At 39.6% G+C, this 59,059-nt stretch overlaps 2 protein-coding genes across 2 annotated transcripts; both read right to left on the minus strand.

Moving 5' to 3' along the window:
• Nucleotides 1-1,922: 1,922 nt before the first annotated feature.
• On the minus strand, nt 1,923-11,166 carry LOC138716885 (hyaluronidase-4-like). The gene is given in 5 exon segments (XM_069850058.1): nt 1,923-1,999; nt 2,002-2,135; nt 2,137-2,599; nt 2,602-2,640; nt 11,097-11,166. Coding segments are annotated over 5 exon segments (783 nt in total).
• A 4,230-nt stretch (nt 11,167-15,396) lies between these two features.
• On the minus strand, nt 15,397-34,196 carry LOC138717142 (hyaluronidase-1-like). Its single transcript, XM_069850463.1, has 4 exons — nt 33,755-34,196; nt 23,774-24,727; nt 16,970-17,059; nt 15,397-15,853 (listed from the first exon to the last, which is right to left on the minus strand). The coding sequence occupies exons 2-4, from the start codon at nt 24,689-24,691 to the stop codon at nt 15,425-15,427; spliced, it is 1,437 nt and encodes a 478-aa protein (XP_069706564.1). The 5' UTR covers nt 24,692-24,727; nt 33,755-34,196; the 3' UTR covers nt 15,397-15,424.
• Nucleotides 34,197-59,059: the final 24,863 nt, after the last annotated feature.

Below are 59,059 nucleotides of genomic sequence, written 5' to 3' on the forward strand. Positions count from 1 at the left end.
CCCTATGAGCTATATATTATTGTGGCCAGTGGTTTACTGCCTAGAATACAAAGATTATTAAACATAAGTTGCAAACTTAAATATTGCCTGAGATGTTGGTAATAAGCAAGTGAATAAACACTGGGGAAAAAATCATTTTAATTTGCTTTGATGCAAAATTTAATTGTAATTATTTGATTTCTCATCAATTACTGGAAGCAACAAAAATCTTTTAATTAAAGTGGGATTTTTAACACAAGAATTCCCAAAAGCATTTCCTCAGTTCTGTTTATGTAGATAAGGGAAAGGAGAAAGCCTTTTTACTATGTCAATTAGCTGGTTTTCCCATCCCTCTGCAGTTTGAAAGCTGCGATTCCAAAGGCATACATTGTTCTTGCTGCTTTCCCTAGGAATTCACTCAGCTTATAAAAACCCCAGGAAAAGTGACTGTAAATAGGCACACACTATAGGAGGGAGAATGTTGGCATTGTGCAACCTTGAATAAAAGGGAAAATGCAACACTCAGCGAATCTTAAGAATTTCAGTTTCAATTTGCATGCTCTTTCTACATTTGTTTCAGAGAGATATCTTTCATTGTACCTTTTCCTCATATCGCAGGTAAGGAAGAGGTTATGTTGTACTTGGATGTTTATCCTTAATTTGAACAGTGATTAAGGATCAGTAACGTGAGAATTACTATGCCACGAGAACTGAAGAGGTAAGACTTGAGACTTGATACACAAGGAACTCCTCAGACCCTATCACTGATTGAAGGGAGACTGAGGGCCACAGCACATCAAGAATCAAAGTAGAAAAGCTTCACGGGAATTAGTTGCCTGGAGGTGAAGAGAGGTGGAAACTAGGCATAAAATGGCAAAGGGGATGCATTCCAGCCTGCAGCAGTTATTGATGTCCATCCAGCTTCTTCTTGCAAAGCTAAGGAAGGACAAGCTACATAAAACCACTAAAGCAGGTGCCTACACCTCCTTTAAAGCCTAAAAGGATGCATTTACCTACAAGATGGAGAGAAGTGCGGCTTCTTACTGGGAAGTGTAGTGGATGATAGCAGTGCTCAGGGAGTAGTGAGACCTAATAGGAGTGGAAGCAAATGCTCCTTCCCTGACAACATGCCAGCTTCAGACTCTGCACCTGGTCTGAGACACTGAGAATAGCCTTTAAAATGTCTATTTTATTTAGCGATACAGTTCACATGCTAAACTCTGAAACACAGAAACTGAGACTTGCTGGTAGTGTAGTCTCTGTCTGCAGGGGAGAAAAAAGCCAGGCCTGTGACAGATAAGTTTCTGGGAGAATGTCCAGAAGCACTCAAAGGAGGACTAGGGTAAGGCACTTATCTTGAAAATACTTGTGTGTGTGTTCAGTTGATGTGAGTAGTACTTTTTGGTTCTGGTGCAACATTTGCCTGCTCCAAGGTAGGTATAAGAATAAATTAAATGTTTTTGAGATGTAGTCATGCAGGAAAATGGCTGGTTTCAGTTTCCCATTTAAGGTAACGCTGAGCAAGTTGCTAACATCTTTGCCTCGGTTTCCCTTATATAAAAGGGACAGCTAACTGGGAATAAGTTAGCGAATGCATACCTGAACAGAAGAAAGAACACCAGGGAGGATCAATATATTAACTGCCTTGTGTGTGCTACATCAAATTGCTGAAATACTTTTAATCCATTCAAATGCAGGTTCAAGTATAGCACAGTGATGAATTAAAGCAAAAAAAATAGGTATGTGAAGCTGCATTTTTGATCCAGAACATTGAGCTCTTTAAAGCATGTGGACAATTAACATGAACCAGCAGAGCTGGCCCAAGTAGGAGGTTTTCCATCATGATGTACCATCTGCAAGAATGGTTGAAGCATAAATGCAGACCACATTGTTCCAGAAAAAGCTTACTATAAAGAGAAATAATAAAGGTTTATCTCTATAACCTAGTCAACTATACACAAATACAGGCAATATTTTTGACTGTTTCCAAGGTGTTTCTGGATGCCATTGGAAGGATACTTCCACTGCTATCCCACAGCCAGGAAAGTTTGTTATTCCTCAAAATTTCACACTTTTGGCAGGAACCAGTGTAGTTTGGATCACAGAAATTGTAATCATGACATTCAGAGTGTAAATAGAATCCCCACAGGCCCTTTTTTCATTCCTAATGCAACAGTTTCCTTCATAAAAGCTTTTGCACTTTCTTCAAAGGAAGCTCTGGCTAAATGTTCAACATCGTTTGCTGAAATATACCTTTCCATTTTAGTAGCAATTTTCCTGAACTTTCTTCTATAGATGTCTGTCACACCCCAGTTGAGGGCCCACTGAAGTCTCTGGTACTCCCAGTCTATGACAGCTAATCCACTGAAGTCCTTAGATGTGATGTAATTGTTAACGTCACAGCTGGCTTTTTCAAGATAAGTCTGCAAAGTGACGTTCTAGGGTAGGCAACAATTCACAGGGACTTCCTGTGATGTGTACCAAGGATAATAACTGAGTGTATTAAAAAAAAATATGGTCATGTTCTGCCCTTTTGCTTTAGCTAATGGGCTTCCAATCATACGGATAATTTCCATGTTCAGTACGATGTTGTAAGTCAGGGAACACTGATGAGTCGGTTATTCCATGCAGCTATGAAAAGCCTCCTCTCCAAATGGTTTCCTTATTCTTCAAGCTTTCTCAGTAATAACAAAAGAGACTATAAAATCAAACCTTGGCTTTTATCACTAGCTTCACAGCTTCATGAACATCCCTGACCTGTCTAGTACAGGGTCAGGCAGATATACTCCAAAAAGAGCTAAACAAGCACATATATTTCATTATCATTGTGCAGTGCCATAAAGGGATACAAGTTCAAACCCCTGACATTGATAAAGCAGATCCATGAAAGCTTGTTCTGAGCTATTTATTCACCTCACTGCACTATCACATGGAGCTAGTGCCTTCCAGACCAGCTCTGACAGGTCTGCACAGAACAGCATTGTGCAATGTGGGCTTTGATGGTAAGGCCTGTGGCCACAGTTACAAGCAGAATCATTAGTCACAAGGTCCATGCTGATTATGTGATATCAAGCAGAAAATAAAACAGATATACAACAAGACCTACATACTTATGTGTAAGAGAGAGAGTCTTATCGTTCTTCCAACTCCAGCCGCCCCTCTGCAACCAAAATCCCGAGGAAATCCCGCACAGCTGTGCAATCAACCATCAGGGATGAACATGGATTTGTATTTAAGCCCTACTCATTGTTGTTTTTCCTCAGTGCTATTTACCTCTCTTGGGATTGTGACCCTCCCTGCTGGAGGTGAGGATTGTGAGTATCTCATGGGCAGCCGGAGTGTTACATGTACAAATGGGAATAGCGCATCTATGTTACCCTCCTTTCCTCTCAAAACAGAAAAATAACTAGGAATAACTATGCAGCTGTAGTACTTTTATGGACCTGCCCACTGCCCTATCTCTTTGCTATTTTAAGGTAGGATTAGCATAACATAATTTCAAATACCTGCAGCAAAAATGTCAACATCGAAGGTAGACAACCTAGGAACTTTTATTAGGCAATAGATGCTCTTAGGATACAGGCACATATGACAGTTTGAGATATCAGAGCTCTCCGAAGTGTCCAAGATGTAACTGTTCCTCCTCTGACCAGGCAGCCAGTCCACAGGACCGATGAAGCACGGTGGAGGCTGGAGAACTCAACATTTCATCAGAGAATTCTCATCCTGTGAGATTCACAATACTGTGCATTTAGTGAAGAGAAGGTTTTCAAAGCCACTAGTCACATAAGCACAAGTGCCATATCAGCACTAGCAATCCTCTTAGAAAACAGTGTTGATGAAAATCAGCCCAATTTACTGAGTGTCTCTCAGAAACCACACACTATATCAAGAAATCAAACTCAGCAAAGCCACTCAGGGCTTGTCAGAATTAGAGACCATACTGAATTTTCTCACTAGAATTCTGTACAGACAAAGCTAGAAGATGCTAGGCTTGTGAGGAGACAACCAATGAAAGAAACAGCTTCAGAGAGTCAGGCTTGCTGCCTCATCACCCCAGAGGGATGGAGAGAGGGCTCGGGGCACTCCTATCAATCTGCCCCATGTCTGCCCTGTTCACCAGCCCCCGCCTAGGACCAGCATGTGCTTCTGGCTTTCCAGGGGGGCTGCAGGGCAGCTATAGCAGTAATGCCCACCAGTTTGCTCTGCTTTGCCAACAACCAACTTGGAAATGCAGAGGCCTTGCTGTGCTGAAGCATTGTTGCTGAACGCTGTGCTGAAGCATTGTTTCTGAACACTGCTCTCGCAGTTCATAGATAATCAGGGCTGTAAGAAAACCCTGCCAGAGGGCAGAAAATTCCTACAATTTTTTTTTATTATTATTTACACTGCAGCATGTGATTCTAAATTGCAGCAAGTTGAGTTTCCCCCGTGAGACCTGTATCAATGTCCTGCCCTTCTGCTCCCATGGCTGTAATAGTCTGGTTCTAGAAAGTAACATTAGCTGAGCTGGGCACATCCCTCAGGGGTATTCAAGGAGTACATCCTAGGCAGGACCTGTGTCACTTGGCACAAGCACACCAGTACCTTGAAGTACCTCGTGGCATCACACCCCAGGGCAGGCAGGGCTGCACCAAAACCTGTGGGGATTGCTGAGGTCTGCTGTTACTGGGATCTGCCTGCTAGTGGGAAGTAGGGAGGCTCAGCACTGCCCTGTGCCATGAGTCTGCAGGTCCCTCCTCAGACAGGGATAGCCTGAGTAATTAGCCTTGCACTTTGCTGTGTGCTGGATATGCTGATTGGCTGCTCCAAGACCCCCTGAGCTGACACATGGGAAAGGCAGTATCAGGAAGATGATGATGACAATGATATAATGATAATAATTATAATAGTAGTAATATCACTATGGATTATTGAAGGCTGTGGGAAGTGGCAGACTGTCCTGCCCCCTGAGAAAAACTTGTCGTAGAGGACTTAACAGCGAACAATATTTGTAGTTGCTCTATTATTAAGGAGGAAATAGTTGCCATTTTATATGCTGTGTGAGGACAAGTCACTGAGGATTACTGACTTCTGATTTTATTCCATTTGATGCACTTAGCCATCATGCAAGCGCATGCATGCTCCAACTGGGAGCAGGCTCTGAAGTCACTTGTTTACATTATGCAGGAAGGATGTCCTGTGCCCAAACTCAGCATTTTTCCCTTTAGCCAGACTTTTCAAATTTTGCTTTTAGTTGTGCAGAATTACAGCATGCTAAAAAGTCCTCCTCATCTTTTTTCTAGGTATTTCTCTCATTTGTACTTGTCATAGCTGATAAAAACCAGGATGAAGGTATCCAGTTATACCCCTTCTGCTGATTCTGGTTTTCTCTGTAAACAAAGACAACACAGAAGCAGTGCATCTTGGTGTCCAGCTGTCAGGGAAAATACACAGTGGGCAGCAATTCCCAACAGAGAGAAAGTAGAAACCATATGTCTTTATTAGACAACAATCAGCTCTAGCTAAGACTAAGCAAAATCAGGTTTAAACAGGCAGTTCTGAATTGAACAGACATAGAGAGAAGTACTTGAACCAAATCACAGGATACTGCTGAAAAAAATAGCTGGCTAAATGATCAGAAAATGACTAAGAATTCATCAGATGATATAAAACCTGTATCCCTCTCCCACAATAAATCTAGAGCTGAGGAATGTACTTTCAACTTTAGCATTTGTCTTATAACAAAAACCCTCCTCCGGTGATGTTTCACTATTCACATCAGGGGATTAGAAAAATTAGAAATAATAAATAAAGACAATGATCTTTTCTCCTTTCTGGTTAACGTTGCTACAAAAATACAGCATCGATATAGCACAGCCTTGATGGGCTTAAACCAGGCTGTCTCAACAGGCAAGTCAATCACCGAATTCCCTTATCAAGAACGCGCATGGTTTTTGAAACAAGAATTTTCCCACCCTCAGAGATCCAATAAAATCCCTGGATTTTTGCAGAATAATCCTTTTGTTGTCTTTTTATCAGCAAAGCTAAAGCTGATACACTCAGAAGTCTGATGAGCTGGAACAAGTTTTGTCCAGTTGAAGTCAAGCTGTCAGTAACAAATGTTGCTCACTCTGCCAGATCTGGATTTGGAGGCAACATGCTCAGAGGGGACAGAGGAGATGACCCTGATAGTTTCAGAGCTTGCAGCAGCCACAGGGAGAACAGTATGTGAGAATGTATTGCTGCTGTCCTCTTCCTTCCCTCATATGAATGGGAAGTTGTTAAACTGGGCATCTTCTCACAATTTGCCTTGATGATATTTTGCTAAGTATCTCTGTTATGTTAGTAAATGTAGGGGACTGAATATGAAACATAATGTATATTAAAAATGGAGCAGGAACTCACCTCACAATTTTGTCTAATCTGGTGACATTGACGATTTAATTATAGCTGAGATTCTAACCGCTTTAGTACAGTATTTCACTGATACCCAGGAAGGTGCTCAGAATCCTAAGCAGCATGAATTGTTGAGGTACATTTTTATGGTGTTTCAAATTTAGGGCAGAGAATCCTCAAAATGCTACAAATTAAATATGAATCTGTTGCAGCAGAGCCATTTCCCATAGCAGCCATAAGAAATAAGCTCAATAAAGCATAAAAAACTGTAATTCAGAAATGTAACACACATATGGCAGGTTGGAAGGCAGGTACTGATAGTAATTTCGTAGTATAATTTAGCTTGTTATGAAAAATTTGGACTGCTGGACAGAGGAGAGCAGAATTTAGCAGATGAGCTACAAGTCTGTGAGGTTCATCAGGACAGGCATCTGGCCTCAATCATTTCATCTCTTTTTGCCACCATACTGGATTTTTCTTATTACATACATGAGAACACTTGTATTCTGGTAGGCTGCTAGGTAGCTAGACTCCTGAATATGGAAAATTAAGAAAATTGATCAAGTGTCCTTCCACTGTTTACTTCTCCTCTGCTTCATGCTGCATAGATATTTCTCACCTGTAGAAAATTACACCTGAGCTTGTCCAGCCTGGGAGATTAGATTCAAGCTTAGTCTTAGCAAAAATGTGGATGATTTGATGGATTGACTAAATGGCCGATTGGAGCATCCGTAAAATCAGTCTTTATGCTTAGCTTGTACTTCCGTGATGCCCTTGATGCTAATGACTGGGTCTTTTTCTGGCAATAGTCGTTAAACATCTTTGGCCTGTGTCCAGCCTGGCAAGGTTCTCAGTGCTCCATACCACAGTTTCCCCCCTGCTTTAAGTCCGTAGTGTTTGTAGTACCACCACCCGCCACTCCACCCCTCCTTTTCCAAAGAGGGTAGACTTTGCACTAGGAGCTATTTTTTGGATGTTTATACTATCAAATGAACATAACAGTCTGAATTCTGAAGCAGTCTGAGTGGTCTGCATGGCTACCACGCTATCTTCATGTGATGATAGCATATTAGAAAATCATTTAGTTTACACCATGTTCAAAGCGAGAAGATTCACATTCTTTGAGGATATATCAGCCTCCAAATGTGAAGTTGGCTTAAACTGACTCCCAGGATGCCCAGGTTTCCTGCCACACTGCTGATTCACCTGTGGTTAAAAGTACCCACACCGTAAAGAGCCACATTTGAGAGATGTGCTTAAGGGACCACCATGCAGCATAGCCAGCTACCTTACCTCCGGTTGTGTTAGAAAAAACTTGGAGCCCATTTTAAGGCATCAGAACAGCTTGGGCTCTCCCTCTCCAGGGAGGTCCTGAGCACACAGTGCCTCCCACACAGCCAGGAACTAAGTATGAGCTTCATGGCATGTCATTATCATTCTTTTTCCTGCATTTCTGAGGTTACTGACAGAAAAGAGCAAACATCAACAGAATAGTGCTGACTTATTCCTCATAACATTTTAAATAGTTTTGAACTGATTCTTTTAAGAAGTAACTTTCCTCTCTCTCCACTTGTCTGATGTGATTGTATGGTAAATCCTAATTGAAAACTAAATAAATGATGGTTGATGTTCTGAGCATATTTTTCTTACAGAAATAAAACAAAAGGTTAGCCCTGCACAATAGGAAGGAGTTGACTCTCCTCCCACTAACTTTCCTGGGAGCCCAGCAGAGTTATTTTGTGTTTGCACTAGGATAAGATTGTGACCCCAGACTGTGCAGAACAAACACCCACACAGAACGATTTCAGCTTGCACCCAGCACCAGCAGACTTGGGTGACATTCTTTTCTTCCTACTCCTACAGAATAGCTATAGCACAACAACACAAAAAAAATTATTTGTTCCCCCCGCCCCAGCTGAATATTACATTAGAACTAAATGTTAATGTTGGAGGTAATACAACAATTCATTGATGTCAGTCTAGGAGACACTTGCAATTATTTTAAGCCGGGAGTCATGTAAACCTTGGTAAGTCCTATGTATGGAAGGAGACTTGGAACAAATGTAATGAGCCTCACTCAGTGGCCCTGGCCCAGCACAGCCTCTCTGTCTAGATCTCATCAGCCATCACAGGACCTGCTGCTTTGCTGTGAGCACAGAGTGTATATTTTGAGGCGCTGCTGCTGATTGTCCTTGCAGCAGCTGGTGGATGCTGGAAACTAATGGACTAATGCCAGCCTAAAAGAAAAAATCCAAGAGCGAACAAAGCAAACATGAATATTTCATGCCTGGTTTTCAGCTACTGCAAATCAATAAAGATATACCATGTTACACCACATGAGGTTGTGCCCCTTGAAGAGCTGAGGAATCACAACAAAATTAAAATAAGAGACAGCATTCTGGAAAATCACTAATCAAGTGTTTTCTGTCAAAAGTGAGGTAGCTCTACCACCCAAATTAGCATCTTTACTGAGTTAGATCTTTTGAATATTGGGTTTTAATACAAATATACTCAGAGCTGAGTATTGCTGCTGAGGTATTAATTCAGTATCTGAATTCCTGCTGAGGTTCAGGGAGAGCTTGTCTTATTTTTTCCTACTTCTATGTTTAGAAAAAATATTTGTCCAAATTCCACAAAATAAAATTTGATGTCAAGACTTAAGAAAAGAGGAACAGTCTGAAGCATCCAAAGGGCTTCAGTTCATGCTTGAGCAAATTATCTGCTTGCAATCGGCATTGTTATCATTGTAGGTACTCAAGGGTCTTTGTGCATGACTTGGTTTCACTAAGTATGAAGAAGCACCTTTGATAGAGCAGTAAAGTGTCATGTACTGGCCCTGCCAGCTTGCATCCCACCTAATGGCTGTGCTCCCCACAGCTCCCACCGCAGCCCGTTGAGGGTGAGGAGGGACAGGAGGGAGATCAGCATTGTTACCACCAAGGCCTGCACTCTCCCTTGTAGGGGACCCTCATATCAAACAGCCCCTGACAGTCCCTGGGTCATCCCTGGGCCCATGGAGCCAAGACCCAGCACAGAGGAGGCAATATCTGGCATTAGTCTGTTTAAAAATCTCCCAGGGGAACCTTGTGCTGAGCATTAAACACTCCTACAGAAGATCGCTTTGATTCCCCACAGGGAGAGGCATGAGCAGCCATACATGGGGGGCAGGGGTAACAACACAGGGGGAATACAAGTGTCAGCTTAAGAGAACACAGTTACCCTCCATGTACATGACCCACTGCAGCATCAGACTCGTAGGCATCAGACCCATAGGATTTCCACAGGATACCTCCCTCCCACCAGTGGGAAATACAGGGAGAGTGAACACAAAGCCAAGGCAAAGAGCAGCTTCAGTAAGGTAATAAATGAATGGCTGCCCTGGAAACTCAGCATCTGAAGGAGCAATACAAAAAACTATCTTAATCACAGAATCACTAGGTTGGAAAAGACCCACTGGATCATTGAGTCCAACCATTCCTATCAATCACTAAACCATGCCCCTTAGCTCCTCATCCACCCGTCTTTTAAACATCTCCAGGGATGGTGACTCAACCACCTCCCTGGGCAGCCTGTTCCAGTGCCCAATGACCCTTTCTGTAAAGAATTTTTTTCTGATGTCAAGCCTGAACCTCCCCTGGTGGAGCTTGAGGCCATTCCCTCTTGTCCTGTCCCCTGTCACTTGGGAGAAGAGGCCAGCACCCTCCTCTCTACAACCTCCTTTCAGGTAGTTGTAGAGAGCAATGAGGTCTCCCCTCAGCCTCCCTTCTCAAGGCTAAACAACCCCAGCTCTCTCAGCCGTTCCTCATAAGGCCTGTTCTCCAGCCCCTTCACCACCTTTGTTGCTCTTCTCTGGACTCGCTCCAGAGCCTCAACATCCTTCTTGTGGTGAGGGGCCCAGAACTGAACACAGTATTTGAGATGCGGTCTCAAATAATCTCCTTAATAATCTCCTGTGTAATTGACTAAGAAGGTTATTGCTAAGCACGGAAACAAACATCATTTTTCCAAAAGCTGCCCAAAAATGTCAGACTGCTTGACTGAAGAGAGAAAGCAGGGCCAATACTCTGCGCTATTTTGCTTCTTGCACTTTTTGGAGAACACCTTAAACGAAATCCAGGAGAGTTCTTGCTATAATGGAAAAATTCAAAAAGGAGGTCTGACTGCCTCTGGGAGAACAGGCTGCCAGTGTGTTTAAATACTATCCTAAGCAAAAAATAAATAAAATATCTGAAGACGCCACATGTATTGTTGAAATAGAAGCAGCCTCATGAGAGAGGTTTAAAATATTTCCCTTTGAAATTATAGAAGTCTGCTTATTTTTAGCTTGTTAGATGCTGTTATCTTCCCATTCAACCACGGTTACATAACAGATAAAATCCACACAGCAGCAGAGGGCATACATGCCAAGCTATAAGGTTATTATAGCCTGGGAGCTTGCTCCCACTGGGCAGAAAACAAAGCCTCATGCCAGTCGTACTGTTTTGCAGCTTCTAGGTCAAACTTTTAAACACATGTATTACAATATATACATGCATACAACGATTCATATACATAGATACATATGTATGTATATCAACACACATATGTATCACTCTGTTTTCTTATTACAGATTAAAAAAGGTTTTTGTTGAACCAGAAAAATACTCTCTTGCCATTACTGTAGTAACATTATACAAGGGATAAACTGATGTGTTGTAACTATTAAAAGAAGCAAAATTAAAACTCACGCACACACTTACTTCGGTAAACTACCAGAAGAGTTGTCCCCTCTTTTCTAATGAGACCTCTAACTGCTCCTCGCTGCTGCATGCTACGGAATGTGGAAAGCACGTAGTGCCATTGCTAAATAAGAACAACTTAGGGGTTTTAGTCTCATTAAGCATTATGTGACACTGTTGTGTTTCCTTGGATTTTTTTGAAGGACTGAACTTCTGTCTTTGACAAGCTGTGTTGTTCCCACCCGATATCATTCTTCAAAGTGTACAGAACTATCGTTTCCAAACTGTTTTTAGAGTAACCTGTGTTTGCAAATACTCCCACTCTCCAAGTCCAGCCCAGATTGACAGGAAATTACTTTTCCTGAAATGTAAACAAGAAAGAAGTTGTGGCTTTCACAACATCTTAATTATATCAAATTTTCTTTGTCAAAATCTTTCATAAGTCTTCTTATTATATGTGATATCCAGTTTTAATTCACTACCTACAACACATGCTTTCAGTGCAAAACTGAGGCAATCATTAATTTAAGCCACCTTTTTTAATTTCAGCAATTTTTAAACTGGAGAAAAATTGCACACATTTATTTAGGACAGTGTTACAAATCCAGACTGGTCTGAGATTTCATTCTGTTCTTTTTGCTGTGAGGGCTGTTAGTAATTTTTTTCTATTCACATTTTTAGAAAGCCACTGACCCTAGCTTTGGAAAAAGCAGATGAAACATAAAAATGCTGGTATTTAAGTTATGCCAGTGAGCCTTTCCCATCCTTTTTCACCTTTAAGACTCAGCGGCAAAAAACTTCAGAAAACACGTTAAATATTCCAGGCAAGGTTTACCTGGCAAGTATCCTTGAATTGACGTGCCACCCACTGTCCCCCACGGAGGCAGGAAGGTTACTAGGTGCTGCCTCTCCCCTGCCACACAGAACCTGGGGCTGGGTGAACCACAGCCGATGCTGCCAACTACATACCAAGGCTGCTTACTCATGATGTATTGTCTTGAGTGGCAACACTCAACTTATGTCTTTGCTACCACTTCCCTGTGGGTTTTTCCCACTTCCTTAGCCCTGTCTCAGCTGCGTGAGCACAGCGATATGAGTCAGACAGAGGAATTAATCTGACTTTAGAAAAAAGCATCGCGGGTGGGAGGAAGGTACCATCTTTTTAACAAGGGAACCTTCAGGCTGGATGTTTTCCCAATCCACGTCAGTGCAAGGTCAACCAAAAAGCTGTGCCAGCACACCACAGCACAGGGATGGGAGTGAGAGGAAAGGCTGGGAGTGGGAAGAAGATACTGGTGGCATCTACAGGTGGTCAAACTGCGACTGCAGCCCCGCACATCTACTTGTTGGACTGAAATGAAACAAATACAAGCTGCTCAGAACACACAGCATTTAGTAAGTGTAACACCCAGCAGTGGCAAGAGAGAAAAAAGTAATTGAACATTCCCCCGAATTTCAAAGTTTTGGAATGCTAAATCAGCAAACTTGAGAAAAGTTGGAAGCCTGTCAGTTGTGCCTCTCTTAGTACTGTTTGTTCTCCAAGGAGAAGCAGAGAATAAGAGGACTCTACAACTCAGCATTTGGGAAGAGAAAAGATATACGGTGTGAGTCCATTATCATCTTGAAGCAGAGGAGGTTCAGGTGAAGTACAGCAAATCCTCGTTCTATTATCTCCAGAAAATAGTGCCTGCTTCTCAGGATCTACTGTGCTTTAAGAGATGGTTCTAGCTAAGTATGTAATTGTAATGGTAATAGCAGAATTCTCTGCAGCTTCAGACTCTCCCTCTTCCAAATAACTCTAACCCAGACAGAAACTGGATCATGTATCTCCAATGCATGGACTATACCCGTAGACCAGAAAAAAATATCTTTGTAAAATTATGTGTACCAGAATGATCAGGGAATACCAACAAAAATATTAAATAGGCTAATGAAAAATGCACTTTGCAAAGCTTTATCAACTTGATATTTATTACGTGTCCTACAGTAGCATCTGGAGTTTGATTTGATGCAAAGTGCCATCAAAGATAGAAATGCACTTATAAACAAACAAATTGTCAAGATTGCAACTATATGGTATTATTTGGGAGGATCAAAGAAGTAAGGAAAAAAAAAAGACACATGACCTGGACATTCCAGGTAGCTGAGCTTTTCAAGAAAGATTATTCATTTTATTCTGTTTTCAGCATTCAGATCTGGATTAATTAATTTGTTCATCACTTATTTTTAAGACTAATATTAATTTAATGCTAACAGAAGATAAAAGGAGCTGTTTACCAAGGTTTTTACTGTATTTCACATTCCTCCACAGGAAAGAGAAAAGAAGGACACCAGGATGCCACTAAGCCCTCCACTGGAAGGGTGCTGCATCCCTCAGTAAGCACAAAGCACCCAAAAAAGAAGAGAAGGGAGCAGAGGAGCCTTTGCTCCTTTGATTTTGTGGCAGCTGGCCAGTTGGCCCTGCAGGTTGCTGCATGCTCTGTGGTCCTGCTGAGCATCACCCAGCCCTGCACACTCCCATCCTGCACCTATCTTAGTACAGGGCACAGACACAGCATCACACTGTGACCTTATCCTGATTGGTGACCTGGGGCGTAGTCACCTGTGGGGCTAAGGGATCAAATGCACTCTGACTGAATAAAGGAACTAAAACAGAATATATACAGCTAATAAAAATATCAGAAAAGGTAAAACCCCTAGCTTCAATCTAAAGGCATAGTTCTTAAGAAATGCCAGTTTCTCTAAACTTTAATTTTAATCCATTCTCTCCCACACCAAAATAATGACTATTTTCACCTTCACTTCTACTGTCATCCATTGTTGTTATGCACTACAATGCAATAGATCAGTGATAAAACTCTCCTGTATCTTCTCAGCACAACATGTCATTACAGTAACTCACTATAGCTAGCATTAAGTCTCTATCTAACTGAAGTCAGTCCTCTTTCAGTGTCTAGGTTTAAAGGGGTCATTGCAGCCTTAACATATCCACTGCAGATCTGTTACCAGCTGGTTCTTTGACTTGGGTGAATCTAAGCATTGAAGTTCACACCAGCTGTGAATCTGGTACTGGCTAATCAAATAAAGTTTGGGTTTTTTTTGTGGATTTACCATGAGGAAATGTCAGAGATAACAGGAGATTACAAAGAACATAGAACACTCCAACAGACTGTAACACAGAGACGTGTTAATGTTAAAGTAATTTAGGGCAGTATCAAGGAGGAGTCTGGCTAAAGGCCAGATTCAGACATTCTTACTCAGTTGCTTATCCTTTTTGCACAGCCTCGCTGATTTTAACCAAACTGCTACATGATTAGTGTACCGTATAGTGCGAAAAACAAAGTCTGTCCAAAAATGATCACTATAGACACTAGCCAGGGTAAAAAAGGTGGTTTAGACCCACATGTGGGTTTCTGACTAATTTCTCTGGAACGATACTCAGTTTGACACGTCATAGAAATACCTCAAAAGAAAATTATTTTAATATTTTCCCTAAGTCAGAAAGAGATGTAGGGAATTTCTTGGTTTTATCATTAATTCAGTGAAGGGATACATTGTTTACTACACTGTAAGGCTGTGTGGGAGACAAGTCTTTGATGAAATGTATATGCTCACACATGAATAATGGAGTAATGAATAAATGCAAATGGACATGACAATATGGCATGTTATCGATGCTAAATTCACTGGTAATCAGTTGTTCATTAAGGGACATCATCTCCAAAGAGGTCCCCATCAGACATTGACGGTTGCAAGCCAAAAAAATTGACAGTGAGTAGAATTCCTCACCTTCTCCTCTCCTTCACGAGGGAGGTGCACATCAAGAGTGGGATCTGCCAGCCTGTTGCTGTTTCCCAGTCACTTGGGTGACTGCACATGAGTGGTAGAACAGCAGATCTGCCAGACCTGTAGCTATTAGACTTAAGCAAGAGCTGCAGCAAGTGGTTTGTTATCCCTGGTCCACATGAAAGATCTCCTCATCAGCACATGTTTAATCATAAGCTATGAAACAAAAAAATGTCTATGACTTTTTAAAAAATCTACATGGATAAATCATTGTACAAGTTTATTCAATATTTTTATTCAGGTAAAATTTCCACTGTTGTAGCAGAAGATTTATCTGTTGAAGGTATGATTAAATTGTGAGTTAAGAGTAAAGGAGATGGTAAAAAAGAGGGGGCTGCTTTCCAAAAGTTTAATGTCTGAAGCAATTCCAGGAGTGGGAGATAAAGGAAACAGAATAAATCTACTTAACCAACAATGTCTGTTTCCTTTGTAATAAAAACTTGCTAAGGAACAGAAGTCTTTATGGCACCATTTCTCATTTCCTTGCACCGCCTCAGAAGACTTTAGTGAGCCATACGAAGCAGAAGAAGTTGCATAGCTCCTAAGAGGAAGACATAAAACTTTTGTTTTCTTGATCTACTGAACCCAGCGTGAACCCAGTGCTCCATTAGCCTGTGGTCAGGCAATTCACAAAATATTCCAGTCCAGCCCTGGTAACATTGACACATGAATCTCTGCCTCATGGCTTCAATGTTCTCCAGGCTGGGTTCACCAGTAACCTGGAACCTGGAGACTCTCTCTGAGTGATGGGCTCGGATCTTAAAATTCGTTGGTGACAAATGGAGGTAAGCAGAAGAATCGCTGTTTTTGCGGATACATCTTCCATTCTTCTTACATAGGACTTTGCTGCAGAGTTTAGCTGCTGAGGTCACATTAATGACGTAATGTCCTAAGGGTCCATCAATATACCGTTTCACAGTTGAACAGCTCTCCTGTAGAAAATAAAAGACCACAACACATTACACAGTAGCTAGCATTATGTCCAGATTTATTATATCTAAGAAAATGCTAGGTATAAAATTGTTCTTGGCCAAAGTAACTTGTTGAGATAAATCTTGTTGGATTTACATACTGTAGTAATATATTTGGTTTAAGTGAGTTTTCTTCCATGGGTAAGATTAGCAAAGTATTGTCTATTCAGGTGCTTCATAGCAACATATGGTATTAGACTAAGGAGGAGTCCTAGTAAACAGAAAGAGAATTCACATGTTAATCCGAGACTAAGTAGTTCCTTAAGTAGAGATTTCTGGTAACTGCTAACAAGGAGCTGTGCATGGAACTAACAGGTTTTGAAACACATATTTAGTCACTAATTTGGTCCTGGTCTCTCCAACTTTTTCAATTTACTAGGAGCCACATAATTTTCAGAAATAAGCATAGAAGTTGCTGCAATTGTGCCTACAAAGTTCCAGTTCCAATTTCCCTTTTCCTCTGCCCAAGTCATCAGTGCATTGCTAGAGACTTAAGGAGGAGAAGAGCAGACTCTATGAAAAGCAGAGTGAAGCCTGGTCCAGGTTTCAGGGCCAGGTCTAACCTGCTGTGCTACCTGCAAAACCTCTTCAAGAAGGATCATTCGTGAAAGCCTGAGGAATCTGAGAAGAAGAAAGAGGCCTTTCCTTGTAGTAATATCATTTTCTATGCATTATTTCATCATGAACCCCACCAGTGAACAGAGAAAATATCCCTCCTCTAGACTCCATTCCTTCTCTGTGGATCTGTACAAATGACCGCAAACAGGAAGTAGGACAGCGTAAAACAAGTTGTGTTGATATTTGCATTATTGCCTCAAAACATGTCTTTCTTCTGACCTGGACTCATGATTCCAAGCTCCTTCAAATGACCTGCCCAAAGCAATGTGCTCTGAAGCAACGGTACTTCTCAGCCTAATGAAGGTGTAGAACTGATCAGACGTGAAATTAGTACTGAGCTACCATCCTCAGTCACTGGCTGATGACATCAATAAAGATAGATTGGTGCTATGGAGGTTGCAGTGGCAGAGGAGAAATATTGAGGGAATTCCTAAATGCTAATAAACCAATACAACCTACCTTTGAGCTAGCATATTGCATACTGCCCCAGAGAACAACTCCAGCTGCTCCCAAGGCCGCACTTTCACCAATGGTATTGACCAGATCTGTCTGAAAAAGGATGCCAAAAGCAGACATCAAAATATCTAGAAGTAAAAAGTAAAACAAAAACAAACAAAACCAAAAAAAAACACTAAGATACAGGCATCATTTTCTTTTCCCCCTCAGGAGAGACATCACTTCTGTGGTATAGTCTTCAGAATAAAACCACTAGGTCATTTAGAAAGCTCTTCTCTGTATCTCCACATTTTTTTCATAGATCGTATTCATGAGTAGGACTGCTAAATAATGAAATTGTTATAGTTTATTCACAAGGTGTCTTCCAACAAAACTAGTGAGGTAAGAATTGAATTATCTGTTTTAGTCGTTGAATGATTGCCATACCCACAAAGGCACCATTTTTGGCAAATGATAATATGATCACACATCATTGAATCACCTTTACAGTGTATAATTAAAGTTCATAGGCTTTAGGCAAGTGTCTAACTTATGCTTCTTTAGCCATAACAATACAGTTACAGAGCTACTGTTTCTACCAGTGTGAATGCCATTGTTCCAGGAAACACATCTTTGAAAAAAACAGCCTCTTCCAGTACTGCCTAATGCCAAATGGAAAAAAAAATAAACCTACACATTTGCATACTGACTTAACCATGTCCACATCTAGACCTGTACCAATAAGTAGTAGAGTTGTAGCAACAGCAGTAAAATAGCTTTACCAGAGCATTGAATGTATGTAGAACAGGACTCATTGGTGCCTTGCCAGCAGCATGGCAATGTACCTTGCAAGTGCCTTGAAGCTGTTTCCTGAGGCTGTGAATATTATGCCTAGGGAAATTCAATTAAATCTTAGAAAATATGGAGGAAGGATCTGTCATGCTCATATGTCAAGGCAGGATCAATTACATTTAAAGCAATTTCTACCTACAATCATTGATGAGAAAGTAATTCCTGATCAGTGTTTGTAATGGCAGATATTACCATATTTCTCAATTTGACGAACAAACAGCAATTTCTTTAAAAAGTTAATGATGGTCTTTGATAGAGTCTTTTCACCTTTTTTTAGGATAAAACAATCCTAAAGACTAGTCAAATTATCACAGTATGGTGGTAGGTCCTTAGAAATATAAAATGATAGAGTGGAAGAACCATGTTAATTACTACCAAATTATTTATTTCAGTGTAAGTGGATTTGCCAGTGCATAGTTAAGGAGTCCCCATTTCTGAAACATATATAGCCCAAGAGATATAAAAGAAGGCACGAATAAATACCTTGTGCAAGGGAGTTTCTGCTGAAGAGTTAAAGACAATTACAGGAAAGTCAGAGTGAGCAGTGACTTTGACCCTTAACTAAAAGGTTTAACAAAACACTGGAGGGAAAGCTAGCAGAAGTGTGAAAGAGTAGAGCTTGCCTACTGGCTCTGGGCGTAGAGTTCAGGGTGATACAAAGTATAATTGGTCTGGCCTCAAGTTTCTGTTTCTGTTCATCATCTAAGCAGTCTTGTAGAGAATGTCACTAGTCTTAGAAGTAGGTAGTTTGGTGCTAGTTTATAAAAGGATAGTGGTGTGAGCTGCAGGTGTTATTTTCATGATGGAGGATGTTTTCCAATGGGAATTAATTTATCAGTAAAAAAATTAAAATTACGTGAATTAAAAATCAAAAAATCAAATGATGAGAGAATGTGAAATACATTCTGACCTCTTGGTAATGAGGGTTCCCAGGCTTTCCTTGTCTGCAAAGCATTTTATGATGATTACCCAGACACAAAGGCTGGACTGCGATTCTACATTAGCCACATGAGGGTTGAGTGATTTAGCACTAACACAGTTCAGATCTCATTAACAAATTAATGAAACATTTTCAGACAGCCCAAATAAATAATCAATAGATATTTTGCATTGCTGGATGAACTAAGACCTGAGCAAAAGCCAAAATAAAGATTTTGTTAGTAATATGCATTAGGAGTTAGGGTGGTTGACCAGAAGTCAGTAAATCCTGTATTTATCCCCTCATATTCCACAGCTTTCATTTTATATTTTTAGAAATCATTTAGATTCAGATCCACAAAAGGATTTCAGCACTTTATGTCTAATGCATATGGATATAAAATAATCATATCCAAGAGGATGACCCTTAATGTTCATTTAGTCCTCTGTGTGTGTTTGTGTGTGTGTGCGCGAAGTCCAATGGCAGCAATAACTTCACAGCTGGAGTTCCCGAGGCACCTATACTTCCACTTCAGTGCACACCTAGAATCACTACCTTGCCCATGCTGAGAAGCTCAGCACTTCATTCAAGCTAAGGCCAAAATCTAGCACTGACTGGAAGACACATTTCCCTAGGGATACTTAAAGAAGCACCTACACAAATGTTGTATAGTGACAAAAATAGCATCCTACTGCAAAAAAAAACACCTGTGTGGGATTTCACATAAACACTCTAGTTCCACCTTACATTTCCTTTTCTTGTATTCTTTAAAACAACAGTTGAGTGCTAAGAGTCTTCCCCAGGAGGAAAGAGAATTAGAAAGACGTAGGCTGAATTTTTCTCTCTTCCCGCATGCTTAAAAGGGGCATCACCTCCAGGTAACCCTCCACTGGGGTTTTCTTCACTATGAGTTTACAGACAACATTTAGAGGAGTGCCATTTCTCTTTTTGATGCCATTCCACCTTGCACCAATTCAATGAATGTTCATAGGAGAGCAAGAGGAACAAGTAGGAACTTGACTAGCGCTTATGATTAATTAAGTTTAATAATTAGGTAACTTGCCCGCAAGGAAGGAAATAAGGTTTCTGTCATTTCTAGGCATGGCTACATCCTTAACTGAATGACTGACTCATGTTCAGTGATTCAAAAGCCATCTTCACAGAAAGGCTCTTCCCTGAATAACCTAAGAACAGAAGATTACACCATCTCTTTTATATTTTCTCTCTTGCATGCAGGATCTTTTTGGTATAGTGACCCCCTAACTCTTTCCTAGTTTCTACCACAGAGTGCTAGATTTATCCTGAGCATGTTGGGAAGAGAACTGAGCTGAGAGATCCTGCAGCAGGGGTGGGTTCTCTGACCACAGGACAGCCATACAAAAAGGGAACTGTCTTCAACAACTCTCCCCTGCAACAGACAAGGGCAGTGAAATAAATGTCTCACACCCGCTCCAGATATTTTGAGAAAAGGAAACATTAAGTGCCTCTCATCACAGCTGAGAGTGGTAAATTGGGAGCAGACATAAGGAGATGTATCCCTGAAGCCTTGAGTGAGGCACGCAAGCTCCACCAGCAGCTGCAGATGCAGCAGTCCTGGTTTGGGGACTGAATTTAGCACTGATCCTCACTCAGAATAGCTTAGCATTAGTGGGGGCTCACTGCCATGGCTCTGCCGTTTGAGTCTAAATACCTCATACGGGAAAAAACATGCAAGTTTAAAAAATTTTAGTCATCATCTTGACATTTGTCTAGGTACAGAATCCTATTTCATTCTTTGTTTCAGATCCTTGTCTATCTTATTAGAGGACTGTCCTGAGGTGACAACTTTGTGGCTCAGCTGCCACTTAAAATGTCTGGTATTTCTCCAAGTGAAGAACAAGTCAACAAAACCTCTTCCCGTCTGATGCTCATTCTCATTAAAGCTTTTAGGGGCAGTGTGCAGCAACTGAATATCCTCAAGATTATACTGGGGACAGCTGGTTTAGCAGAGGAGGAGTTCTTGTCAATGCTTCTCCACATTTTGAACAGCCAAGTCATTGCATTGGACACTAAAAAAAAACAGGGGGTGAGCTAAGTTGTTGTGATTTTGGAACCTAAGAGGAAACAGGACAGTCAGTTCTAGTTACAAGTTGCGAAAAGAAATATAAGCACATTTGTAATCTTTGCTTTCAATTTTGAACAGTCTTAGTTTCAGAAATGCTTTTTCTGAATTCAGGAATGGTAGTGCAACCCTGGCATGGTTGCAGGGAATGGTCTCTGTACACGTGCACACCTGGTCATCAAAGAAGACTATCTGTAGGTGAACGAGACAAGTCACTATCCATTATTCATCACTTGTTAGTTATCATCCTGCTTTATTAATGACTTCAGTCATCTAGTCAGGAAGAACAGATGCTACTGTGCGACTTCCCTCTCCCACACTGTTAGCAGTGAGTTGTCAAGGCAGATAACTTCTGAATACCCTACAGATGGCAAACTGCTTATATGCATTTCTAGGAAATACAGAACCCTCTTATAATGACTGGGATCTCAATTCAGAATTTATAAACTGTTTCCAACTGTAAAAGCAGCAATAATATCTCAGATACCTTACACACAACTCTCCTGATTTCCAGGTGCATTCAGAGTGAAATGTACAGCAGACCTGGGTCTTCTGTCTTTCTGCAGGTCTGCTAGACTTCTGTCTATTCCTCAGCGACACTGACTCACAACCATCCCTCCTATATTCTTCCACTGTGATATTTACAGTATTTTTCACACTGTGTACAGAAAGGCTTACACACAAGGCTTCAATATGTTACTATTTAATTCTATCGAACTAGAACATCACAGCTTTTGCACAGCTTGATGGAGCAGGACCCAATCGCTGTCACAGCTCAATTCCCTATTAACCTGCTGTCCCAGTTTTTCTGTAGCCATTTAGCCTGGATGTCATTGTGCTGGCTCCTTTCCTTGTCACATTCACACATGTTGTTGCTAAAGCTCAGAGGTTTCATGCCATGTTTGCAGGTTTGTGAGCTTCACTTAGGGTCATGTCGTGGGTCAAATCAGAAGCTCCAGTCTAGTCTAAAATCTGGACACACAAAGACATATTTAAAATATCTTAGTGGCTACAGGCTTATGAAGAAAAAGAACATTATTTTCCCAATCCTTCTTATTTCAAGTTTTCTTAAGGTCAACCCTGCAGGTTCCTGGCAGCCCCCAAGCTGTTCGCACAGACAGTGTGTAGAGCCTGGAGACACCTCAAGCCCTGTCCCGTGGCTGCCTGCAGAGCCAGATACTGTCCTCATTAGAAAATATGTAGGAGAGCATAACCCACAGATATTTCTGTGGTTGTGCATGGATCTTCCTTGAGTGCAAAGTGAGAAAGTGATCTTTAAAGTAACCAAAAGTAAAAGGCTACATGCAGTTGAGAAAAAGGCCAGTGACATGGAGAGTATAATGTAAGAGGAACATCACTCCAAATTACCACTATCCTGCTCAGAAAAAAGTTTAAGTTAAAACAGTAACTTTATACCACCACAGATTTTGAACTCATGCATGACTGGTAGCATGATTTTAGTTTCCATAGTTTTTAGTAGCATTCGTTTCATGGTATTTTTGTATTGATCATGAGTCTGATACTATAAAAATATATTCTTACGACCTACATTTGAAGAATGCTTATTTGTTTCAGAGCTTGAGTTGTTCAGTGAAGGCATTTTGGATGAAATCCTGCCTATAATGACTCCAGTGTCTCCTGCCTTCAGTGGGACCCAGCCTTGCCTATTTGCCCATGACTTCTGAGTCAGCAGTTTCAGTCAGTCAGTCACATTTCCAAGTCAGTGGAAACCTGCAGTTTCCACATCACACAGAAAACACTTCCAAAGAGTCCCTGGTTGCTAAAAGTGAGGCAGACCAAATTCCTGATTGCTTCTATATACCATTTGCTTCAGGGGGCAGCCTAAAACACTTTCCAGGTTGTCAAGGTTTCACCACACCTCCCCAGCTCCACACTCCAGGCTGAAACCACATGCTGCCTGTGGTTTGTTGGTCTGACTATTGTCTTTTCCCTTGACCTTTCTCTCCCCTTTGCTGTTCTGGTTTGAGTCAATAACTTGTCTCTATCAGCAGCAGAAAGAAACTCTCACATAAACTGAAGGGAGAGAGCACACTCAGATGGTACTTGGTCATCAATGGGCTGTTTTCATGGGCTCCCTGCCCCAGATTTCCTCCCCTCTCACCTCTCATGGAATTGATGGAGATCAAAGCAGAACTTCCAGCACTTGAGACAACTACTAAAAAAACCAATAAACATTTGCGTCTCCCTATTAATGTGCACAAAGTCAGAGCCATTATCATCCTTACCTACTCAGAAAATCTGGGATTTGCATACACATAGCTTTGCCATCAATGTTGTGGCCACTGTTATACCTATTGCCCTTTGTCATTGGTAGAAGGAGCACTGCATGACTCAAAAACTTGCTTTCTTTATTAAAAGGACTGCACATTGTTAGCACTAAATGTTCCATCAGGAAGATATTTGAATGTGTTGGACCTCTGAAAAGCAAGATGGCCAATGCTGAACATGCAAGAGTTAGGAAGGCCAGGCCAGACTAGTTTACTTGACAGGTTTATTTCTATACTGAATTCATTTACATTCGGATAAAGAAACAAAAAGCCCTGAGGCTTCTTTCTCATGAAAGTTTATCTTTCCATTACACTAATTAGTTTTATACTTCACAAAAATTTGTGAAGTACATTTCACAAGCTGTCCTGAAGAATTAAAATATCAGAATGAATTACTTCCTTAAGGAAATGATTTTTTTGTACTTCCTTTCTAAATTATCCCCATTAGAATACACAATGTTATCCTACAGAAGCAGACCAAAGCACTGCACTATTAAATCTTAAGAGGTGTAGAATTTTGCACTGTGGCTATATTATTTCCTTTTACAGAAGCTGGCTTAGATATGAAAAAGAAATGCATAAATGCATTTGTACAAGGAAAAATTTTAGAAAATACTTTTTATAAGAGGCTGTTTCTAAACACTAAATTTCTAAAGATGTCTGCTTACCTCTGTTAAAACATGAAAAGTATAGGCATAAAATGGTCTGGAGTAAACAAAAACAGGCAAAACGTAGTCTTTTCTAGCAATTGAAGCAACACGTATTGCCTCCTTAACCCGATAATGAACAAACTTTAGTGCATTTGTACTTGACTTCAACATATAATCCAGGTATATAGAAGGGTAGAGAGCAGTGCTGTCCTTCCACAACCAGAGCAGGAGGTCATTGCGGGCAGACTCGATAGGTGGACATTTCCCTGTGTATGTTTGGGGGTGTTCTTTGTAATCATAATTGTAGCAGTCTGGGTAAAGATAGTAACCCCACAAACCATTTGGTCTCATATGCTCAGCCAGAAGGATAGTGTTGTTCATAAAACTCTTGCCAGCATTTTCAAATTCCTCTTTAGCCACTTTCCTAATTTTGTCCTCTGACCACTGAGGATGCCGTCTCCTAACCATCTCAAGAGATTTATTTCTATAAATGCTTTTATGGCCCCAATTCCTATCCCACTGGGGTCTCCAGTTTTCCCAGTCAATGACCGCAAGTCCCTGGAATTTCTTCATGGGTATGCAATAGTCAATGTCAGACTTTGCTTTATTGAGGTGTTTAATAAGACTTTCATTCTGGGGCACACCTCCATTGACAGGATCTCCATTATCTGTGTAGTAGGGATAGTATCCCAAATGAGTGTGATAGAAGATTGTCACATTGGACCCACTCAGGGTCTCATTGGTGTTGGATACAATATCGAAAACACTGAGATCCAGGTCCACCTTGTACCGTAGCCTGCATTGCTCGGTTGGTGCATTCCAGACAACCATGAAAGGCTTGTGCAGAGCCAGAGGGGCCCGTGCCGGCTTCAGCAGCTGAGCATCAACCATAGTAAGCAGCATTGTCACTGCTAACTGTTTGACCCAAACATCCATGGTATGTTTTTTTCTGGGAAATTGTTATGATGTGTCCTTGAAAACAAAAATGAGAGAAGACATGTTAGAAGGGCAATAGCTAACCTAGAGGCAGATAGGATGACAAAGGGATGCCTTCTAGTTTGATTGGCTTTTGGTAACATTATACCTAGTGCAAATAAAAAAGTGCAAAACTAATCTTGAAATGCTTTGAAAGATAAAATTAAAATGCTTTTTGATAGACTTTGCTGTCCAGAAGTGTATTCTGGTCCTCAGGAATTTTTTTCTTTCCTTCTCACCCAGACATCTCCCAGTTGATTCAGATGTTTCCTTAACACCTACTTTTTCCCTAGTATGTTAATGAGTTAATAAAAGAAGAACTTAAGAGTATAAAAGAGAATGTGCTGCTCGTTTGAAATTTCAGCTTGTACTGTGAATTTGAACTGTCCTGAAACTGGTTGTTTCTCTACATTTGCATCCTTTTTTAATGATTTTCTTCCTTTCCTCTAAAGTCAGAGCCAAGTTATCCTATCATAATTAACCTAACTTCATTTGTCCCTCAGTGAACTCATTCTTACTCAGTTAATGCCAGTTAATCACTTAACACCTTTCCCAGATAAGAAGAGGTCTTCACATTTTCTCATGAATTAGCTCACAGGATCACAAGGTTTCTGTCTTTCCAAACCAATATAGGTAACACACTACTCTAAATACTAGATTTTGTAGTTCTTCTTGGATATTGCCTTTTAATCAGTAATGGGATGCCAAATGTACAGGAAGGTTGCCGGTACCCCTGTGCAAATCTGCAAGAAGAACTTAATTAGGCAAAAACCTTTTCCATTGTTTGAAAAATGTGGAAATGTTGAAAAACATCATGCGTCATATAATCCAGGATTTCTATCCCTGTCATTTGTTCTTCCTTGCCATTTTCCCATCCTCTGGGTTTGATGTTTCTTCTCCTCCTTGCCACTGCTCTCTTGATCTTCTGCCTTTCCCTTAGTTCTCTACAGCCTTTGATCTCTTACAGAACACCTTTTCCCTCACCTGTCCTCAGACATGTGTTTTTCCATCCACAATTCCGGAAAATTATTGATCTTTCCTGACCAGTAGTCTAGTACAAGAGCACCCTCCCAAAAGGTGGAGGAAGGCAATTTACGTCAAGCAATGGTTAGGGGCAGAGGGTGAAGAGCAGGACTGCTAGAAGCCACAACATAGGACTCCCCAAGAGCAAGCTCTCATTAGAAAGCTAGAGATCTATGCTCCTGTTGTTTCCTCATCAACTCTCTGACTGCTGTCTTTCAATGCCTAAATACAGATTTGGCACCCAAGCTTTAAAACTTTGCTCACAATCCTTTTGATCCTCTTAAGTATAACATCCTTGAGTGAAACAGGCCACTACTACAGGCATGGAGGTGGCACTGTGTACAAGTTTGCCTATTGGAAAAGAACTCTGATCTGCTGGAAGGAAGTCTGGTGGTTGTAAATGCTATCTTTTTCTCTGTTTTTCTGCAGATTTGCATAAATATCTAAGTAACGTCATAGGTTCAGGGGGAGCCGCAAAAAATGCCTTTCCCTTCCAGTTTTATACAAACTGGTGAATGCATCACAGTACTTTGCACTCTTCCTTTGATGCAGTGAACTGATTTAGCCCATCTGTAAGTGTTTTTTCATGATTTGGACTGAATTGCTTTGCAGTACTTGAGAATAAGCCCATAATATAAAAAAAGATTTTCTCAAAAAGTGATAGCTCAGATGAAATGGGAAGATCACCAGGACAGAAACAAAAGACCTTCTTTAAATTTCTGTGTAAGAAAAGATCTGGGAAAAGATCCTAGCCACCTATTCCCACAATCCAAATGCTAACACTATTCAGTCTTGTGTTACTATGTACACATAATTAGATCATTTTGTCAGATATTAATGATTAATACAGTACAGTTCTTGTCTAGATCTGACAGCCCTAGGCATTACAGCATTGCAGATAATAAATCATAGCAGAAACAGGCTAGGAAATAATAGTGCAGGATAATTTTAAGTTATGTTTTTAGTTCCTGGCCAATTCTTGTTGCTGACACTAACAAGGCTCTGTATCACAGAACCAAAGAATGGCTGAGGCTGACGGAGACCTCTGGAGGTCATCTGGTCCAACTCCCTGCTTAAGCAGGATCATCTCAAGACCATGTAAAAATGCCACAAGTGACAAAATGAAAATGTATATCTCAATATATGTTGAATAATTCTCAGGGTCTATTGGGTCAGGGTAAATACCATATCTTCATTGAAGTTCTGAAGTAGCTTGGATACCTTGCTCAACTTTAGACATACAGCTGCAAGCTGAATCCCACAGAAAAAAAAAAAAAAAGGACAGGAATCTACCTTTTACATAGCTAAAGCACCTTATAGCAAAACATCTCCCTTTTCCTACTACTGTCTGTTACTTATAAGAAGGGTTCCCATATACACAATTCCATAAAGGAGAGACAATTTAAAAAACGTTCTTTGAAAGAGTTCCAATCCAGTTGCATTAATCTGCAATTAATTCTGCTGTTATTTGCACATGGGAATTTAATTGCAGGTGCTTACTGTTTCTTTAAAAAGCCATTCAAAGCCAAGTGAAATGAGTTTTCAATGAAACAGGTAAGCCTAGAGATCTGGAAGAGAGAAAATTAAATCTTGTTTCACATATGCACAATAGAACATCTAAACAAGAACAAAACATCTTTATTACCATTTCCACTGTTACATCTTTGGACTATGGGCTTTTTATTTTTGTGCAGTAATTGGGCTGCTTTAACCCCTGTTTTTTAATGAGCACAGAAACTAATAAATCCTCCTTGAAGCTCATTATAAACCTTGATTCAAATTCTCCTGGTTTTCTGATTCAGTGGCATATTATCATGGTTAATTTAACTTCCCAAAGATGCACATAGCTTTCTGAGTCACGACAGTGTCTGCAGAGCAGAATCTGTTCTCAGTGTTTCTGCTCTATATTGTAAAAACAAAAATGAATTCTTCATAAGTGAAAGAAGCAGGGCCTGGTCACAAATCCATTGAAGCTGATGAGATATTTTTTATTGTATTCAGGAAACTCTGTATAATGCTCTCACTGTACAAAGTAACATGTAGTCTTCTATTTGCATAAGTTTCTGCTAAGCAGTTTAGGATAAAGAGTGTTATGGCTGGATTTTAATATGGCTTTTAATAAGTGTGGTGAAACTTGCCATTTCTTGTACAGCAACATTGAATTCATTTCTGCATATTTCTTTCTTCATTTTTTATAAAAAGAAACAAGAAAATATTTGCTTATCCTAAGCAAATGATATTAACTTTGTCCAACCTTTATTTCAATTGTGTTTATCAGTCAGAATTCCACTGTATTACAATTTCCAAACAGTTCATATCAACTGAAAAAGGCATCAGGCATCTTAACTGCACGCTTTGATTCCAAAATAAATAAAACTAGCAAAAATATAAACTCAAAACCTAAAGAATACCACTTGCATACCATGTGTTCTAATGCAACCCATTGGTGTTCTCCAGACAGCCAATGCTGCATCTTTGCTGGTTTTTATCGATTACCCCAGTATTATTTGCACTGTACACATGATGTTACAGCTTGTACTTTAGATTATGATTCATATGTTGGTCATAGCCAACCAATTCAACTTCATAATAGCCAGCAAATGCGCACTCTTATGTTATACTTCTTGTACACTGGCTTTTAAAGGAAGTATAATCCATATGTATAATACCATTCTGTACTTTCACCTTCTGCTGAGTTTAGTTGTTCTTGACAACAAAAATTTTTAATCTCTTCTGGATGAACAGCTAATTTCTATGAACATATTTGCTATTCAGATTTGTCTTGCAGGAGTGGGACATCTTAAGTGTTTTAACTGCCTACACAGTTTTATGTCAGTAGGCAACAAGATAAGAAGAATCTTCAAATAAGCATTTCATAAAACTTAAAAACCTCTCGCTGTATACTTTAGTTAACAGTTGATGTTCTGGCAATTTCATTTCTTTATCATTCTTCACCTGTCAGGTTAGAAGCTTACAGAATATCTATGTAATTTTTGTACATATTTTGAAGAAATACATGCAGTTTCTCCAGAGCTATAATGACAAAGCATGAGATAAGGATAAAAAGATTTTGAGCAGATTTTGCAGTGAAGCAAAAAGAGTACGCAGATTTAGATCTAAATTCAAGTGGGATTTAAGGTGGTCTATCTAACATTTCTATTTTTCTGAAATATCATAGAGATGATTGTAAAAACTATTTTATGACAAAGTTGGGCTTATCTCACTCCTTCAGTTCAGGTAAGAAGAGGAAAACCACACTCTCAGCTGTAGAAATGTGTGCAATGTCACGTGCAGTAGGAGAGCAAGAACTCACAGAGATGTGATTTTACCTGTGAAGTATGAGTTACGTTGCACGTATTTCATTGAACTCCATAATTATTTCAGAATTCAGAAAAACACTTTAGAAAAGAAAAAAAGGATTAAAAGAATCTTAAGTCCCTACATTAACGGCCACTTCAGATTCCCTCATTAACCAGTATTTGGCAAATATAATTTAAAAACCAGAATAGGAAAGAGGTACAGTTAAATCATAAAAGAAAAGTGATTCTTTGAACAGAAAAGAGTCAAACTTTGTGACCTAAGCTAGTTTAAAAACAGTTTACTAATCTTGCTTTCAGCCTTTCAAGTGCACTATTGATTTCTGTCTTGCAACTGTGGAGTGTAGCACTGCACTTTCTTTCATTGTAGATAGATATTAATTTTAACTAATACTTCTCATATCTGTAGGAAAATGTTTTGCTTAGAAAAGAAATTAAATTCAATAGCACTTAAAAAGGAAATTAATGTAAATGGATTGTTTGCATTCCACTGAGGAATATGCAAAATTAGCAGCTAAAAGATATCTACTTTGAATGCAAGTTGACCTCATTTGGAGTAGAAATTATTATTTTGGCTAAGAAATATGAACATTTCAACTATATGAGGTTATTTCTTTCAGCATAGAGTCACATTTTAAAAAGTAAGTGGCTAAAAACTTCAATAATCTTGTGCATTGGTACAACATTTTCTATGAAATATGATTTATATGCACACAATATGCACTTACAAGACAATGTATTTATCTACATATGTATGTTTATTTATCTACATATGTATGCTCATTTCTCTATTTTTGCAGGAAATAAAGAAAAGACCAAATCTATCTATCCTGTCTCTGACTTGCTCCCTCTCTGCTGTTATTATTCTGTTTCAAAGTTATATCAAAAGTCTTGCTTTTCCTGGTTTTATTGAAAAATGCCTGGCATTAGATAAGGTGGTGAGGTGGACACAGACTGCAAATCTATCGTGAATCCTTCTGTGGTCCAAAAGTGTAAAATTTCATTAAAGAGATTAAACATCTCCCAAAGTCTCTCGACTCACATGTCATCCTAATTCTCCAGCTGTATTTCTCACACTAGATTCCAGCTTAAAAAGTGAGCAGAAGAAAAATAAGACTAAAATGTTTGCAGTCTTCCTTATAAACCAATAAAAATATAAAAATATAGATGATTGACTTTTTCCATTGCAATTCATATTTAAGTTCACTTTCAATAGGTGTATAGAGATACCAGGTGGCAAAATGTGAAGTAGCATCCCTTTATTTTTGTGCAAAATGTGAAAAAAAATTCAAAGAGCACGGAGATGGGGATTTAGGCCTTTGCCATCACTGCTGACATTTTTGTAATGGATTATTCATTTTTCATTTTAAAGCAAATGGAAAATTCCAGAGGACATTCTTGGATGTGTATCACAGCTTCACAGTAAGTTACATTTGGGCCAGAGATCTGTTTAGGCATTTCCTGTTTAGCTTTATTGTTTCTGTTATGTCCAGCTCATGTCATGCCTTAAATAGAGAGAAAAGACTGCAAAGAAGTCTGAGAATGAAAGAGAAAAGAATTTATACTGAAAAGCCATTCTTCCCATGGAACCTATAATTATTCTCTTCTATTAAAACCAAACATTTTAGTACTTCATGTGACCCCTCTATCCTAGTCTACCTGTAATGTCTTTGTTGGCTAGTTCTTATAGACCAGACTTGCATCTTTACACATACTGTTTCTTATGCCAAGTCATCACATTAGTACAAGCAACACCGAGGGCCACTTGGCACAAAAATGGTGATGGTTTTTCACCCCAGCCTTGGCCATACAACTGGTTTCATCGAAGTACAAATCAGTCCTTAAACTACTTTCACCATGGTGTAAATCTCAGTAAAAACAGAAGACTCAGGTTTTCATTTCCAGTTGTCATTGTTTGTGCGGAATAACAGAAGTATTAGCTGTGTTTGAAAGCGAGGAACAATGACATAGGTTAGTGAAGAGCAGAAAGGTCAGGTTTTCCCAGCTCCCTGGAACTGGCAGCAGATCCTTGGCATAGCCTGCAGCCAACTGCTTTATTTCCACTAGGCTTTCCCATCAAGAGTGCTCTTTGTCCACGAAGTTAATGCTTGGATTTTAGTCACTTCCAGATCTCACAGACACAAATAAAACCACTTGCATCTGCATGTTGTCACCAAAACTGGTAAGATGTTTGACCTTTCCCCTTCCACATGGGCGGTTTAGGCACTGTACACACCTACTGGTCCAGTGCTCTAGTGTTGCAACAACTCTGTAAATCGTCCCAAATGCCTTGACATTCCATTTATGGAACCTGCACCTCCTCAAACCCCTGTTTTTTCTGATTTCACTGTTCAAGGCTGGGTAAAGCCTGCCCAGTCACACATGGGTGTGTGGGGGTCAGCTTGTCCTTGCCTCCTGCTCACACACAACAGGAGCAATTGTGGAAACTGTCTGGGCTGGGGATTTCCTACCCTCTTGGCTTTTCTCTCTCACTGCCCTTCTGCCTTTAACATAGGGACCTCAAACTATTTTCCAAATGTTAATTCTTAATTTTCTGCTGGAGAGAAAAGTGTTCCCTTTTGAGATACTGAAACTTTTCAGTGATTTACTGGCAAATCAGTGACAGAGGGAAAATTAAGACACAGGTCATGGTTCCCAGTACTGTTTTAGTTAAAAGATTCTCTTGTCATTTTAAATCACTGCAGATTATCGATGACACTTTGAACACCAGGGAAAGATAAAGTAATATGGTTTAAATCTGTCTGTGCAGTAGAGGGAGATTAAATATTTGTGCCACAAACAATTTTTCAGTCGCTGAAGGATTGAGTAAAAGAAGTATTTTTTGAGTGGATGAAACTGTATATAATCTAGAGTATTATACCTTTTTACATATCTAATACATTAATTTAGATTGCATCTAATATATGAAGCACTGGTCTACATTTTTTATAAAAAAAGCTTTATGTACTTTGAGTTCTACTCTATCTGCTTCTATTGCATTATAAACTGAAAACTAATATATTTTAGAAAAAAGTATTCTCAGTAGTTAAAGTTGTAACATTTAAGTTAGAAGTATAACCTTTTATAAGCATTTATACTATTTATTTCTTCCCAGTATACAAAAAGTAAAGGGGAAAAAATCTATTTTTTGCCTTCTCAAGGAGCCAAATTGATTGTCAGAGCTATTGAAGCCCTAATTCCCTGAATAATTAAGACTAAATTCCTCAATAGCGTTCAGTACACTGTTCTTCTGGCTCTGGCACTTGATGGGTGAAAATAAAACTGCCTACCAACAGTATTCTGAAAATAAGTTCTTTCTGGTTTATAGATTTTCCTTGTAATTTATTACTAAATACTTTTAACTGAAGATCACGAACATTAATTGGCACTAACAGAATACATCCTGCCTTCTAGCATGTAGTTTTAATAGCTTATAAGAATGTATGAATGGGTAATATTGTACAATAAATAATACATGAGTTTACAATATTGCAAAGTATTCAAATACTTCAGCTTCTTTCGCATAGTCTGCTTAATTCACACATTCACTGGTTGAAAGGTTTATTGTTATTAGAGGCACTCGTAAAGGAAAAATTAAGTCAAATTGATAACGCAGACGATTCCTACAATCAGGCCTTGGCTTATTCTTGAGAAATTGGGGTAAACTAAATTAACTTTAGCTCTCTCAAAGATAAATTCTGCTTTCAGATGCTGTAATTCAAGAAAATTCAATTGAAATTAATTGAGGGGTGTGAATCTGGAAACATTCCAGTTGAATTAATGGAATTAGTACACACTTATAATCCTGTGAGAGGAAGAATGTGTCCTTTAGTCAGCTAAAAACCTAATACGTTGGCAAATGCTTAAAAAAGTCAAGTATTTCCACCATAAATCTCTACTTGCAGTAAATAATTCCTATTCTTTGGATAAAACAAAAGGAAATATTGCACTTTTCCAAAAAAAATCAGGATAATTCGGAAAACATGCGTAAGCATTTGAGGAGAAATTAACTTCAGACTTTATTTGCAAACTGATACACAGCTTGTCTAGTGTCTACATTGTTTCAAATAAATTACTTAAAGATATCTCTATCTCTACAAATACCTAGCACAATGTATGAACACAAATCTTCAATAAACAGAACTAACTGCATCCTTTTTTGGGCTCCTTTTGAGGCTACTTTAAAATATACTGTAGGTGATGGAATGCCTTACTATGGGTCACCTTGAAACAATTACCCTGAACGTTTTTCTTCTAATGAAATAAGTACCTGCTGATTTCTCATGTGGCAATAAATGCAACATATGATTGGCTGCTTTCTAGATATGTTTCGTTGCATGAACAGCCCAATGAATTTAAGTATTAAATTGATTAATAAAATTCTGAAATGCCTTTAAAGTCAAAATATTACTCATGCTTTTCAAACATGAATTTTTATTCACAGTGTTTCAAGAACAGTTTTCTAATTTAAAATCACTGTAACACATTGGAATGCAAAGCTATATTTCCTGTCAAATAACTATTTGACAGGAGAAAAAAAAAGAAAAAGAAAAAAATACAGACCAGAGCTGACACGCTACAGAAAAAAAAAAACGCAGGAAGCCTTCCTAACTGGTCAACTATAAGCAGCAGTGAAAACTTTATCTTTACTGAATATTAATAGAGTAAATAACATGGCACTTACCTCTATAAAATCAGTGAACAGAAGAAAACTTTGGTGGAATAATTTACAACAGCTGATGAGTTTGTCCCAGCAATGTGCTCTTCCTAATGAGTAGGCTTTTAATTAATGAGAAACTGAGGGCATCTGAATACAAGGGCAGAATTTTACCTAAATCCTCATCGTGTCATTGCAAAATAAATAAATAAATTCATTAAAAAGTAAGCCGTATTACTTATAAGCAGACTGGCTCTTGCTATAATAATTTTGTTATCAGCTACTTTTATACACTGAAAAGGAAACAACCAGACTGGTGGTTGAGAAGAATTAAGTTGTGTTTTGAGAGTTACACACTCCGGATTCAGCAGTGGCAAGCATTAACGGCAGGGACAGCCTGGTCACTGCTCTGCAGGGAAAAGCAGGGATGATTGCAAAACTAAGCAGATAAAACGGTTCAGGCAGAGCTGTTTTAAGGAACTGTCGGGATGGCTGGACCCTAAGAATTGTGGTAACTGGAGTTAAATACAGCTGGTGGCTGCTTACAAATGATGTTCTCCAGGGCTCAGCATTGGGGTCAATTTTGTTAGTACCTTTATTAATGACCTGGACAAGGGAATTGATTGCATTCTCAGTAAGTTTGCAGACGATACCGAGTTATGAGGGAGTGCTGATCTGCTTAAGGGTAGGAAGGATCTACAGAGGGACTGATGGACCAAAGTCAACTGTCTGAGATTTATCAAGGCTAATTGTTGGGTCCTGTACTTGGGCTCCAACAAACCCATGCAATTCTATGGACTTAGGGAAGAGTGGCTGGAAATCTGCCCAAAGGAAAAGGACCAGGGGCTGTTGGTCAACAGCCAACTGAATATGAGCCAGCAGCGTCCTCAGGTGGCTAAGAAGGTCAAGGGCATCCTGACTTGTATCAGTAACAGTGTGGCCAGCAGGACTAGGGAAGTGATTGTCCATCTGTACTTGGCACTGGTGAGGTTGCACCTTCAATACTGTGTTCAGTCTTGGTCCCTTCACTACAAGAAAGACATTGAAATGCTGGAGCATGTGAAAAGAAGCACAACAAAGCCGGTGAAGGGTCTGAAGCACAAGTCTTATGAGGATAAAATTAAACAGACAGCTTTTAATATTTGGCCTTCTATGCATCTTCCTTTTTAAGCCATCATAAAGATCCATTCAGACCAATTATCTCAGCCACTCAGGGAGTGGAGATCAACGCAACACATGCATGATATACCTCTTTCTCAATGTGTTTCTAGGTGCATCTTTTGCTTGGACAGAGGCTGCTAATCCAGGTGCTCTCCACCTCCCCCTTACTACAGCCTTACCCTATTTGTAAGGTTTATCATTCCCTTGGAGCCTCAGCTCTGCACAGCTAAGCCTTGACAGCCCTGCAGCAATGACCCCTCTTTGCTTCCATTCTTGTTCTGTGTCTCATTTCATTCCACTAAAATGTTTTCCTTCACTGAGGTGGAACAATATGAAGCAAACTGAAGAATAATTTACAAGGAATTCACTTCGATGATTCTCTTTGTTCTATCTGTTCACCACACAAAGAGTAACTTTCCAATTAAATGTTATGTAAAATATCAGTATGTAAGAGTCAAACATATATATTGCTGTGCACAAGTACTTGGTTTATATACCTATGTAGGTAATATCTTGGTATAGTCAAAAAATAGACCTGAACACGGCTAAAACAGAGCGGTAGAGTGGGGGGAAAAAAACAGCAGAAAGCATCGTACTTCTCTGACTAAACTGGAACAGAAAAACCAATTTGAAATAAACATCTGGCACCTACCAGGGTACCACACACTCCAGGGTTTTACTCATAACTGCACAGAAAAGCGACTCTTGTAGGAGATCCTGCAAACAGGACACAAACACAACACAAGATCTTGCTTCCTCAAGGCATCACAAGTCTTTTGGATAGCACTTTGAGCTGCTGGAGCAACAGAGATCCTTCCAATCACTGAAGGAAAAAAATATGTTCAGGATAATGAAAGAGCCCCCAAAAACCCACAATGGAAGAAACGGCTTTGAGAACAAGTAGTTTCATTTTTACAATACTACTTGATGACAATACTAATACTTACTACAAGTCAGTGTGATACTTTAACCCATCACAGGTTTCGGGTTTCCATTTTTCTTTCTATCTGCACTTGTATGGGCACTAAGAACTTGGAGTGTTTCATCATGTTGGTTTTTTTTAACTTGATATTGCAGTTAAATTTGATATTTGAGAAATGGAGATCACAAGGTAAGTGCAACAATTGCCATGAGTCAGCAGCTATCGATTCCTGCCATCTGACAAAGGGATGCCTGTTCATATACATATATATATACACACACATATACACACTTGCTTCTTCTCAGCAGCAAGACCTCAGCCTCAGCCATGCAGAAAACATTCTGTGGGACAGAAGGAATGACAGGCTGCAGCAGAAGAAAAGGAACTGTAGGGACAAACTGTTGGGAGAATAATTCAGAGAGTGCCTTATGCTTTGGTTTTCTTTGAATTACAAGTGAAACCAAGATCCTTAACAGAAGAAGTACAAGGAAGAAAGCTGTACCTTTGTAGAGTGGTATTTGTATTGAGCTGGGGAGGAAACTCAGCCTATTCCCAGAGGCTATTCCCAGCCTCTTATTATCCATCTAAAAATTATGATATTTTTATTTCAAATTTCATTCCTGATAAATATGATCCAGAATCCTGTGCATAGAGAGAAATGCCTCAGGAAATCACAATATGGATAGGGGTTGTCACTTCAATAAAATGTTGTCTGTTCTCAAATACAAAATTGGCTTGAGTTTTGGTCTTTTTTCATATATCTGACAAAATAATTTCAATGTATTTTTCCTAACTAATTACCAAGTAGGTATTAATATTAGTGTTTAAAGACTATAAGAAAAATACAAATTCCAGAGACATATTAAAATCCAGGTTCTGTGCCATTTCACAAATGCATTCTTAATAATAAACACTTCTAAAAAACTCACAGCTAATTAAATAACTGGACTAATATAGCATTTCTATGAAGAATACACATTTAATAACAGATTACTTTTAAGAGTTTTAGAAAATGTTAACTTCAATTCTGCCTACATAAGAATTCCTTATGCATCATAGCTAGGAAAAAGGAAGGCTGAGAAGGCATGTGGGAATACTCTAGACTGAGTTTTAATACTGATTTTTGAAACAAATTTTTTTCAAATTGATTAGGCCCACGGGCTATGGGTTTCATTTCAAGTTCATGCATGTACCTAGAACTGAATTTCACTCCGAAGGGCCTATTTTATTAAAAGTTAATATGAAGTAAGAGGGATCATGGCCCTGTGGTCAGATTTCCAAATCACATCATTGCCTAAAGATGCAAATAAGCACTTACTGACATGTTTAAAAGCAGTTGAACCAGTTAGGCCTCATAGGACTAAAGGCTAGTATCTGTAGAACTATTCAAATATTTAATTCCTGTTTATGGGTGATTCAGTACAGTCAGGCACCTAGCTGTCTTTGGGAGTAAGACTGATAGCATTGAAGTAGAGTTGTTGCTTTAGATAGAATTATTAGATAATTACCTGCACTTTAAGCCCTTATATAATTTTATAAATCTATCCCTTCAAGGGTTAGAGGGTTAAAGGATTAGGTCCCTCTCTTGCATTTCTGAGCACATTTAATCATGAACACTGGACATTTGATTTTATGGCTAGATGAAGTGAAACTAAAGCATATCCTAAAAATATCTGCTAACCACAAGACGGAATAATCTGTCTCTCATAGCTCTCTTCAGACAGGGGCAAGTTTGGGATGCTAGTACCTACTGTGAGCTACCTTTTTGTCAACACATCACCAACACATTTTTGGGGAAGAGTCCTCCATTGTGACAGTGTTTCAGGGAAGTTTGGCTGAAGTTAGGGACTCTCAGGTCACCTCTGCCAGAAAACTGCTTAGCCCCTGTTGCCAGCCCTCGAACTCTAAGCCAGTGTCATATCCACCTCCCTTGAGATGCAGAACTAAATCCAACCTGCCCCATTTATTTTGCTGGGAGACATCAGACTGCCTGTAGCTGAATTGCCAACACAACTCACAGATGTCAAACCATATATACACATATGGATATATAAAAACTTTTTCCAGTAGGAGAGTCTCTGAATAATGTATGTAACATTCTGTGTGTGAGTGGTGCTTCTGCCATACAGAAAGGGACCGTGGGTGTGCACAGCTTTAGGGTGAAATAAAGGCCAGATCTGTGAATACCAAAGCAATTACAAATCATCCAACACCAAATGCAAAGTCTGGACTAGTAATCCTTTTGTCACATCAGGGATTTAGCAGTGTTACAAGGAAATTTAGTAACAAGTTTAGAGGTCCTGGCCAAGGAACATCTAACGTTCCATCTTAGCCTAACGCAAAAAGTAAGAAATTAAAGATAAAACTCCTTCACTTTCTAGTTTTTCTGAAGAACCTAACAATCCATTTACTGCAGAACCTCTTATTACAGAAATGCCTCTGCATTTCTGCAAATATTGAATTCTGTGGGTAAATGCAGAAAGCATACACTCTACAACCCTTCCCCCGATATATCCAGTGGCTTGGCCCATCTTAGTTTTTTGATGTTCTTCCAAGGAATTCCTGAGAATATGCTCAGCAAACCAGACTTTTGCACTTAGATAGTGGAGATCTCACTTTGGTGATGGGTATGTTTACGATGCAAAGATATTTCATGAAAATAGAAAATACGTACAAAGCTTGCAAATATTTGTAAGCTTATCACATTTGGAATATCATTTTGGAGAGGTAAATACCTTAGTAACAGCTCCCACAAATCAGATCTGTGCCTCCTTGATTCTTGGTACATTGATCAAACAGAAAAAGTTGGGTTCGGTCATTGAACACATTTCCCTGAAGGTAAGAGTCATGAGGTCTGAAATGCTGCGATCTGCAGTGATATTATACATAAGACCTCTTCTAATTTTTTTTCTGTGATATTGCTATTATTTTGGCACTTCTTCAGAAAAAATTTTGAGCATTCACTTTTTTTTTTTTAACGTAGATGAATTTTCATTTTCACAGCACAGAGAGTTGGTAGTCTCATTACACAAGAAAAGAAAATGTAACAGATCTCATTCCTGGTTGAACAGAGGAATGAAGTTATATTTAAAGTGCAAGGAGGAAGAAATGGAATTTATTGTTCAGCTTCATGCAGAGAGTTGGCTGACTCACAGGCCCGTACGGCTGACGGTTCTTGCAAGCAACAGCAGGAGATAAATGAATAAGAAGAAAAAAAAATGTCAATTTCTATTGTCTAAAAACGAAGCTAAAGAGCAGCCATGACTTCCCACATACTTCTGCAAGGCTGTTTCTGTTACTGTTGTATAGCTAGAAAGCTGAAGCTAGGGCCTGTGGCTAAATCATATCTCCACAATTTTCATAGATTTTCTGATATAACATTGAAAACAAGCAGGGTCACAGAAAATTCGTAACATCAAGTTATTCCTCCATATTGAAAAAGAAGATTTTTCCTTTTCTCAGTACTCATCTTTGGGATGCTAAAAGAAAGAAAAAAAAAACCACAATAGACACCAGTAGAGAAAATACTTTTTGAGGGAAATAAGTCTTTGCATATCTAAAAGCTATCTTGCCATATACAGAAATCACAATCTGAAACGAACTGCTCACAAAATGCAGTTCACACTTTACACTCATTATCTAAAGTCTGTGCTGTAAACCAGAACTTATATACATGGGGACGGGAACAAGAAGCTACCAATAAAACCCAGAATTAGTTTTTCTGGTATTATTTAGTTCTTTACTTTGTTGATCACTCAGGCTCGTGGAATTTTGTCCAAAAGTTGTTTGTCAGATAGTAGAAATATGATAAATAAAGATATTTGCAGAAGTATTTGTTCCGGTCCTGCCCTTTGCCCTTTTAAAAGCTCTTTGTGTGAGAGAAGTGAAAGAGGAAAGACTCTAAAAGTGCTGAAGGTGAAAGAGGGGTGAGAGAACTGTGAACCAGCACCCCTAATCCACTCATGTCACACTTCATTACACCCCACAGAAAGAGAGAGCATAAGGGTGATGTCTGCAGCACCCTGGGGCAGCTGCATCTTTGGGGGTGGTGATGCTCAGCAGCTCTGGCACCAGAAAGAAACCAGCAGTCAGTGCAGTGAAAATTTTCTCAGGCCTCTGACACAAGACCTTTCTAATAATCATCCTTCCAATACAGAGATTCCCTTTCCAGCTTCTTTTCTTCTTTGCACTACTTTTCTCAATCCTTGCTGCATTCTGTCTGAATGAGAACTGATCTTATCCAGGCAGATCACCTTATCCCTGCTACATTTAACTTCACACAGCAGCTAAAAAACAGTCCCAAACAGTCAGATCTAGTTCTTAAAAAAAAGCTTTCCATTAATTGTACAGAGGAAAATAAGAGCAAAAAAGGCCATGTTTTTTCTGGCTAGAAGAACACAGTTTGGATCATACGCTCCAAAAGCTACACAGATATATAAGCTATATTTTCCTGGTTTGCTACTCCTTCATCCTTCCCCTTCCTATGGGAGAGCTTTGTTTTGCTTTACAAGGAAATATGATTCAGTTTTAACCATGAAACACAAAAACCATTGACTGCATTGACTGAAATCGACAGCTTTTTTTTTTCTCTTTTCACAGGTTTTTTTCCTCAAAAAATATTGTATAATGTGGAACTATTTAAAAACATGGAGCCCTGAGGTTTCTTATAAGATTTACCCAAATTATATCCACTTCTTGGAAAATGTTAACCTTAATTTTTAAGCTTTTTCTGTTTCCTTTCTCACTTCCTTTTACTCACCCTCCTTTTTATGGCATTTTAACAAAAATAAAGCATAATTTTACTCCTTACCTAATAAGTAAAAACCAAGGGCCTTGCAATATAACTTCAAATCCAGATTTTTGCACAAATCAACAAAATAATAGAGTCATTTTCTGTAAGATTTTGTGTGCCATCTTTAAACCAATTTTTGTTTTTCAAGCACAGGTTGCATATGCATAAGGCGAACTCCCATAAGGAACTGGGTTACTTACGCACCAGAGAAACACCCTGTGTGACTTAGAGTAGGCTGGGACACATCCTTAGGCTTGCAGCTTGCCTAAACGAACAAGGTACAGAGCCATCATACTACCTTGAGTCGTGCAAAATCCCATACTTAACACAATTTGAAGGATCTCCTTTTGACATTTATTGGGATGGTAACGTGCCTTAGGTAGTGAGTAACTTGTTCCTTCCAGAATCACAGGTAACCACATGGGTGACAGACTATCACCTGGTCAGGCTGAAGCCAGGGTGCAAGTGGGGAATTACCTTGTGACCATGACTTGCTTCATGGATCAGAGGTGAATTCATGCTTTGTCATCCATCTGCTTGTATTAGGGTTTCTGGGGCAATAAAACCATTTGAAACCATTTCAATTGTTCATACTGCTGCTGTTCCTAACCATGCGAACAGAAGCAGTTTTGGATGATGCTCCTAAGTAAAACCCACAAGACTGTCTGAGAGATGTAGGAGTCTCTATGTTTTGACTTTCAGTAGGAATCAGGCACGCAATTCATTTGGTTAAAAGGTTGATTTTTCTGCCTTAAATATAGATTACGATTTCCATGATAAAATACAAAATTGAATCTCTGTCCTTAGTAAAATATGTTCTAATCATGTGTTGGACTGGCCATGATGCACAATGTCAAGTATGCCCAATGTTTTACATCATTAGACATTATTTTTTGGGAAACTTGAACCCCAAATAGAAGCAGAGAGAGTCCTCACATTGTTTTGCTCCCCTACACTTTTTTGGGGGCCTTGCAGAGGAAGCAGCTACTTAATGAGCATGAAAGGAAGTAGAGAAGTAAAGCAACCAGAGAAGCAGGTAGCAGACGTTTCTGTATGGACGGGAGAAGGTTGGGGCAAAGGGCATCCAGAGGGACCGGAAGGGGATGAGCAAAGGGGAGTCAAGGATGGGCTCAGAGAGCTGCCAAGGGCTGCTTCTTTTGCCATTTCCTCTTATTTCAGTACCTCACTTCAAGATAATTTTACAAGTGAAGTGTTATACAAGGCCATAAATCTGTTTCTTACTCTTTCAGGTTTTCACTTGTAATGAGATGAAAATAAAAATAAACAGCAGTCACCATCCCAAAAGCTCTTCTTCTAAAGTGGCTATAGAAATGATACTGGAATGTTCTCCTTTTTTACAGTTTCTGTCCTTTTAGTTTAAAATTTATGCATTTTTTCTTCTTTTATTAGCTGTCTATTTTACAAGCTCCACAGCAACCTAAAGGAAAGCTGGTTGCTGGTAGCTTTCCACTCTATTGATTCCCAGCAATAAGGGCTTTCAGACACATATTGGCAACCCCTCTCTTTTTCAGTTGCAATTATATCTGTGCATCCATCTTCAGTACATTACCTTAGATATAACACTTCAAAATTTGCTAAATATTTGTTTTTACAGTGCTAAGAAAGAAGTAGAAACTGATTCAGACCAAGCTCTGTGACTCTGAAGAGCTAGCAGTGACAATATCACTAAAAGAGTGTTTCGATCATGCAGATTAGCAAATACACCCTGAACTCATACATGGTGTATCTCACTCATGTGCAGAGGACTATCACAAGGACCATTTGTCATTCAAATCTCATTTAAACACTATTTTAAAGATACCAGTAGGACCTCTGCTCTCCATCACCGTTTTCATGGGGATTAATTTTAGAAGTGTCGGTTTTATACTCTTTAAAAAGGAAAATGCTGCTTTAAGTTGAGGAAGTGGCACCATCTTGTGGGTGAAAATAAAAGTGCTTTTTTCTTTAGTACGTTTGGGTTTTACTTTTGTCTCATCTTCCCCCCTTCCCCCTCCTTCCCCCCTTCCTCTCCACCCTTTCTGGTTCTCATCATTCCGCAAAGGAGTCTTTTGAGTCCAAAAAATAATCATTGTTTCAGAAGACTTTAGGGCAGAGTTGTGCTCTATTATGCAAAATGTTCAGAATATTTTAATAACTTATCAAGCACACTACACAGATACCTCAGACATCAGCTAATATACAGGAATGATTTTTGTTAAAAACTTTTGAGGTCAGTCCTAGAAAATTTAAAAAAAACCAAAACCAAACCAAACAAAAGTCAAGCTAAAATACATTTATTAAGAAAATAGTGGCTACATTTGCATTGGCAACATCTTGCTCCCAAAAGTGAGTGAAAATTGTTCAAATCCATGTGTAGATGATTTTAGTTTGCTTAAAAACTGAGAACAGTGCCTTCATTCTGAGAATTATCAAGATGCAGATTCATTTTTTTCAGTTGTACTTTTTAAATACCCCAATTTCTTGTACTTTTAGAGCACTAGTCAGACTTGTCAGTAACCTACTGTGGAGACAGAAAAGACAAGACCAAAAATATTGTTCATGATACGGTATTATTGGCTTATTTAATATAGGGCTGTAGGGCTAAAACTGTAGGGCTGTAATTAACTGTAGGGCTAAAAGTAAACTGTGTAGTGCTTGAGATCTTTTATTTAAGGGCATGTCCGTAATTACTGTCAGTCATGTCAGTGGGATTCACCTCTCTTTGGCAATCACCAGCACTAATGTCTATACCTGAACTGGTCAGCAGTCCTCCTTTTGAAGTCACTAGGGAGTAACATTTGCTCTTAAGGTACAGTTCACCTCGTCATATACCAGATACCTGAAACAGATCAGCTGACTCATACCCTTAAAGTGCTTATTTTTCATCTTTGGTTATAAAGGGAAAAATGATGTGATTACCATAGACATAGATAGCTCCCTGGAGCGATCTGCACAAAGTCATATTTAATCCCACCCCTTGTGTCTCATGTAAGCAACATTATCAAGATTTTTTGAGCCCTGTGGATGATATTTAATTCAGCACTCCAAAACCTGAATACAGATTTCAAAAACAAGCTCTGAAGACCAAAACTGAATTAAGAGCCATTAAAATAGCATAATATAGGGCTGTACAAATTGTGTCAAGAGTTTGGCATGATCCTTTGTGGTGAACCTATGAGAGAAACTGTATATTATAGGCCTGGCAGTTTTATATTTAGAGGTGTTTTCAGTTCTGTTTGCCTTTTGTAAATATATATGTATAAAGTGGTGTTCACAAAACGTAATGTGTGAAGTAACAGTAACTGCTCTTTTTAAGCACTGAAACTTAAGTTAACCCTAAGATATTTCTTGTTAATTGCAGCTATTTTCCAAAATTAAAGTGCCAGAAAATAAGCTGGGCTGTAGAGCAAAACCTAGCACAAAAGTATCCTCCTTCCAAAATCAGATACCCATGCAAAGAATGTGGTCCTGCCTTGGCATTAACCCTTGTGAGCAAAGCTTAGAGGCTGTCTCCCTGTTGTTGAACAGAAGGCTGAACTTCACAACACCAGGGTACAGCTCCTTCCCTCAACCCTATTGCAGGACTAACTGCTCCCTGAAGCATGGGGACAAAATGGGAAGGCTGGTCAGTTTTGCTGCCCAGAGATTCCCCGACACCTGAAAAGTGTGGATGCCCTTTCTGGTGACATGAAAAGGTAGGACAGGTCTTGCCCACCTTCTTGGTGTGACACAGGACAGAGGTTCAGAGCCCTCTGATGCCCAAAGTTCATGCAGGAAAACAAACATCATTCAAGTGCTTCCACCTTCACACCACTGGCTAGACACACCTAGCACCCACATGTTTCTTGACACAGCTCTCAGAGTTTCTAGTTCTTGAAAGTTAAGCTGGTAGGAGATTATTCATATGGGCTTTATGCCACACCTTACACTCAAGGACACGAAGGTCTCCACTTTGAAACTGCTGATTTAGGATTCCAGATCGGACATATCTTCTCTTAGATCTCTTTCCCATGATCTTCACTTCTCTTAAGAAGAGATATTCCAGGACACTACGTGGATGCATGTTGTAAAATAATGGTGCATTTAATCATGAAAAAGCAAAAGAATATAAATACAGACAGATGGATGGACAGACGGACCAACAGGTAGGTAGGTAGGTAGGTAGGTAGGTAGGTAGGTAGGTAGGTAGGTAGGTAGATAGATAGATAGATAGATAGATAGATAGATAGATAGATAGATAGATAGATAGATAAAGTTGTAAAGGCAAACCATAAGAAAAATGTTTTCCCTAAAAATCCCTAAAATCTCACTTAACAAGGCTGTAATTAACTACCTGTGAATTTCTAGAGATTAAGCAAGAGAGATTAGAAGTGCATATAGCAAACCAGTCCAATTATTCACCTGATGAGGAAAAATATCAGAACCTTGTGCAATAAATTGAGAAGATTTACTAAAAAATTGAAAAGTTACAAAACCATAGTATAGATGCAATTTGGATGATATACACTGCCTAGAAGTTAAATGTCCTGTGTTTAAGAGAAGAGGACAGTTCCTTGTCCAAAACAAAGACCTTGCAAATTTAGGAGTTTTCCTAGACTCCCTGGCTCCAACTTTGTAGGAAGCATTTGCACAAACCAAAATTATTATGGAAATATTGCCTTAAGCAAGGCAAGAATCTGGTTGGCCCTTTGGCCAGTTCTTGGACTGAATCCCTTTTGATGTTAGAAGTAGTCTGACTCATTTAAATCCTAACCACTCTATGCATCTTTTTCATCTCCTGCAGTGTTTCTTGGGTTGAAAATGTCACTGAGAGAAGTTGTTCCTGCAACTCCCTAGATGCAGGGTGTGATGCAACTTGAAACTCCCCAAATCTCTTCTCCTGCCATTTGCAGCCTGTCATAGCAGAATAAAGATAAGCACATGATTTCAATGGAAAATACTTTAAACTTCAAACTTTGCCCTAGAAGTTTGAAGAAAATTTGGAGTGAGATTGAAAGATCCCAGAGCCAGTTTTCTAATTGCAGAAAGCTTTGTCACCATCACCCATAATACTTACTGCCATGTTAATTGTCATGTTCTCTGCACTTCTATGATCTGCCAGTATTAGAATGTGCAACACCTTAACATAGTTTATTTTCTAGCATTTGTGACAGGGCAAAATAAGGGAGCATTAGAAACACTGGGTATCAATTTCTTATGATGAAATGGGACACATCAAAAGATTTATGCAGAATTATCATCAACAAGGTTTATCAATAAAAAAAAATTTATTTAGCATTCAGATAATAACACAAGTCATGACCAAAGCAGCAGAGTTTGGAATGTCTTCATTTAATCGTCACGTACTTAAAAAAACTTTAATATTTATTAACGGCTTGTATACCTTTAGTATCTGCCACTAAGCTGAAGAAGGGCAGAAGTGTTTTCAGTAACACATCAGTAAGGGCTTCAATAGACTAGTTTGGGATTTGAAGTCTTAAAATAGATAGCGGCTGAGAAGAGAACGGAAAAGGATTGATAACTGAGCTACAGCTGTTTGGGGGTACAGGATTGTTCCCAGATCTTTCATCAGTAAAAATCTCATTTACCTGACTGCAGATAAGACTATACACTGAAGAACCAGTCAGATTCACAGTACATTTAAACTCATACATCTGGTGAGCTCACCTTGTACCCCCTAGAGATCTTTCTGATTCATCGTAAATGTTTACCATAGGAGGAGGTTTATATTTACATGCCAGCTGCTTACAAAATCCACAAACACATCAGCACTTTCAGAGCAGGAGGTTTTTTCACCTGATTTTGGATTCAAATTATCTTGGATGATCAGTAGGGACTTAAAAAATCCATATGTAGAAGCAGAACTATTTCTATGAAAAAAACTACCTTCTAGAAAATCCTGCCTATCCTCAAGGCATTGGGGTATAAAAACTCATCCAGAGAGCACAGTTGCATTAAAAGTTCAGTTATAGCCTTACCTGGTAAAAAGTTTCACTATAATGTGCATTTGAAAGGCCAAAGTCAAAAGATACTCTTCAGGATTGTTGAAGGCAAATAGTTCTCTGGTGAGATTTTTCCTTTACTCAGGTGGTTAGAATGCAACCCTGTTCGAACAGCAGTGCAGGATAAGAAAAATCAGTGATTATATATATTGATATATATATCTATAAAAACATATATGTGCATATATACACATATATATATACACACACCCCTACAAGTGCCCCCATCTATGCAGTACATGGCAATTGTAATGAAATCAACTGTAAATGATCATGATACTTTCCGGATTGTGGGCTAAAAAGGTTTAACAAGGCCAAATGCCGGGTCCTGCACCTGGGGTACAACAACCCTGTGCAGAGCTACAGACTAGGAGAAGTCTGGCTAGAAAGCTGCCTGGAGGAAAAGGACTTGGGGCGGTTGGTTGACAGCGACTGAACATGAGCCAGCAGTGTGCCCAGGTGGCCAAGAAGGCCAGTGGCATCTTGGCTTGTATCAGAAATGGCGTGACCAGCAGGTCCAGGGAGGTTATTCTCCCTCTGTACTCGGCACTGGTGAGACCGCTCCTTGAATACTGTGTTCAGTTCTGGGCCCCTCACCACAAGAAGGATGTTGAGGCTCTGGAGCGAGTCCAGAGAAGAGCAACAAAGCTGGTGAGGGGGCTGGAGAACAGGTCATACGAGGAGCGGCTGAGAGAGCTGGGGTTGTTTAGCCTGGAGAAGAGGAGGCTGAGGGGAGACCTCATTGCTCTCTACAACTACCTGAAAGGAGGTTGTGGAGAGGAGGGTGCTGGCCTCTTCTCCCAAGTGACAGGGGACAGGACAAGAGGGAATGGCCTCAAGCTCCGCCAGGGGAGGTTCAGGCTTGACATCAGGAAAAAAATTTTCATGGAAAGGGTCATTGGGCACTGGAACAGGCTGCCCAGGGAGGTGGTTGAGTCCCCATCCCTGGAGGTGTTTAAAAGATGGGTGGATGAAGTGCTAAGGGTCATGGTTTAGTGGCTAATAGGAATGGTTGGACTCGATGATCCAGTGGGTCCTTTCCAACCTAGTGAATCTATGATTCTATCATGAACCATGAAATGCTGATGCATTACACACTTGTAAAGAGCCTGTTTTGCCGAAAGGAGAGCTGTCACCCCTGAGTGTGAAAGTACTGCTGATCTTTAGAGAGTATAGTATGGTTAAACAACTTTATGAAGTGCATTGTTTTGTGGATGATTTTGTTTCCAAATACTTTCAGTCTCTGATTGCTGACTGAGAAAGGTGTGTTGAAATACAGTTCACTTGTGTAGATTGTTTACTGGATTTTGGTTGCTTGTTTGTTAAAACTTCAGCATAGCTTTAGTTATTGACCTTCCTTTAGAGAAAAACATGTACAGCAAAGTACAAACTATGAACTCTTATTAACTGTGCTTTTGAGGAAGAAGAGAAAGTTAGACCAGCCAGCCACTAACAGGAAGCAACTGTTTGCTTTAAATTAACAAAGAAGAAGTAACACATAGAATAGGAGATGGTGAACAAAATTATTGCTACTAGACAGAAAGTGCCGATAGTAGTACTCACTAACAGTGGCAGAGCCTTAGTGCATTTGTCTTTGGACAACTGTTTTATGATAAGCACAGTGCCGATTTGTACAGGGCTTGTGTCCACACATACCACTTGCAATCACCTTGAGATGCCCTTCCCTGGGAAGATAACACCAGTGCCGTATCTTAAGCAGTCTTGGGGTTGTGATAGCAGAACAGTGAAAGCAAGAAATGACTTGCACAGTATTATGCGCATGACCAGCAGAAGGGATTATGTTAGGAGTGGTGGTTTTTATGCTTATGTGTCTGTGTAGGCTTTGAGAACTGGACTGAGAATTACTCATCACCAAGGAGGGTCTGCATGCAAAGACTTCATCACAAACCTAGCCCCGTGACTAGGGGCAGCTTCACAAAAGTATGATCACATACTGGCACTTGAGAGTGCTGGGATTCAATCAGAACAGGAATCTCTCACACTCCCAGCCTGCTGGTGTTGTCTGCTGTTTCAGGAAGCTGTCCAGCACCCCCACACATCCGTCTTATGCACTCTTCCCTCACGTCAGTACAATATCACCCGTGTTCTCTCTCGTTTTCTCCTCAGTGTGTACTCTCAGCATCCTGAATTGTCTGGCCCTTACATTTACCGAATTTTTTAATACTGGAAAAATTCAGTTCGCCTATGCATATGTTATTTTTCTGTGACAAGGATGGTGTTCACACTTTTTAATCATTCTTAGCACATTTACATTTTTCACTTATAGGTTAGCCAGAAGTCAAAAAGGTAAAACCCGTGGCCAAATTTTGCAGTTGTGAGAGAGAGAACTCAAAGCTAAGCCAAATTCATAGTTATGGCAGAGAGAGAAAATGTTGGCGTATTTACAAAGTAAGTTTAGAGGAAATTATTTTTCTAAATTCTGTATGCTTAAAATATACCCCAGCAAGTATTGTGATAGTTATTTGCATTTTCTGGATACACTTGTTTTAAATGATACCTGCAAGAACAATATCCATCTCTAATGGCATATTGAAAGAAAACCTAACAATATTTTATTTATGTGGTTGTTGCTTTATTCCTGTAGACAAACATAATTTAGATAATTGCTGCTGACTGTTGGGTCCTGTACCATTAGATAACCCATCTTTCTGATGGAATGCTAGAGGTGTTCTAGCTCAGCAGTTCCCCGCCTTATTTCTTTTCATAGCTACACAAATTCTCTACAAGCTGTTCTCTGAGACACTGCTGCTTAGTGCCCCCGCACCCAGTGAAAGAAATCTATCCTTCAGCATTTATAGAAGTGTATTGTTTAAAAGGATTGTGTTTAAATTTCTATACCGGTTGTCAATCCAGCAGTTATGACTCAGAATGGAAACTTCCTCCCACTGACTTCTAAAACCAAGAGTGAGCAGTACACTGTAAAGAGACGTTAAACTTTTTTTTATTTTAAACTAACTAGCAATCAGTTCTGGTTTCAGTAGTTTTATTACTTTTTATTAAATGCAGAAGAAGTTGTCTATTATTGGAAAGTTCTAAACAGAATGAAAAAGCTTTTTGACAAGACCCGTTAGACACGTTTTATCATGTAATTTCTATTCAGAGCAATTTCACCACTACAGACTAAACAGAGACCTAAATTAAGATTTAACAGATTTGTTTAGAAGCTACTGTTCTCCAACAGACCCCAAATCATTTATTATTTTACACAACTTAAGACAGAAGGATTCTGAATTCCTTCCACAGCAGTGACTCATTTTATTAATACTTTTTAGATTACAAGATACTTAAAAGAAAAATATGGATGCAAAAACTACAGGAATTTTCTGCATTAGTGACTCCTGTCCTTTGGTGTAAAAAGCAACACTGTATATAATGCCTGATAAACCTTTGGAGCCCTAGCTAAAACTTGTTCAGTTTTTTGCCCCCACTTAATCTTGCTGGAGACAAGTTACAGACTATCTTCACAATTAGGAATCTGTAAATTTCTGCCTAAATGTACCCTTATTCATTTCTAAACATTTTTCTCAAAGCAATGTTGCCCTTTGCTCTTAGAATAGGTATTTCTTCCCTAATATATTCCTTATAAAGTCCCTCATCAACTAATAAACGAGGATGCAGTCATTGAGGATTGTTTAGAATTTATATGTATACACAGAAATTAAATCTGTTCAACAGAATTTTTTGCTATTTGATGATCAGGAAGTACGCTATATTTAAACTGTTATTCCTTTTCTCAGGTCTTCTGTCTTTTTTTTTTTTTTTTTTTTTTTGCTGTGATACCTCATCTTATCTTCTCTGTTCTCCCAGACATGCTATTTTCCTTCTGAACCTGTTCCAATCTAAATTGACCACCTAGAAAATAGGCACAGAGAATCACACACATTATTTCTGATAAGGTGCACTAGGGCTTTGCACAACAGCACTAATACTTCCCTGGCTTTAGTGGGAATCTCTCCCTTGAAGCCCTTGGGACACGCGCTTACTCTTCCAAGCACACATTGTTAGTGCAGCTCCCAACAGTTCTTGGGCCTTCCTCTCATTCTCAGCTGAGACATTTAAGCATAGTGGTTTTCACTACTGAATTTCATCTCATTCCTATGACTCACCCTCAAAGCCACTGTGTTCTTTCTATCTAATATTCTGGTCCTCCTTACATTCAAAGACAATAAATAATGAATAAAGACAGCTCATATTGCAAAACTAAGCAGGCTGCAGGTTATGGATTGCATCATATTTGAAACAAGCCACGCATGTTTATAGAGACTTTGACAAACATTCTGTATCTTCAAGAATGATATTAAAAAATTGAGTGGGTTATTATTTCATCAAAAAAAAAATTCAGTGTAAAAATGAACTGATTTTTGTCTTCTCTTTTGAAAATTTAGAGCTCCATCTGCTTTATACCATTCCTTAGGCAGCCAGATAACACCAGACTATGTCAGTGTGAAGGAAGCCTTCATATGACACAGGCCTGTGTAATTCTGCCTTTAAGCCTTGACCTTGCACACAGAAATAACCAGAGAAAGGAGAAGTACAGATACAGTGCAGCAGTTGAACACACCTAAACCTGCTCTGGAGACTGGAACTATGACACAGTCATGCTTGGTTAGAAATTTTGTGTTACAGAGAATCATAAAATTTATAAGACCACGCATATTCCCATAGAGCTATGCTATAGTTATAACCACGAGCAACCTAGAAAACAAACTTAATATGTTTCTTACAGTTACATGTTGGCGATCTAGACAATATTCACAAGCAGAACATAAAAACTAAAGGCTGTCTCTTCTGCCACTAAGAACACTTCTCATGTTTTCCTGTTCTGAACTGTAGCTAGTAGAAATCAAAATACCTATCTGAAATAATTGTCATAATGTCTCAAAAAGGGAATAAACCTATATGAAAATAGTATAAAAAAATGTCCTGAACCTTTTTACATCTGATGTGAACATATTGCATTCTACCACAGTTAAAGGTGGCTTAGCTTTTAGGAAGTTTAGTGAAAAATTAACACACACCCCCCCTTAAGCAAATGCCCTGCAGGCTATGCTTATGGAAAATTATTCTCACAGTAATCAGCTGTACATGCTGACAAACTTGTTCTTTTCTGGTTGCCTAGCTGTCTACCAACCTCCTCTGGCTCCCTGCCATGACCTCCGTGAAAGAGCTGCTATAGCTGCAGCAAGTATTTCCTCAGAAAGCCTTATTAATTGTGCTGTAGGTTTCTAGCTTCTGAACAGCAACTTGCTGTATTGTAATTATTGTGAAAGTATTTCAACGAAGACATTTTATTTCATCTTTTAAATAAATATGAGAAAATTCAAGGCCAAGAAAAATAATTGGACGAAGCAGGTCAGCATTGCATGTTATGTTGTTACAGTAAACACTTTAAAACCAAGTCTAAAGTTCAAATAAAATCAGTTCTCGCCCCCTTAAAATCCACAAATATAGCATATGAGCTGAAAATATGATAGGTCTAAGGCTGATATATATATATACACACACACATATATACATATACATATATATAAAACCAATGTGATGGTACGGTTGAAGAACAATAACATCTAAAAAAGAGGTACGCATCTTCCAAAATTTATTTGTCAAAAAGAAGTGTAGAAAAGAAAATAATTAAAGGAACTTAACTAAATTTCTCTACTTCAGGTGGTTTCACATACAATCAACATTTATTCAAGGATGGGTAGTTTTAGGAGGCAGATTTCTACGGATGTTCTCCAAGTTTTACATCACCTCCCTCTGTATCAGTCATAGGGTTCCAATACATGTTTACAGGACACCTGGGCAACAAATTTGTACAGGGCTTCAGGCACTGCTGTGGTACACATGCAGCAATATTTTAGGTAGAAAAAGAAAAATATATCCACTAGATTAGTTCTCATAGGACAACTTCTCCTTCAGATTGAGTTGAAGAGCATGAACAAATTAGATATTCACATAAAGCACTGATATAATTTGTATGTGCCATTGGGCGCACACCACAGAAAGAGTCCTTAATTGAAAGTAATAATAGCGTAGCCAGGAATGCACAATTAAAATAACTTGGCTGTCTGTGTTCAGTTCTAGATATTCCTAAGGTCTTAAGGAAATTTTATTATCTTTACTTAGTAAGATCCAAACAAAACCAAAGATCTACTTTTTGACTTATCTCTAAGGTGAAACAATAGGACAGACTGCAGATTTTCTGGTTAATGCATCATATGCATAAGCAACAGCCAACTGACTGCACACATAGTTTTGAAAGAAATAAAAATGAAGGTTTTCAGCCATCTTCTCAAGCCAGCTTGCAGCACACTCAATTTCATTCTGTTTATGTTTGTTAAAGCTCCTACCACATATATTTGATAAGTTTCTAGATTCATTAGACATATTCTCTTTTTGCTATAAAAACAATATTGTTCACTGCACTAGTGGCTCTGGTTGGCCTGGAGCTGACAGAATTAAACCCCTTGAACACAAAAATGAGGCTGATCAAGACACGCATGTTCTCATCTTGCTTTATGAGGTGAAGCCATACACCTTCAAGAACACTGATGCATAAAGACTGCTCTTTTTCTTTTTTTCTCCCCTAAATATTTGCATCAACTAGCAAAACCACACAGAATCAAGATGATTAAAGAAGTACTAAGGCACCAGAGGCAGTCTGATGCAAAAGTGAAGCCCCAGGTCTGGACCCATCTGCCAGATGAAGACTGATCTTTGATGGCATCTCGCTCTTTGGCCTCCTAAAGGACAGCAGTAATAGCACAAGACTGGCAGGACACAGCCAGCTCTGACACACCACAGGGCTGCAGTAAGGGTCTGGTAGTGTGAACCACAGCACAACCCCAACAAGAACCCAGGTGTGGTTCATGCCTACTCCTTGGGAAGTTATATGCTGGATGCAGAGTTAAAATAAAAACAAACGAACAAACAAACCCCCAGACAAACTACATGGAAGTCAGTAAGTCATCCATTAGGGTCCAAATTGCAATTGTTGCTGAGTTGCATTACAGATTTGTCAGCTGTTCATTGAGCTATTGGGAGTAAACTACTGATCTCAAGGCAGCACTTAGAGGGTATGTCCATTGTACTTAGTGCTATCAGTAAAAAGGGTGGATTTTGAATACACTCGCCTATGCACCCCTTGTTCAGTAATGATGAGGCTTCCTGGTCAGAACCACACTGATCAGGGTGGGAGTTCAGTCACGCTGCAAACAAGAACTGACATTTCAAAGCCAGAGTAAGATTTCTGTTGTTAAGGAAATGTGCTCTAACAACAGGTTTGCAGATTGCAGTGAGGAAAGAACATGTTTTTTTTCTTTTTTTTTTAACTGGTGAAGTTCTTGAGCTTTATGGTGGCTGATGAATGGCTGAAAGGAGATTTCATTACACTGAATTTAAAAACTGTCAGGAAACTTAGATGAAGAATAAACATTCCTTTTAATACCTGTAGATAAATCAAAATGAACTTACTTGCTGCGCTCATGGTTATTGCTGGGTATAAAACCCAGAAGTCATACCTCTGCTGAGGTATAAACCAAGAAAGAGAATAAAAGGAGTGTTTCAACAAACCTGCACTACACAATTTTGAAGACAAGCTTTGATGCAAAGCTAGATGCTAGCTGGGCTGGGGAAACAAAAATGTTTTCCTTTAACTCACAGAGAAGCTACAGAACTGTTCCACAGTTACTGCAGGCAATGATCAATAAATAAGTATTAAGAGGAGAGAGAGGGTGCCTCAAATTCCAGTATGCTATTTGGTCCACCTTCTCCACAGTCCTGAAAAGGAGTGTGATATCGTCCAGTCACAGAGGAATCACAGAATCACAGAATCACAGAATCACAGAATAACCAGGTTGGAAGAGACCCACCGGATCACCGAGTCCAACCGTTCCTACCAAACACTAAACCATATCCCTCAGCACCTCGTCCACCCGTGCCTTAAACACCTCCAGGGAAGGTGACTCAACCACCTCCCTGGGCAGCCTGTTCCAGTGCCCAATGACCCTTTCTGTAAAGAATTTTTTCCTAACGTCTAGCCTAAACCTCCCCTGGCGGAGCTTGAGGCCATTCCCTCTTGTCCTGTCCCCTGTCACTTGGGAGAAGAGGCCAGCACCCTCCTCTCTACAACATCCTTTCAGGTAGTTGTAGAGAGCAATGAGGTCACCCCTCAGCCTCCTCTTCTCCAGGCTAAACAACTCCAGCTCTCTCAGCCGCTCCTCATAAGGCCTGTTCTCCAGCCCTTTCACCAGCTTTGTTGCTCTTCTCTGGACTCTCTCCAGAGCCTCAACATCCTTCTTGTGGTGAGGGGCCCAGAACTGAACACAGTATTCGAGGAGCGGTCTCACCAGTGCCGAGTACAGAGGGAGGATAACCTCCCTGGACCTGCTGGTCACGCCGTTTCTGATACAAGCCAAGATGCCATTGGCCTTCTTGGCCACCTGGGCACACTGCTGGCTCATATTCAGTCGGCTGTCAACCAACAGCCCCAGGTCCCTCTCCTCCAGGCAGCTTTCTAGACAGACTTCTCCCAGTCTGTAGCACTGCACAGGGTTGTTGTGCCCCAAGTGCAGGACCCGGCATTTGGCCTTGTTAAACCTCATGCCATTGGACTCTGCCCAGCGGTCCAGCCTGTTCAGATCCCTTTGCAGAGCCTCCCGACCCTCCAGCAGATCGACACTTCCACCCAGCTTAGTGTCGTCCGCAAACTTGCTCAGGGTGCACTCGATGCCTTCATCCAGATCATTGATGAAGACATTGAACAGGGCTGGACCCAGCACTGAGCCCTGGGGAACCCCACTTGTCACTGGCCTCCAGCTGAATCATAGAGGATGTCTTGAAAAGAGCTAGATCTCCCCATAATTGATTTCAAAGTTATATTTGTATCTTACCCCAGCACACTGAAAGTACGATTCTACATCCAAAGCAAAATCAATGTTATCCTTTTCTCAGCAAAATGGAAGGGCACAAATTACTTTTCTTCAAGTAAACAGTCTGAGGTCAATAATGAGGACCAGAAAAGATAAAGCAAATAGAAAGTCACGCGTAACAGGCACTACAGAGAGAGAAAAAGTTCTAGCTGGCACCCAAGACAGCATTTTTGCAAGAAATGAAAGAACTTATTGTCCCACGGCATTGGTTCTCAGGCTCCAGCCTGCTCACTCTCGCAGCAAGGACGCTCTGCTGCACAACCAGCCTGCAAAAGGAGAGGATTCTTCCTATTGACACTATGCTTCTGTGTCCATATGGAATCAGCAGAGGCTTTCCTGCCTAAATTGAAATAAAACTCAATTGTCAACATTGCAACTTCTGTGGCTACCTCCTTCTTTAACAGAAATCTACAGGATATAAATTCAATACAGACTAAATAACCACCAATGGCTCCAGATCCTCTTTTTTTTCCAGACTATTACCCACCTGAAACAGAAAGTATAAGATCTTTGTGAGAAAGGAAATGCAGTGACTGAATCTGAAATGAGCCGTAACTTAAATGATGATTCAGTTACCTCCAGAGCAGGCTGGGATTCCCAAACATTTAAGAGTTCAGTGCACAGAGAGTAGAAGTGAATGAACCTCTTGCCATTAAAATAAGTAATATGTTAGTTGACATCAGTTCTGTAACAGTGGAAACCCAGGCCTCTTCGATGAGGTCTTTGTTGAGAACAACGCCATGGCTTACTTGAAAAAAAAGAGAACTGTTGTCTTTGCAGCTCAAAACCCACTTCCAGCCACAAAGACAGTTCCTTTTTTTCTGTTACCACAAACAGTTTTGCAGGAAGTAGATTGGTATTTTCTACAGGTCCAACCAAAAAGGTTGTTGCAGGAAACAAGCCCTTCCTCCTTATTGCTCATTCCTGGGCTGCCCTGGTGGCATACACCTCGCGTGTGGTGACACACACCTCGCGTGTGGTGACACTAATCATACCCTCTCACTCCTGATCTCCCCCAGCCATGTTTATGTGGTCACCGCAGGCAGCTTTGTACTTGTCCCTGGCTGCTCCACTTGTCATTGAGAATAACATGAGATGGAAGAATTTATTTTTTTTCCCATGTAGAGTTGTATTCTCCTTTAAGCCTGCTTGATCTGCGGTGTAATCAGCTGTCTCTTCATCTTATGGAAAATAAGAAAACCAAACTATGTGACCTAAATTCAGCACTGGGACAAAATCAAGATTTGGGAAATGCAGTGGCACTACTGAAAAAAAAAATCCTTGGAGAACTAACTTTGTCTTGAATTTAAATAATTCAGACTTTGATAAAACCTTAGAAATATATGATGACTCATAGCATTAGAGACACATTTTCTGTCAGAGGTAAGTCTGACATGGATAATAAAAATTGTTTATTAAATAAGTATTTATACCATAAAACTGTAAAATTATTACACTTGCTTATATTGGTGCACTTTATGCCACTTCCAATGTATTTCAGGACCTTGGTTCTATCAGCTCATATGCTGAAACTGAAAAATAAAAAAGAGCAGCTTTTCATAAAGCTTACAGGCATCAGCAGTGGGTAACACAGCTTGAATCCTAAGAACTACAGTCAGGAATTCAGAGGAAGGCCTAGGATAAACAATGACAGCAATTTCCATAAGAGAGGTCAGAAACAGCACTAACATTTTTTCAAAATATAGACAGGTAACACTAGTTGGTGGCTTTCCTTGAGAGAGCTTTGCTTGAAATTCAATGTTTTATGTAGGCATAGCAACTCTTTGCTCTTAGTACTGCAAATGTAAATATCAAAGGCATAAATCTATTTTTCAGTGGGTCACTTGGACTTATCACCAGATACTGATATTTCCATTTCCCCTCAGGACTTGCTGCTTTGCCATAATACAAAACCAGAAACAGCTTTTGCATAATTAATGAAACACAAGGTCTCAAAATAGTCCTTTTTTTTCTTCCCTTTCCTGTCTACTTCTATTAAAAAAGCATACAAAATCCTAACAATAGAGTCTGAAGGTTAAAGGGCCTTTATGAATAGCTACCAGGCAGCTAGAGCGAGAAGAACAGTACAAAGCAAAATGTATCACACCTAGAGCTCTCTTTGAGTGGCAAGAGCTACACAATAAGTAATAAATACCAAAAGTTAACAGAAATGAGAAAAAAATCAAGGAACATAAGTGGTCAGAGAGGTGAGGACAGTAGTAGCATGTATCCATCACAGGTGTGATATATTTTAGCTATTTACATTGTGACCACCAACAGAGGTATGCAAATTATGGCTTTGGCCAGAAAATAATTGATTATGAAATTAAAAAAAACCCCAAACAACCAAGTGTCTTGTAAAGTACTTCCATGTGTTTTTCAACAAGTGAAATGCTGCCAATATTCTTTAGCTTAAATATTTTCCCTCCCACTAAAATGTGCACATACTTACAGAAGAAAGGAATAAAAACTGAAGAGCTTAGAATTACTGAGAACTACTTGGGAAGCAGTGGTTCCTAATGTTTTTCCTTTGCAGCAAAGGTCCAAGCCTTGTCTGCAAGACCCGCAGATTGAGGAGTCGTGTAGATGTAAAGTATTTTTATGCTGGAAGATCACGATTTTCCACTATAGCATCTCTTCCTTACACTTTTGGACACAGTTATGGGCTCTTAAGTACAGGGGAAAGGGACGGTAAGTTGAGCAGAAGGAGCCGCCATCTGTTCCTGCCTGATCTTTTGGAAGATACAAACAGCAGCACAGCTTTGTACAAAGTCTTGCATTCGCAGGTTTTCTTCCTGTGCTTCTCTAGTTCCTTGCCTCCTGTGCTTCTTCAGTTCTTTCCTACAATACAAAGTACATTATCCTGGGGGATTGCTTTAGCAACTTCCAGATGGATAATGAATTTATCAGAGGATACGAAGCCAACACATTCTTTACCTAAAATCATGGAGAAAACTACCAAGGTGCTCACTTTGACATCTGACTTTCACCTCTGCACACAAGAAACATGAGAATTTCTTTCATGCAGCTGAAAGCCAAGCTAGGCACAGGGCAGCTACCCTCTGGACCTTCAGGCTTTGAAAAGTCTTCAACCTCCATCCCAGCTAGTCACTGCCACATGGAGAAGGGGAAAACTGTCCACCAAAGGCTGCTGATTGTATACATGATTTCTCCTCAGCAGCCACCCTTGGAGAGCCTGCAGTACCTCCTGCTATCTTCAGGTATTTCATCCCAACCTGCAGCAGCTGGCAACAGGCAGCACGAGGGCGGACGGCCCCACGCCAGCCGCGCTGCATGACTGCGCACCACTGGGGATCATCCACCATCGCCCACGCAATGCGGCACAGACAATACAGCCAGCTTGGTTGTATGGTGAACCACAGGAGAACTTTTCCTTTCTGTTACAAAAGGTGAAAAGATTTTTGAGTTACAAATTAAGGCAGGTTTGACTAAAAATGTAAGGGCCCCCAACACCCCCCCATCCCTGAGGCCCTGCGTGAAGTC

Source organism: Phaenicophaeus curvirostris, chromosome 1 (genome assembly GCF_032191515.1).
Source record: "Phaenicophaeus curvirostris isolate KB17595 chromosome 1, BPBGC_Pcur_1.0, whole genome shotgun sequence".
NCBI lineage: Eukaryota > Metazoa > Chordata > Aves > Cuculiformes > Cuculidae > Phaenicophaeus > Phaenicophaeus curvirostris.

Excerpts from the sequence above, each read along its gene's own strand:
- LOC138717142 (XM_069850463.1), bottom strand. The coding sequence starts at position 24,691 with ATGGATGTTTGGGTCAAACAGTTAGCAGTGACAATGCTGCTTACTATG. Across the intron at positions 17,060-23,773 it reads CTTTTCATGTTTTAACAGAG|ACAGATCTGGTCAATACCAT; the intron begins GTAAGCAGACAT and ends ATCCTTTTTCAG. Across the intron at positions 15,854-16,969 it reads TGCAATATGCTAGCTCAAAG|GAGAGCTGTTCAACTGTGAA; the intron begins GTAGGTTGTATT and ends TATTTTCTACAG.